Source organism: Gorilla gorilla, chromosome 15 (assembly GCF_029281585.2).
Source record: "Gorilla gorilla gorilla isolate KB3781 chromosome 15, NHGRI_mGorGor1-v2.1_pri, whole genome shotgun sequence".
In the NCBI taxonomy this organism is placed as follows: Eukaryota; Metazoa; Chordata; class Mammalia; order Primates; family Hominidae; genus Gorilla; species Gorilla gorilla.
The window spans coordinates 74,299,898-74,371,986 of NC_073239.2; the positions used below are offsets into that span (position 1 = coordinate 74,299,898).

Consider the following 72,089-nt stretch of genomic DNA (forward strand, 5'->3'; position numbering starts at 1 on the left):
CAAAAGTTTCTTAATGCTCTGGGACCTTAACCCTAAGAAAAGCTATGAAACTATTGCTACCTCTGCGCATGATCATCTTCATGATACTCATGCTCTAATTGATCATGACACTGTGTCCCAGATTTGTCCTTAGAATCCTCTTCATCATGCTACATGTAGCCACTAATTTTCAGTTGCATTTGCTACAAGAGAAGCCCATTCAGCATGGTTTGTTCAAATGAGGGAGAGGGCTAGGAGGCTGGGAGGAGGCAGGGGTAAGGGAAGGGACTCATTAACAAGAGGGGACCAGGCACAGAGGAGGAGGGAGTCCTACAGGCATAAAGAATGCTAAATTTGAAAAGAGCAAAGAGTTTTCAACACCATAAGAAAGAAAAAAAAAGTTTACCAAATCTGATGGCCTTTTTCCTTTCATAGTTACACCAATACTATATGTGTCATACTTAAGAATATTTGTTCTTATAAGAAAAGAACACAATAGACTTGAAGTCTGGAGATCGAACGTTATTCCTGTTTTACTTCAACTAACCACTCTGGTTGACCTGGTACTTTCCTTTGAGGTTTTCTTTTACGTATTTGTTTTACTGTATATTTAAATACATACATGTGTGTATGTATGTGTGTATCTGTTCCTGCTAACAAAAGCAATTTATTCTTATTTTGAAATTTCAACTATTAGTAAGACATATAATGGAAAAAATAAGTAAAGATGCCCCATAATATCTCTCCTAGAGAAAAACCACTCAGTGATTTGGTGTCCATTCCTTCATTTTTTTTTCTATTAACATTTAGTTTAGTCTTTTTAACAACTGCATAGTATTCCACTATCAGAATGCATCATATTTTATTTAACCACTACTGATGGACTTTTGAGCTGGGGACAGTATTGTCTTATTACAAATAGTGCTTTAGTAAACATCCTAATATATATATTTTTGTGCATTTGTACAAGTATTTCTGCAGAGAAAATTTCTATAAGTGAAATTGCAGGATTGGAGAGTATGCACACTTAAAGTTTTAACAGATCTCCAAATATGTCGTATCAAGGTAGACTCTCAGTAGCAGTGTATTAGACTGCATATTTCTGGTTTGTTTTTTAAGGAACATAAAAACAATGACAGAAAGTGTTTAAAGATTAGGCTCCTCTATTCTTAGGCCACAGTACTTAATAGGCAAAAAATAATCATGTGTCCAAGGGGAGTAATATCACAGCTATGGGTTGTCAGGACATCACAACCAGTAACAAATCTCACAATGTACCTTCTTGTACATTTCATTGATTTCTGAGATTCCTCAGCATTATTGGAATGGAAGAATACGATAGTATTTATATGGTTTCACATTAAAAAGTGAGATAAAAGGAGGAAGGTAAAACTTATTTATGTTGTAATTTTTATTCTTTGCTTCATCTTCAGTTCTAACGCTCAGTCTCAAGATCAGGACAGCACATTATTGGTAATAATGTAATATAAAAATTTAGGTTCCTAAAAGTGACAACCTATTTTCTTCACCAAATATCAGTGTTTAAGAAAAACAACTAAACAACAAATTTGGGTAGAAAAACGTATGCCTCTTAAAAATTACTTATTGTTTAGTTTAAACACTTACAACACTGCCTAGCCTTGTGTGACTTTTGTATAAAATAGTGAGCAAGTGTGGCCTAGTGGACAATATACTAATTAATAGCTAATACTAATAACTACTACTATTTTTGAGTACTAACACAGGCACTATGTTAAGTGTTTTACAAGAATTATCTCATTTAATCTTCATTATAACCGTATGACATAAGAACTATTATTATCCCATCTACAGATACAACATATAGTTTTTTCCTGATAAGCACTTTAAGCACAGTTACAAATACAGATGCTTTAGACAGTGATTTATAATGCTGGAAAGTGTCTTAAAGCTCATCTTCCTCTTATAACTCATTTTTCCCTTGGAAGGCGATACTGATTGATTACATCTTTACTTTTCCTACCTTCGGTATTGTGAGGATTAAACATTACACAAAAATAGGACATGCAATTCGTTCTGGATTTATTTGACAATGAAGGGGAGAACGGTGGATCCTCTCAGCTGGGATTGAGCAGGGATCTGAGCCAGCCTCAGCAGCTGGAATCCTGCCCATAGGGTGGCCCTGTTTCACTTCCTTGCTAATGCCCAGGTGGGCACAACATGGCTCTACTCTTCAAAAGTTCTCTTAACACAGGAGAGGTCTCAAGCCAGCCCTCAACAAGCAATAGGATTAGATCCTTGATGCTCATGGATAAACCATCTTGAGGACAATTTACCTCATTGATGAATTACTGTTGGGCAATTTATGAGTTGTACTATAATGTGAAAGTGAGGGAGAAGAAAGCCTCAATGTACAGTAAACACAGAATTTGGCAGAAAGGGATCCATGTAGGAAAAGAAGCCCGCAAGTCTTAGTAGGTACATGCTGGGCACAGCATGGGCAATAACTTTTGAGGTCTGTAGAAGAAAAAACTGTATCACTGAGATAAAGGAAAAGAAGAGAGAAAATGATGTGAATGCACAAAGAGGGATTAACATTCGTTCCGCTTCAATACAAAAGCATATTGTGCTTGTATTGAAATATCAATTTTGAACAATACTTCATCTGCACCCCAGGCTATTTGTAATAAAGATGTCCTCCTTGGAGCATAATGAAGGAGTCTCAGAAAGTTAGCAGTTAGAGGGAAGATGATAATCAATCAGCCTTGACGCAATTTGATCAAAAGTAATGAAAGAGATGGAGAGTAGGCGAGTGTTCTGAGCAGCAAACACTTAAGGAAAGAGCATTCGTTTTTACTGGTGTAACCTTTGGTATTTAATGCATTTACAAATGAGAATCTCATCTCTGCCTGCCATTCTTCTTTGTTTAAATATTGGTTGTTTATTAAACTCAATTCCTCAACAAAGTATTCAGTATCTAGTCATGCTTTTATGTAAGAAAAGATTCTCCAAAAAAGATATATTTTAGAAATTGATTTCTGAACTTTAGGTTTCACACTATCATCCCTTTCAGGGCCAGAAAGCAATTAGCTTTCTGTCAAACTGGGAAGTTAATCTGGAATGTTTTCAGGATGCTCAAGTTCTTGCAAGCTTTATACCTAAAGCAGATTCGCAGCTGTTCAGAGAACAACCTTTGAAGTAATCATGCTTTGCTAGCATCTCAGATGTTTTGCTTTGATCTGCAGGTACCATTTTTCCTAAAAAAAAAACTTTCTTGTGATTGTTGTATTTCTTGTCACCAAGCATTTAAGTTCTGCAATGTCCATATTCCTGTAAACCAAGGTTGACATATATGGGCAAATATTTTGCCAGTTGTGTTGTTTTTGGTAATATACAAGTAAGAGAAACAGTATCACTGAAGCTGTGTGTTTTCTTTTAAATTCTCATTAAAATTCATTTTGATTATATAGTAATTTTATATTTTCCTTTCATGTTCACATTCTGGAATTTGAATAAGAAAGATGAAGTCACTTATCTGCAAACTTTATGCAAAATGAGAAAAAGAACAAACAATTTCTTAATGAGTTTCATTCCTATCATTGTTACAGCATAGGTTTTAGGAAGTTTTGTATAAAAGTATTTGATAACTAATATATGTTTAACAATTAATGAAATATTTACTAATTATCTTGCATATGAAATGGTATTTATAAAATGTGATGGAGAAGGAAAAAAGGAAAAGTGAAAAGGAAACAAGCAAGGAAGGGAGAAAAGGAAGAAACTCTAACAAGAGAAGATGGAAGTAAAAGAGAAAACAACTAAAGTCAGGAAAGAAAACAAAAAGAAAGAAGATCAAAGAAAAGGAGGGAGACAAAAAGAAAAAAAGGCAAAATTGAAGTGATTATTTTCTACAAATCTCATTGAGTTATTGCTATTAATATATATTTCTGTGTGTGTATAAATGTATATATACATATATATACATATACTTCTTTAAATAAATGTCTTTATTTCCTGAGTACACATAATAGTAAGAAAAAGCAGCCCCAAATGTTTTTCTTTCCCATTATTACATTTTAAGGGAAAGAAGATCTTAAAAGGAATATTTCCCAACCTTCTTGAATGCAAGGATAATGCAGCATGGTTATTATTTACAGTTTTAAAAAGCATTGCTTCTGTAAATTTTCCTACCCTGATATTTGCTGTTAAGGCATTCATCTATTTGTTTATTTTAAAAGATAATTGAATAGCTTATGGAACACTTTACCTCCTACCAACGTAAGGTGCTAAAAATGTTGAATAAATGAATAAACTGTAAATTAGTGTCTATAAAAGTCATTTAGATCTTAAAGTCAAATTACTCTCTGAAAAACTGGTATCTACTCTTCCAGAGGGCAATAAATACATGTGAGGTTAGACTTTATAACATTGCGTTTCAAAAATGTATTATAATCTAGCATCGCTAATCTTGATACAAACATTTTTAACTTAGTTTTTATGTTTTGAACTCAGCTTTGATACCAGGACCACCTTGTGATTAGAAATCCTGTTTTGTCAGTTAGAATGTAGCCTGCTTCAGCTTATCTGGTCAATAGCTTTTCGCTCTGTTGCATACCTTGAGCATATGCATCAGCTACAATGTTTATAGGTAGATGTATGGTGTTTGACACAGCACATGGCGTACCTTTAAAACAATTATAGCACTGGGATTTGGATCTGAATTTAAGTTGCCTTGTCAAAGTTTCCTCTTTGTAACATGGTAGCCTTTTAAATATTAGGCAGCTACCTGCAACACTGGGCATTCAGACTAACCCATCAGGCTTACGGCATCTTGCTCTTCTCGTTCCCTCTCTGTGTGTTGGTACATCATGTTAGGTTTATGCAGTAGACATAGATAGGAAGCAAGCCAATTGGCTACAGGGTATTGAAAGTCAATTGCTGAGAATGATAAAAGACAAGGATAGCCTTCTCTGCAAAGAAGTGCTAAGAAGATTATAAACGTATTCAAGGATCTCAAGAGAAACAGTCCCAGATAGCAACACTATTCAGTCTTAGACTATGGCTGATACTATACACTTCTCCAACTCCTCTGCTCCTCAGAGCAGAAAACAGAAGATTTTGAAATGAGCACCACCCCTGCTCCTGAATACAATGGTACCTTTCATCTATTTCTGGTGACTTTTATTTTCTTTTGTTGCTGGATCCCCTACATAATTGTAAGCATATCGCAGGCAAGCACAATGGTAAACAGTGGGTGGACGCTTCCTCCGCAGATGCACACAATATCTGCCTGGCCAGCACTGCTTAATTCAGCCATTAACCCACTTTTAGACGCTCTTTTGAAGAAAAGGTGCAGAAAAGCTCTTAAGAACTTAAAGGAGAAGACGCTTTTCAAATTTCATTTTCTGGTTCAAGATGTTTTGGTGAGTCTATCTGAAAATGCTAAGGAAAAAAGCAGAAAGAAAGGCCTTCCAAAGAGTCATAAACAACCCCCAGGCCTCTTTTAGAACAAGCAACATGCGTAACATTTGGCAATGTGCAACACTGCAACTCATAAAGCAACCCAGTCTGATAAAGAAATACAGGAGTATATTTCAAACAATTTTTCTGATGGGGAAGAGAGATCCATCTGGATTGTGAGAATTTGCAAATCAGAAGCAAGCAGCCCTTTCATACCCCAGTGGTAGAGGGTCTGAGGATGAAGATGAGTGCAGACGACATAACTCACAGACGAGAAGTTCAAGGTTTGCTGCCTGACCTCTTGGAAGCAGCTACAATAGTTTCCTCTCTGGTGCTCCTGCCTTCACTAGTTTCCCCATCCAATCCATCATACACACAGCATAGAGTAATATCCTTAAGGCACAGTGATTAAACTATGCACTCTGATTGAAAGTTTCAGTGGTTGCCATTCCGCAGAGAGCAAATGGACACAAGGCCCTCTTCCACAGCCCCCTCACTTGCAACATGCTCTTGCTCACAATACTAGACAAAGTACTTGATATTTTCTGGACACGCCCTGTACTACTTCTTGATAAGTCTTCATCTTATTCTTTTCTCCTAGAATACTTATGCTCCACCTAGAATACTTATGCCCCATTCTCTTTTATTGAAATCTTGGCTGGGCACAGTGGCTCCCAGCACTTCGGGAGGCCGAAATGGGAGAATTGCTTGAGCCTAGGAGTTTGAGGCTACAGTAAGCTGTGATTATGCCACTGCACTCCAGCCTGGGCAACAGAGCAAGACCCTGTCTCAAAAAATAAAAAATAAAAAAACCTACCCATTGTTATGGGTTGAATTGTGTTTTCCCAGAGATGTGTTGAAGTCTTAACCCCCAGTACCTATGAATGTACTTATTTGGAAATCCGGTCTTTGCAGATCCTTAATTTAAGATGAGGTCACTAGGGAGGGTTCTAATTCAATATGACTGGTGTTCTGATAAAAAGGGGGGGGCATTTGGACACAGACACCAACACGCACAGAGGGAAGATGATGTGAAGACAGCCATCAATGATGGAGGCAGACATTGGACCGATGCAGCAGCAAGTGAAGGAGCAATGAGGATTGACAGCCACCACCGGAAGCTAGAGAGTGGCAAGGAAGGATTCTGCCTCAGAAAGTATGGCCTTGCCAACACTTTGATTTTGGATTTATAGCCTCCAGAACTGTGAGACAATGTTACCAAACTGAACAGGGTCCACTTTCCTGGCACAGTAAAGCCAAACATCCACACTGACGTTTTGTAGTGGGAGAAAGGCAGGCATTTATTTGCAAGGCACCAAGAAGGAAAATCAGGCAGCCCATGCTTAAGACCTGACCTCCTCAGTGACTTACAGGCACTGGTTTTTAAAGGCAGGAATACATTTCAGGAAAGCAGAAGTTACAGGCAAACTCGTAAATCAACACATTGAGGTTATACATTGGTTTGGCCTAACAAGGTGGGACATCTTGAAGTAGGGGTGCTTACAGGTAATAGGTGGATTCAAAGACTCTGATTTGCAATTGCTTATGGAAGCAAAGTTTTGTCTAAAAACTTGAGGTCAGCAGAAAGGAATGTTTAGGTCTGATCTGTGGGCATGACTTCCTCTAGGCCCCTCAGGAAGGAATTTAGAACAAAGAACAGTGGTCAGAGTTCAGTCGTCAGTTCCCCCTTATCTGAGATCTACAGGCCAGCAGATCCACTTGGTGGGGATCTGAGTTTCTGAAAAACAACTCAAGGACATATGTGAAGATGTTATCCTTAGTTTCTTTAAGGAACAAAACATCTCGTGACTCCAACTTCCTTAGCTATTGTTTTAAGCTATTGTCACCTTCTCAACTTATCAAGTTGTTCATTTTCTTCTCAGGGCTAGCTAGATGCCTGGAATTTGCCTTGAAGGAACCCACAATTTTCCTTTATTTCCATGCTTGGGAAGGGGGTACCTGGCAGGCCCCTAAGAGGGGTCCCTGCTCCATCTCAACAATAAGTTTCTGCTATTTTAAGTCACCCAGTTTGTGGCATATAGGTTGTTACAACAGGCCTAGAAAACTAATACTCTATCCCTCAAGGACATATTGCACCTACTCTGTTAAGCCTTCCCTGTTCAATCTGTTTAAAGTAATCCCTTGCACCTCTTATGCTCCCCTACAGCCCGTATAATATTTTAAGAGCATGTCTTTTTGTTTACATTTTTCCCATTAAATTGTGAGCTCTGAGATAGACCCTTTATCCAGTTAATCTTTTTGTCCCTCCAGAGCCAGAATGTACAGCTCTGCATTTAGAAAGCTTCCCATAGATGCTTATTAAGTTAGGGGAAGGGAATCTGTGTTTTTAAAGATACTAATGACAAATAACTTATAAGAAACTAATCTTAGATAATGTCTTGTTATCCTCTGTTAACTCATTAACCATTTCTGGAAGAATGCTTAGGAAAAAACACAATGTAAAACTGGGAATGGACAGTAACAGGCAGTTTCCGGTTTCCAGTTTTCCAGTTACCATTTTTTACCTATAGATAAATTAAAAATTCCAGTTTGATAATATGCCATACTGACATGGATTTAATAAAACTAGCATTCCCATACATTAGTACAGTGAAGATGCAAATTAGCACAATGTCTTTGGTGGGTGATTTGAAACACATCTACCAAAATTTTTAATGTGCATAATTTTGGCTTAAAAATTATGCTTTTAGGAATTTATCTAATAGTAATATTCACATGTGTTCAAAGATATATGTACAACTCTATTCAAGGCTGTGCTGTTTAAAATAGCTAAATAATTTTTGTTTTTGTTTTTTTTGAGACAGAGTCTTGCTCTATCTCCCAGGCTGTAGTGCAGTGGCGCAGTCTTGGCTCACTACAACCTTCCCCTCCTGGGTTCAAGTGATTCTCCTGCCTCAGCCTCCTGAGTAGCTGGGACGACAGGTGCCCACCACCACGCCCAGCTAATTTTTGTATTTTTTTAGCAGAGACGGGGTTTCACCATGGTGGCCAGGGTGGTATCAAACTCTTGACCTCAAGTTATCCGCCCACGTTGGCATCCCAAAGTGCTGGGATTATAGGAATGAGCCACTGCACCCAGCCTGAAATAGCTAAATAATTTTGGAAAACATATGTGTCAATGAATAGGGTACTAACTGAATTATGGTTCATCTATAAAATGGAATATTATGCAGTTATAGAAAGAATGGAGTGAAACTACAGGAATTCATAGGAAAAGAGCTCCAATATATATCATCAAGTGAATGTAAATAAAAAATACAATGGAATATATAGGATACTTCTATTTGGGGTGAAGAATGTATAATGTAATATATAACATACATATGCTTATATATAATAAGATTATTTTGAAATGATATGTAAGAAATCAATAACTGTAGTTATCTTTGGGAGGAAGATTGACAATTTTGGTTGGAAGGAAGATTACTTTTAATTCTATAAACTTTGGTAGTATTGGAAATTTTACCAGATACATGTATAACTATTTACAATTTTAAAAGTTAATAAAAATTTATTAGCTGGGTGTGGTGACACATGCTTGGAGTCCTAGCTGCTCAGGAGGCTGAGATGGGAGGATCACTTGGGCACAGGAGTTCAAGGCTGCAGTGAGCTACCATAGCACCACTGTACTCCAGCCTGGGTGACAGAATGAGACCTTGTCTCTAAATAAAAAATTTTTTAAAAAGTTAATAAAAATTTTTCTTGGAGAAAAGCTACAATTAAATATGTACATAAGGATTCCTGGGCAAGATGGCCGTATAAGAATAGCTCCTATCTGCAGCTCCGAGCAAGACCAACACAGAAAGTGGGTGATTTCTGCATTTTCAACTGAGGTACCCGGTTCGTCTCATTGGGACTGGTTAGACAGTGGGTGCAGCCCACGGAGGGCGAGCCAAAGCAGGGTGGGGCATTGCCTCACCCAGGAAGCTCAAGGGGTCGGGGAACTCCCTCTCCTAGACAAGACAAGCTGTGAGGGACTGTGCAGTGAGGGACGGTGCTATCTGGCCCAGATACTACGGTTTTCGTATGATCTTCACAACAGACAGATCAGATTCCCACAGGTGCCTACACCACCAGGGCCCTGGGTTTCAAGCACAAAACTGGGTGGCCATTTGGGCAGACACCAAGCTAGCTGCAGGAGTTTGTTTTTGTACCCCAGTGGCACCTGGAACACCAGCGAGACAGAACCATTCACTCCCCTGGAAAGAGGGCCGAAGCCAGGGAGCCAAGTAAGTAGTCTTGCTCAGAGGATCCCACCCCTACGAAGCCCAGCAACCTAAGATCCACTGGCTTGAAATACTGGCTGCCGGTACAGCAGTCTGAAGTCTACCTGGGACAGCTCGCACTTGGCGCGGGGAGGGGCGTAACCCATTACTGAGGCTTAAGTAAGCGGTTTTCCCTTTGTTTTTTGTGTAGAAAGCTGCAGGGAAGTTCGGACTGGGTGGAGCCCACCACAGCTTGGCAAAGCCGCTGCAGCCAGACTCTCTCTCTAGAGTCCTCCTCTCTGGGCAGGGCATATCTGAAAGAAAGGCAGTAGCCCCAGTCAGGGGCTTATAGATAAAACTCCCATCTCCCTGGGACAGAGCACCTGGGGGAAGGGGCAGCTGTGGACGAAGCTTCAGCAGACTTAAAAGTTCCTACCTGCCGGATCTGAAGGGAGCAGAGGATCTCCCAGCACAGCGCTCGAGCTCTGCTAAGGGACAGACTGCCTCCTCAAGTGGGTCCCTGACCCCAGTGCCTCCTGACTGGGAGACACCTCCCAACAGGGGTCAATAGACACCTTATACAGGAGAGCTCTGGCTGGCTTCTGGTGGGTTCCCCTCTGGAACAAAGCTTCCAGAGGAAGGAACAGGCAGCGATCTTTGCTGTTCTGCAGCCTCCGCTGGTGATATCCAGGCACACAGGGTCTGGAGTGGACCTCCAGCAAATTCCAGCAGACCTGCAGCAGCGTGGCCTGTTAGAAGGAAAAGTAACAAACAGAATAGCATCCAAATCAACAAAAAGGACGTCCACACAGAAACCCTATCTGAAGGTCACCAACATCAAAGACCAAAGGTAGATAAATCCACGAAGATGAGGAAAAACCTGTTGGGAACAGGCCCCCCCAAAATCTGGCCATAAACTGGCCCCAAAACTGGCCGTAAACAAAATCTCTGCAGCACTGTGACATGTTCATGATGGCCGTGACGCCTATGCTGGAAGGTTGTGGGTTTACCAGAATGAGGGCAGGAACACCTGGCCCACACAGGCCAGAAAACCGCTTAAAGGCATTCTTAAACCTCAAACAACAGCATCAGCGATCTGTGCCTTAATGACATGCGCCTGCTGAAGATAACTAGCCAAACCCATCCCTTTATTTCGGCCCATCCCTTTGTTTCCCATAAGGAATACTTTTAGTTAATCTAATATCTATAGAAACAATGCGTATCACTGGTCTGCTGTTAATAGACACGTGGGTAAATCTCTGTTCGAGGCTCTCTCAGCTCTGAAGGCTGTGAGACCCCTGATTTCCCACTCCACACCTCTATATTTCTGTGTGTGTGTCTTTAATTCCCCTAGCACTGCTGGGTTAGGGTTTCCCCGACTGAGCTGGTCTCAGCAAGTGGTGCCCATAGGTGGGGGCTCGAATCCAGGTGGAAGGGACACTGGAGCAACAGTTGGAGAACGTGGAACTAAGCTGGAGGACACCCAAGTACTCTTAAAGCAATCCCCGTGGTGAGTAAGAAGGGGAGCTCGGAAGTGTCAGGGTAACAATGGGACAAGTGTGGGCTCTGGTTCATTCCACCTTGGAACTTTTTCACACTGATGATGAGGAGGAAGGAGAGTATAACGAAGTAACAGAAGAGGTTACAGAGCAGGTTTGCCAGCTAAAGCTAAAGCTGCAAAGGAGGGAGAGGTTCATCGCTACCCTTCCGTACCCGCTCATGATTATTTTGAAGAAAAAGAGTGGCCTGACCCTCCAGATTTTCTTTTCCAGAGGACACTGGGCGAAAAGTAGTTGCCCCAGTGACTATTTGAGCAGCGCCTCGAGCGACCACTCTCAGTTCTATTCAGGCAGGAATTCAGCAAGCTAGAAGAGAGGGTGATTTAGAGGCTTGGCAGTTCCCTGTTAGGATACACCCCCCAGATCAACAGGGAAATATTATAGCTACATTTGAACCTTTTCCTTTTAAATTACTCAAAGAATTTAAACAAGCATGGTCATATTAAAAAAGAATGTAGAAAAAAATCAGCGAGTCAGGCCACCAGAGAGGGGAAAAAAGAAAACTTCTGAGCCTGAAATATGTCCAAAATGTAAAAAAGGAGAACATTGGGCTAATCAGTGTCACTCTAAGTTTCATAAAGATGGGAACCCGATTTCGGGAAACACCATGAGGGGCCCGTCCCAGGCCCCATTCCAAACTGGGCATTTCCGGCTCAGACCACTCCCTCACCCCTGTACAATGTCTGTCCCTCGCCACAGCCAGTAGTGCTGCAGTAGATTTATGCTGCACAAAAGCTGTGAGCCTTCTGCCTGGGGAACCCCCCGCAAAAGGTCCCAACAGGAGTCTGTGGACCCTTGCCAGCAGGGATGATAGGATTACTTCTAGGAAGGTCTAGTTTAAATTTTAAAAGGGTACAAATACATATAGGAGTCATTGATTCAGATTACAATGGGGAAATTCAAATTGTTATATCTATGTCTCTTTCCTGGAAAGCAGAGCAGGAGAGTGTATAGCACGGCTCCTGATTGTGCCATATGTGAGAATGGGGAAAAGTGAAATTAAATGAACAGGAGGATTTGGAAGCACAAATAAACAAGGTAAAGCAGCTTATTGGGTGAATCAAATTATGGATAAATGCCCTACCTGTGAAATAACTATTCAGCGAAAGAAATTTAAAGGTTTGGTAGATACAGGAGTGGAAATTTCAATCATTTCTCTACAGCACTGACTGTCTGCGTGGCCAATTCAACCTGCTCAATTTAACATAGTTGGAGTTGGTAAAGCCCCTGAAGTATATCAAAGTAGTTATATTTTGCATTGTGAAGGGCCCGATGGACAACCTGAGACTATTCTACCAATTATAACTTCTGTACCTATAAATTCATGGGGAAGAGATTTATTGCAACAATGGGGAGCACAAGTTCTAATTCCAGAACACCTAGATCAAAACCAAAATTATAAAATATGTATCAAAAGTTATCTGGTCATTCCTCTCTTGGATTATTTCATCAAAATTACAGCCAGAAATTTGCCTGCTAGCTAATTTGTGCATTCTGAAATTCCTCTAACACATTTTGGAACTACAAAAGTGAATAGGAGCTGGTACCATTCCTTCTGAAACTATTCCAAACAATAGAAAAAGAGGGATTCCTCCCTAACTCATTTTATGAGGCAAGCATCATCCTGATACCAAAACCTGGCAGAGACACAACAAAAAAAGAAAATTTCAGGTCAAAATCCCTGATGAACATTGATGAGAAAATCCTCAATAAAATACTGGCAAACCAAATCCAGCGGCACATTAAAAAGCTTATTTACTATGATCAAGTGGGCTTCATCCCTGGGATGCAAGGCTGGTTCAAAATACGCAAATCAATAAATGTAATCCATCACATAAACAGAACCAATGACAAAAACCACATGATTATCTCAATAGATGCAGGAAAGGCTTTCGATAAAATTCAACACCCCTTCATGCTAAAAACACTCAATAAGCTAGGTATTGATGGAATGTATCTCAAAATTATAAGAGCTATTTATGACAAAACCACAGCCAATATCATACTGAATAGGCAAAAGCTGGAAGTAGTCCCTTTGAAAAGCAGCACAAGACAAGGATGCCCTCTCTCACCAATCCTATTCAACATAGTACTGGATGTTCTGGCCAGGGCAATCAGCGAAGAGAAAGCAATAAGTATTCAAATAGGAAGAGAGGAAGTCAAATTCTCTCTGTTTGCAGATGACATGATTGTATATTTAGAAAATCCCCTTGTCGGCCGGGCGCGGTGGCTCACGCCTGTAATCCCAGCACTTTGGGAGGCCGAGGCGGGCGGATCACGAGGTCAGGAGATCGAGACCATCCTGGCTAACACGGTGAAACCCCGTCTCTACTAAAAATACAAAAAAAAATTAGCCGGGCGTGGTAGTGGGCGCCTGTAGTCTCAGCTACTCGGGAGGCTGAGGCAGGAGAATGGCGTGAACCCGGGAGGTGGAACTTGCAGTGAGCCGAGATCGCGCCACTGCACTCCAGCCTGGGCGACAAAGCAAGACTCCGTCTCAAAAAAAAAAAAAAAAAAAAAAAAAAAAAGAAAATCCCCTTGTCTCAGCCCAAAGATTCCTTAAACTGATAAGCAACTTCAGCAAAGTCTGAGGATAAAAAATCAATGTGCAAAAAACACAAGCATTCCTATACATCAGTAATAGACAAACAGCTAAATCATGAGTGAACTCCCATTCACAATTGCCACAAAGAGAATAAAATACTCAGGAATACAACTTACAAGAGATGTGAAGGACCTCTTCAAGGAGAACTACAAACCACTGCTCAAGGAAATAAGAGAGGACACAAACAAACGGAAAAATATTCCATGCTCACGGATAGGAAGAATCAATATCGTGAAAATGGCCATACAGCCCAAAGTAACTTATAGATTCAATGCTATTCCCATTAAGCTACCATTGACTTCATCACAGAATTAGAAAAAACTTCTTCAAATTTCATATGGAACCAAAAAGAGCCCATACAGCCAAGACAATCCTAAGCAAAAAGAACAAAGCTGAAGGCATCACGCTACCTGACTTTAAACTATACTACAAGGCTACAGTAACCAAAACAGCATGATACTGGTACCAAAACAGATATATAGACCAATGGAACAGAACAGAGGCCTCAGAAATAACACCACACATCTACAGACATCTGATCTTTGACAAACCTGACAAAAACAAGCAATGGGGAAAGGATTCCCTATTTAATAAATGGTGTTGGGAAAACTGGCTAGCCATATGCAGAAAACTGAAACTGGACCTTTTCCTTACATGCATACAAAAATTAACTCAAGATGGATTAAAAATTTATACATAAGACCAAAACCATAAAAACCCATGAAGAAAACCCAGGCAATACCATTCTGGACATAGGCATTGGCAACGAAACACCAAAAGCAATTGCAATAAAAGCCAAAATGACAAATGGGATCTAATTAAACTAAAGAGCTACTGCACAGCAAAAGAAACTATCATCAGAGTGAACAGGCAACCTACAGAATGGGAGAAAATTTTTGCAATCTATCCATCTGACAAAGGGCTAATATCCAGGATCTACAAAGAATTTAAACAAATTTATAAGAAAAAAACAACCGTAACAAAAAGTGGGCAAAGGATATGAACAGACACTTTTCAAAAGAAGACATTTATGTGGCCAACAAACACGTGAAAAAAAGCGCCTCATCACTGGTCATCAGAGAAATGCAAATCAAAACCACAGTGAGATATAATTTCATGCCAGTTAGAATGGTGATCATTAAAAAGTCAGGAAACAACAGATGCTGGAGAGGATGTGGAGAAATAGGAATGCTTTTACACTGTTGGTGGGAGTGTAAATTAGTTCAACCATTGTGGAAGACAGTGTGGCAATTCCTCAAGGATCTAGAACTAGACATACCATTTGACCTGGGGATCCCATTACTGGGGATATACACAAAGGAGGATAAATCATTCTACTATAAAGACATATGCACACATATGTTTATTGGAGCACTATTCACAATAGCAAGGACTTGGAACCAACCCACACGCCTATCAATGATAGACTGGATAAAGAAAATGTGGCACATATACACTGTGGAATACTATGCAGCCATAAAAAAGATGAGTTCATGTCCTTTGCAGAGACATGGATGAAGCTAGAAACCATCATTCTCAGCAAACTAACACAAAACAGAAAACCACGTGTTCTCACTCATAAGTAGGAGTTGAACAGTGAGAAAATATGGGCACAGAGAGGGGAACATCACACACCAGGGCGTGTCGGGGGCTGGTGGGCTAGGGGAGGGATAGCATTAGGAGAAATACCTAATGTAGATGATGGGTTGATGGGTGCAGCAAACCACCATGACACATGTATACCTATGTAATAAAGCTGCATGTTCTGCACATGTATCCCAGAACTTAAAAGATAATAAAAAAATACATATGTGCATGAAATACTACTTAGTGATATCTATGAGACTGGTTTTGCTAGCTATAATAAATAATTCATCTAACATGATGTAATTATTTTATACCTGGTAACATTTGTAATTTGCAAATGGATTTAAGCACCTGTTTTAGTATCAGACAGTTTTGAAATGTTTTACAATTTTATTACAAAAGCAATATATGATCACTGAAGAAAAATTAGAAAACAAAGACAAAAATAAATAAACATCCTTAATTTCCTAACACCTAGAGATAATCACATCACAATTCAAAGAATGTCTTTCCAGAACCTTTTCCATGCTAAAATACGTGCACACAAAAATGACTATGTACTTGAAAATTTTTCCTGATAATATGTCATTAACAGATTGCCATGTTTATAAACAGAATTAGACTTTTAGAGCTAGAAGAAATCTTAAAATTAATTTAGAAGAGGATAACCAAAAAATGGCCCTACATATCACCACTCCTCCCTTGAATGCCCTTGATATTGCTAAGTCATCACAACGTTTGCTTGTAAAGCTCAGACATAGCCTCAAAATCCTCCTCAACACAATCCTACAGAAAACCACAACCAAAAGATTAATGTCGTCAAGCAAGTTGAAACTAATTAATTTTGACTAACCTAAACTAACAATGAGGAGTCAAATATTTCTGGACCACGGTCATACAATTAACAATATAAACTTCAGGCCTACAATGGCCCTCTGATATTTTAGGAATAACTTGGACATAGATCTCTAAACCCTGGCCCCAGTCTAGCTGGTTGAGCAAATGGTGACTTTCCAGAGCCTTTTCTGTAATGAGGATAGTAAACATCCCCCCTGCAAATGTGCTTTGAAGTAACTTTTAAGAAGCTAAAATACTGGATTTGTATACGTTTTAAAATATTATTTCATGGAATATACCTCAAAATATTAATGTTAAACACTGAAATTGGAATGAAAATGAGTTTTTAAAAGGCAAAAGTATGAAATAATAATTAAGTATAGCTAAATTTCTATATATTCTTTGTGCTTCTCCACATTTATACAATGTGGCCATTCTGCCTCTACTGTAGCACACTTCCAAGGAACACAAGAACTTTTCTACTTAATATTTTGAATTTTAATTTTTTTTGAGACAAGGTCCCACTCTGTCTCCCAGGCTGGAAGTTCATTGGCACGATCTTGGCTCACTGTAACCTCCCCATCCCAGGTTCAAGCGATTCTCGTGCCTCAGCCTCCTGCGTGGCTGGAATTACAGGCATGTGCCACCATGCCCGGCTAATTTTTGTATTTTTAGTAGAGACGGGGTTTCACCATATTGCCCAGGCTAGTCTTGAACTCCTGGCCTCAAGTGATCTTCCCACCTCAGCCTCCCAAATTGCTGGGATTACAGACATGAGCCACTGCGGCTGGCCTGTGGCCAGATCTAAATGACCCTTTCCAGACACTTGTCTGTAAAAACCATCTAGGATTCTGAGCTGATGTGAGGCTCATGATGTGTAGTTTAGAAATCTGACATAGAGGATTACCACCTCTACCCCTGGGTTTGGGGACTCTGGGAGAAGAAAACTATCTGTGCACAATTTAAATCTTCAGATTCCCAGATTCTTAAGGCAGGTAGGTGCCTGTAGCTTTCACCATGCTGTATCTAGTGGTGTCTTTCAGACAATCCAGCTTGACATACTGCACTAGCAATGAATTGTAGCCTGGAATGCACATCTTGGAACTGAATTCTACCAATGCCACCAATTCAAGATAATAAATACTGCCCAGTAGAGTCAACACTACATAACAAGCATTTATTCAGCACTTATTTTGTGCCAAGCTTATTTTGTGCCAGCCTCTGTTTTAGGTTCTGAGGCTACAAAGATTAGCCACAGTTCCCAGCCTGAAGGATCTCACAGTGAAATGGGGAAGACAGACATAAAACAAGATCATTTTTTCTACTCTGGGCTACTTCTATGTTTCGTACTTATCCCATGGCTAAAGAAACAAGAGGTAATATTTATAAATCAAATCTGATCATCTAAGTAATAATCTATCTTCCCTTCATAATTTAACAAGTAAATTAGCCAAGTGTGGTGGCTCACGCCTGTAATCCTAGCACTCTGGGAGGCCGAGGCGGGTGGATCACCTGAGGTCAGGAGTTTGAGACCAGCCTGGCCAACGTGGTGAAACCCCATCTCTACTAAAAATACAAAAAATTAGCTGGGCGTGGTGGCGGACGCCTGTAATCCCAGCTACTCAGAAGGCTGAGGCAGGAGAATCACTTGAACCCCGGAGGCAGAGGTTGCAGTGAGCTGAGATCACGCCACTGCACTCCAGCCTGGGCAGTAAGAGCGAAACTCCGTCTAAAAAAAAAAAAAAAAAAAAAAAGACCAAGTAAATTGGTGTAAAATAGCAAGTTTTAAAACTTTTTTGTTCTTATTATACTCACAACATGTATTATTCATTTGTTATTATGTTATTTACTTATTATTTATTTTATTTATGACCTAGATAGATAAAATGTGGACCTGGTAACACTGGTTATTTCAGAGGAGAGGTATTGTCTGCAATGGGCCAGAATGGAAAACCTTCATATTTATTTGCTTTTCTTGTTTGATTTTTACATGAAAATATATTATTTTATAGTTGGGGGGGAGGGTTGGGGTTTTTTGTTGGGGGCACACAGGGTCCCACTCTGTCATCCAGGCTGGAGTGCAGTGGTGCAATCGCGGCTCACTGCAGCCTTGATCTCCAGGCTCAAGTGATCCTCCCACTTCAGTCTCCCAAGTAGCTGAGACTAAAGACTCATGCAACCATGCCTGGATAATTTTTTAAATTTATTTTTGTCAAGACGAGGTCTCACTATGTTGCCAGGCTGGTCTCAAACTCCTGTCCTCAAGTGATCCTCCCACCTTGGCCTCCCGAAGTGCTGGGATTACAGGCGTGAGCTCCGCACCCACCCCTTTTTTCATAGTTTTAAATAATAAAAGTATTATAAGTAATTTTCATTATTTCAAGAATAGTGGAGTATTTTCTTAAGATCTTTTAAAATCATAAAGCAAACTCTTTAAGAGATTTAGCTAATGCTGAAACTCATGAATTGGTTTTTTTCTTTTAAATCAAAACAGGCCTCCCCCACTCCCAGGATGTAGCATAGTAAGCATGTTTTGTGGTGATTTAACTATTTCTACAGTGCCAAGTAGGTGTTAGAAATACAAAAAGGTTTGACATATGTTTCTAACAACTTGTTAAAAAGGTTTTGTTGTACTGGACAGGCCATCTTTAATCATGCAGATAGTTTGTGGAGCTCATCCTATTCCAGGCAACTTCTTGAAGTTCATCTGAGTCCATGTCATCTCTAAGGGGCACAAAACTAGATGAAAAGCCGCAGTTGCATCTGATAGTGTCCTGATACACTGAGGACAAAAGCTCAATAGAATCATATAAAGTTATTGTATGGTGAGCAGCACTATCCCACCATACTCTCCTTTTATTCATGTTTTTACAGGCTAATACTGGATACATCAAACCCTCAATATAAATGGGATACCAGAACAACAACAGCAATAAAAAATTAATAACAATGATAATAATGATAATACTGTATTCCTTACATGCAGAAAATATTGTGGATGACAGTAAAACAACTATAAGGTAGCTGGAAGAGGTAAAAAGATTGAGTGTGGAAATAAAAAGTTAAGAAAGGAATTTTTTTAAAGGTTTTAGCTTTATAACAGAAACAATACTGATACACATTTATAATCCACAAGGCATAAGGCATCTAGATGGCTTATAGTATTTTCCCCCAACTTTTCACTGAGTCTGTGTGTGTGTGTATTTTTTATTTTCATAAGATACACATAACATAAAATGTACCATTTTCACCATTTTTAAGTGTAGGATTCAGTGGCATTAGGTACCTATACAATGTTGTGCAACCATTACAATTATTCATTTCCCAATCTTTTCCATTATTCCAAAGAGAAACTCTGTACCCATAAATAATAACTTTCCATTCCCTTCTCCCCTCAGCCCCTGGTAATCACTATTCTACCTTCTGTCTCTGTGAATTTGATTATTCTAAGTACCTCATGTCAGTGAAATCATACAATATTTGTCCTCCTGTGTCTGGCTGATTTCACTTAGCATGACGTCTGCAAGGTTGGTTCATGTAGCATTTTTAAGTACTTCATTCCTTTTAACTCGGAATAATATTCCGTTGTACATATATACCACATTTTGTTTATCCATTTGTCTGCTGATGGACATCTGGGTTGTTTCTACCTTTTGGCTATTATAACTAATGCTGCTATACATTTTTATTTTTATTTATATATCTATTTATTTATTTTTAGAGACAGGGTTTCACTCTGTCACCCAGGGTAGAATACAGTGGTGGGATCATAGCTTACTGCAACCTGGAACTTCCAGGTTCAAGGCCAATCCTTTGGCCTCAGCCTCCCATGTAGCTGAGACCACAAGTGTGCACCATCACACCCAACTAATTTTTAAATTTTTTGTAAAGACCCCCTATGTTTCCCAGGGTGTCTTGAACTCCAAAGCTCAAGAGATCCTCCTGCCTTGGCCTCCCAAAGCACTGGGATTATGGCCTATAAATGTTTATAACACTGCTGGGTAGCTGTTTCCTGCTACTTCATTCTCAAGTTACAGGACTTTGATGAGCGCATACATTAACTTCCTAGTGGTTTATTGTGTTTTTGCCAGGAGTGTTTGTAGGAGGGCACTAAGGAACCCACAAATTCAGAGACTTTGACTAATGACGTTAACGCCTAGTGAAAGACAGAACTCTCCTAGGCTGAAAGAACACTGTATTTATATATAACTTAATAGGTATTATTAGTATATTTAAAGAAAGAATGTGTCGAGATTTGGAAGTGGCTTGTATAAAAGTGTAGAAAAAGTTGAAGTGGAAGATGCAATTTGAAGTTAGAGAACCTTGATATGCAGACTGTAAATTATAAGTCACTGGAACAGACACATGCATTTTGGAGACAGACACAGAAAATGATTACAGCATGATAATGCATATTTAACTAAACAGACAAAAAGGCCAAATTATAAACTTTTTAAACAAGTCTTTCCAATAATCTGCTTGATGGTCATGCCTCATCATTTCCTCCTAGCTCCCAGAACTTTTTTGTTCAGAGTTTAATGTAATAATTAGCTGTACAATTATTTGTTTAATGTTTTGCTCCTTAAACTCAATGAGGATAGGGATAATGTTTGTCTTTTGCATAGTGCCTGCTATATATAAACATGAGTCTCTTGTAAATTTGGTTGCTCTAATACATTCAGATCGCAACCTTGAAATTACGTGCCAGAACCTGGAAAGTTAAAGCTGTCAACTCTAGGTAATCCACCGAAATAAAATTGTGTTATAGTAAAGTCAATCAAGCAGCCTTTCCTGGTAGACTTTCCAGCACATTGGGCTTCTGTCAAACTCCAGCAGAACTCAGGATTGCTCAAGATAGGAAGATACAAAGATATGAAAGAAATTTTCATTGATATTCCAAAATGATCTCTGTGGAAATGTGCACAAGCACTTCATTTACTATAATGATTCCTTCCTAGCAAGATATTTCAAGATTTTAACCATTTTATCTAAAGTGGAAACTAAAATATAGATGGAATAATGCAAAACAAAAGTACAACATAGTTGGCAGGGCTCAGTGGCTCACGCCAATAATCCCAGCATTTTGGGAGGCCGAGGCAGGTGAATCACCTGAGGTCAGGAGTTCGACACCAGCCTGGCCAACATGGTGAAACCCAATCTCTACTAAAAATACAAAAAGTTAGCCAGGCATGGTGGCACACACCTGTAATCCCAGTTACTCAGGAGGCTAAGGCACGAGAATGCTTGAACCCAGGAGGCAGAGGTTGCAGTGAGCCGAGATCGTGTCACTGCACTCCAGCCTGGGAAACAGAGTAAGACGCCGTCTCAAAAGAAAAAAAAGTACAACATAGTTAATAGTTTTTTTAATGACTAGTTTACCTTTTCACTCAGATTTTTCAACCAACTTAGAAACGATGATAATAGGGATGAGAAATTTACCCAAAGAAAAAACAGAGAATCCAAACAACAAAGAGAATCCTTTGCTTGTTCTCAGAAAGTAGCAATGGCAGCTGGAGGAATAGAACTCATATGTCCTGGATTTCCAGTTTCAGGACTTTTCTTCCTCAAAGAAAGACTGTTTTGTGAACATGAAAGTGACCTGACTGAGCTATTTTCCAGTGCCAGCCATATTCCATACAGCAGAAATAAGCTTTGCTAAGCAACTCCCTCTACTAAGGTGCTGCTTCTCTCATCTGGCCTCCCAGAAAACCCATATCCTAACTCCACTGTTCAAATAAGACCCATCAGTTCAGATGCTGTCAACAACAGTACTGGACCTTCGGAGCTCTTTAATGAAGAGTTTTATGAGAATTAAACAAAAGTACTTTAGAATGACTTTTTTTTTTAATAGTGGAGGAAGAAGCAGGTATGGTTTTCTACACAGTCAACATGAGCAAAATTCTTGCAGCATTCAATAAGTTGCTGTTGGTAATCTTAAATTTCTTTTCTTGAGGGACTGTGGAAAACCTCTGGCCAAGTGTAGCTTGAAAAAGGATGGCTATAATCTGAACTTTTCTTCTTGTAGCTCTAGCTAATGCTCTTTTGCATGTCCCACATGGTTCCCACACCTATATTTCATATTCTGATATCTGGGTTCTTATTTCCTTTAGAAATTTTCTTAGGCTGTCTTGCATAACAGCAAATATTTACAAAAAGTTTACCTTGTACCAGACGCTGCTCTAAGCATTTATATGTCTCACAACAAACCTCATGAGATGGGTACCATTATAATCGCATTATACAGATAAGGAAAATCAGGCACAGAGAGGTTAAGAAATTTTCCAAAGTCATACAGTTAGTATGTGGCAGAAATTAGGGATTCAAACTCCATGCAGTTAACTACTATTCTATATTGCTTTTCTAAGTACCAGGTACTTGATCACAGAATTCTTAAGGCTCACTTTCACCAGCATGCTCAGAAAAAAGCCTATTTCTATTACCTTCCCTTTTTATTTCCTATGCTGTTTGGCACAGAAACTCCAAATTCGTTTGAGTTGCAAGAGAGCAATGAGAGATGGTAAGAAAGACTACACAGATACTATCTCTGTTATATCGAGATATATGTGATTTTGCACATACAAAGATGCTTGCAGTTGCCTTAAACCTACTATTTTTTTGTGCCTGTAATTTTTAGGACATCCTGAGCTGACTGAAATTACAATTCTATTAAAATGTCAGGAAATTAAAGCATGTAAAACATCATAAATATTCCCCCTAATATTATAATTACACCATGCTCTTCCTTTAGCAAGTTACTGTTTATTTTTTTAAAAAATATTCTTGGCCGGGCACAGTGGCTCACGCCTGTAATCCCAGCACTTTGGGAGGCCAAGACAGGTGGATCACCTGAGGTTAGGAGTTTGAGACCAGCCTGCTCAACATGGTGAAACCTCGTCTCTACTAAAAATAAAAAAATTAGCCAGGCGTGGTGGTATGTGCGCTTGTAATCCCAGCTACTTGGAAGGCTGAGACAGGAGAATCACTTGAACCTGGGAGGTGGAGGTTGCAGTGAGCTGAGATCATGCCACTGCACTCCAGCCTGGGCAACAGAGCAAGACTCTGTCTCAAAATAAAATAAAATTAAAAAAAAAATTCTCTTTCATTGATATTTAATGGATCATGCATTCCTAATCAGAAAAAAAAATCAAACTACTTGCATTTTGAAAAATATGTATAGTAAATCCTGGAGAAAAAAAAATGGTGTCACCTATTTGCTTGTTTTTCCACAAATTAAAACCAGGCCATATATATATATATATAATGGATGCCATTTCTCAATGGAGAATAGATTCACTTTCCAGGATTAAAAAACAAACAAACAAACCACACACACCCAACTCAACTACATGGCAAAATTCATTGTGTGAATGTCAACACTAGATTTCCTTGACACTAAATTTTCTTGCAATTATTAATATAACTATTAATAAAAATATAATACTTACTGACAAGACCTTACATTTCTTTTATTGAAAATATCACAGTTGATTAAAAATGTTGAAATTTTTTATCTGATGCAAACATATTTTATTGCTGTGCAAGATTGCCCTCTTGTGTTTTCTCTAGTTAAGTCATTATTTTTTATTGATTTAATATTAGCTTTTAACTTTTCCATCTAAAATTAACTCATTACTAAATGAATTTCAAAGCCTTTTATTCCAAACCACACAGATCAGAAGATAATGTTAGTGTTACGGTTTGTGGTACATAGTGTACCTTTGTAAATATGTGAACTAACTTATAAAATACTACGGCCTAAGAGTAAGAAAAAGCAGAGTCAAACAGAAGTAAATACATAAAGAAAAATTTAGAATAATGTCAAGGAATTCTAAAGCCCTGATACTAACTTCCTACATTAATGATACAGCCAATTAGTCTATTAGTATAGGTCTAGCTTAATATCTTTGCGGTCTATTTCTTCCTTTGCTTATTTAATTACTAAGGTATATAAAAACACAATAACATTCTTTATTGTTTTGAAATTTTTTCCTTGTGTATTAAATTAGCAGTTTTCATTTAAATATTGCCTAACTAAAACAAGTATTCTCATATGTTGTTAATGGAAATGTAAATTTGGTACACTCTCTTTGTAAATTAAATCAGCAGTATATATTAAGAACCTTAAAAAATAATTAGGGGCCGGGCATGGTAGCTCACGCCTGTACTCCCGCCACTTTGGGAGACCAAGGCAGGTGGATCACATGAGGCCAGCAGTTCGAGACCAGCCTGGCCAACATGGCAAAACCTCGTCTCTACTAAAAATACAAAAATTAGCCGGGTGTGGTAGCACGTGCCTGTAATCCCAGCTACTTGGGAGGCAGAGTCAGGAGAATCACTTGAACCCTGGACGCAGAGGCTGCAGTGAGCCAAAATCACACCACTGTACTCCAGCCTGGACAAGAGACAAGACCCTGTCTCAAAAAAAGAAAAACCAGGTTTGCTTCTAGGAATTATTATTATTATTATTATTGAGACAAAGTCTCGCTCTGTTGCCAGGCTAGAATGCAGTGGTGTGATCTCCACTCATTGCAACCTCCACCTCCCAGGTTCAAGCAATTCTCCTGCCTCAACCTCCCAAGCAGCTGGGACTACAGGTGCACGCCACCATGCCCAGTGAATTTTTTAATTTTTAGTAGAGACGTGGTTTCACCATGTTGGCCAGGATGGTCTTGATCTCTTGACCTCATGATCCACCCGCCTCAGCCTCCCAAAGTGCTGCGATTACAAGGCGAGAGCCACCACACCCGGCACTTCTAGGAGTTATCTTAAGAGCATAATCCTAAGCATTCAAATAATTTTATGCCAAACTGCTCATCATAGCATTATTTATAGTGCAAACATTAAATAAACATTATAGTGCTCCTTTCCTTTCCGACACTTTATTATTTGGAGGAAGAACAAAATAGAGTTAGGCGATGAATTCCTTCACCATAACCTAAGCATGGTCCTGTGTTAGATTAGATTGGAATGCAATCATACAGTGAAATCTTTTGCAATGAATAGAATTTTAAGGTAATATTTAAAATAACACAAACTTTTAAAGTGCTATGATGTTAAGTTTAGAAAAATCAGGATATAAATGTGTATGTATATGTGTATGTGTGTGTGTGTATCGTAGTAATCTAAAAGTAATCCTCCTGAAACTACACACAAAGACTAAAATGTAATGTTTCAAAATATTACTAGTGGTTGTCCTTTGGTTGTGGTATTATGTTGGGTTTTTCATTTTTCACTTGTCTACATTTTCCATGTTTTTATGTTGAACACGTATTACTATTATAATAGATGAAATTCCCATGTTCTTATATTGGCAGAATTGAGGTACTGCTCCTCTTTATACAGATCAGGAATTCTGTGGGCTGTACAAGCTCAGAAAACTTCTCTAAAGAAAACCAAAGCTTCAGGCTGGGCCTGGCCAGGGCTCACGCCTATAATCCCAGCACTTAGGGAGTCCGAGGCAGGAGGATGAGGAGTTCAAGACCAGCCTGGGCAATGTAGTGAGACCCTGTTTCTACAAAAAATTACAAAATTAGCTCAGCATGGTGGTGCACACCTGTGGTCCTAGCTACTTGAAAGGCTAAGGTGGAAGGATCACTTGAGCCTTGGAGATTGAGGCTGCAATGAGTCATGATTGTGCCACTGCACTCTAGTCAGCGTGACTGGGTGACACAGTGAGACCATTTCGAAATAAAGAAAGAAAGAGAGAGAGAGAGAGAGAGAAAGAAAGAAAGGAAGGAAGGAAGGAAGGAAGGAAGGAAGGAAGGAAGGAAGGAAGGAAGGAAGGAAGGAAGGAGAAAGAAGAAAGAAAGAAAGAGGAAGAAGGAAAGAAAGGAAGGAAGGAAGGAGAAAAGGGAAAGGAAAGGGAAGGCAAGGAAGCTTCAGCAATTAGCTCAGATACAGCATCCAATTGAATGGCTGTAGATAAGTGGGGTGCCCCTACCCCACTAAAAGAGTGGGGAAGGTCCTTTCCTTCCTGATACTTTCCCTCCTAATACTTTTTTTTTGGACAAAGAGCAAAATAGAGTTAGGTGATGGATTCCTTCACCAAACAAGTAAAAAAGCAAACAAAGCAACCATTTATTAAGTACTTAATGCATGCTAGGTTGGTTGAAAAGGGTCAGAAGCTAAATGTGATGAGAGGCTGAACAAAAAGAAGGATGATTACAGAACTTAAGCCATCTTGTAGGACCTCAGCTTATAGGTGAAGAATTGGTTTTACTTACTGCCTGCAATTTTGCAACAATCCTTCTTTCCCTTATCTCTCATCTCCACTACCAACAGCAATCCCTTTTCCAGACTGCAGCAAGAATGATCTTTTCAAAGAGCAAATCTTCAACAGATTCCAAGGGTACCTTGGGATAAAATTTAACCCCCTTGGGGTGGCTGACAAGGCCCTTTGTGATCTGGTTTCAGCTTTCTCATCTTACAGACATTCTGATCTTCCCAGGCTTCATTTCTGGTATTCCAGCTTGGAATGACCTCCCCTGTCTTGTTTGTCTAGCTAACTTCTGCTTACCCTACATGTCTCAGATTAAATATTGCCTTCATTGGGAAACCTTAGCTGCCCTTGCCATGTGCATCCATTGTAGTCACTACTTTCTCTATCATAGCCCTTTCTGAATGTTACTTACATCTCTGGTTTAATTGTCCTTCTCCTCATTGTGACTAGGATCTGTGATGGCAAGTGCCAAGTCTGTCCTGTTCCTCATGGTACCTATAATGCCTAGCAGGCGAGCAGCTATTGTTCATTGAATGAATGAATAAGTGGGTGATTAAGTGAGTTAATCTGACCATATTTAACTTCTCAAAAACTTTCTTTCTTTGCAGAGGTACTCTAATTGATGCAAGTGCATACCAAACTAAAGATGATATACATTTTGGGATGGTGGTGGTCTTGGGGATACTGTGAGTACTTCATTCAGCACTGGAGTCCTAAATCCTGTTCCTTGTTCATGGATACATAGTAGTCCCCCTCTATCCACGGTTTCACTTTCCATGGTTTCAGTCAATCACAATGAGAAAACATTAAATGCAAAATTCCAGAAATAAGCAGTTCATAAATTTTAGGATGCACACTGTTCTGAGTCACATGATGATATCTTACACCATCCCACTCTGTCCCACTCAGGATGTGAATCATCCCTTTGTCCAGCATATCCGTGCTGTTTGTGCTACATGTCTGTTAGTCGCTCAGTAGCCAGCTAGGTTGTCAGATTGCAAAAAGAGTATATATAGCACACTATCCATGGTTTCAGGCATCCCCTGGGGACTTTGGAACATACCCCCTGCAGATAAGGGGGGGCTACTAATTGCATATGTGTGTATAGACTTTAAGGATTTCTAAAATTAGTTTTTCAAGTCCCTGTGGGAAAAAATAAACATCGTGATACATTGATGGATTGTTTTTAATCCTGAAAAAAAAGGCCTCTTCATCTAACAATAGGGGATATTCATTAAATGTTCATAAAAAATCTTTACAGACACCAGAAAACATTTGTGTAATATTAAGGTTTTTAAAAGTACACAAATTACATGTGCAGAAAAAGCTGATCTCTCCTATATAAAAAGAAATGTACATCTATTTACATAATAACAAGATTGGAAGTACATAAAAGTGTATATTGTAATGATTTCTGAGGGTCATCTTGCGTAAAATACTTTTCTTTTTTACACTTTTCAGTGTTTCTCTGTATGAGCATGTATTACTTTTGTTAAAATACCAAGAGTTATATAAAAAAAAATAATATGAATTCCTTGATATGTAGGCAGCAGTTTCAAAAAATGTTTTAAGACTAAAGAATAGCCTAGAGGCAGTTAACCAATTGCAGTTACTTGAAGTGAATGAGGGGAGAGGCTAACTTGGGCTGGACCATAGAATTAACTCTTGAAATAGGCCATAAGCAGTAGTTCAGACAGCTGGTCAGGGAATGTCCCTCACCTTTACCACCTATCTCAATAGATCTAGGAAGTGGCTTTTTCTTTGCTTAACAATAGGTCCAGTGATAAGCAGAACTGCCCTCCTTCAAAGCTCCCTGAAGTGCAAAAAGACTAAGGAAGATCAAAGGAACCATTAGGCACTCCCTGAATTTCAAAGGTTTCTCCTATGGGAACTCTGAGAAGCAGCTGTGTGTTTGTACATTACATAGAAACTTCCATTACTGTGCATAAATATAACATGACAAATACCTTGGTCACTTTATCCTTTCCATTTCCTTACTATGGTTGCATTTTTGGGTTGACAGTTTTGTAAACACATTAAAATGAGGAACACATCAAAATATATTAGGAATGGAGATCTACATTCCTAATAGTAAGCACTATCCTATTCTTAGCATATCATGTTTGTCCTTTCTAAGCCTAGTTTTTAAAAGTCTTTCTTTCTATATTTTCTCACTCAGAGACAAAATAACGAAATAAACATTTTGTTTCACATAACTTGTGTTTTAATGCAATATTCAGGCATTACAAAATCATTTTCCTTTCCTGGACTGGCTTCACAGAATCAGTCCCCATAATGATGGAAAATGTCCCTTCACTAAAACATGTGATGCACGATGTAGTGAGCTAAAGCCAAAATAATTCAGTCAACCGTGTGTATGTAGACTGGTGTATTGTTATTGAACGCATTGCCTCAAAGTGTTCATTTTAATAATAAAAAATGCATCTGGTGCCGGGCGCGGTGGCTCATGCCTGTAATCCCAGCACTTCGGGAGGCCAAGGCAGGTGTATTGCTTGAGCTCAGGAGTTCGAGACCAGCCTGGCCAACATGGTGAAACTTCGTCTCTATCAAAAATGTAAAAAATTAGCCAGGTGTGGTGGCGCATGCCTGTGGTCCCAGCTATGGAGGAGGCTGAGGTGGGAGAATCACCTGAGCCTGAGAGGTGGAGGTTGCAGTGAGCTGAGATTGTGCCACTGCACTCCAGCCTGGGTGACAGAGCAAAACCCCTGTCTCAAATAATAATAATAATAATAATAATAATAACAAGAAGAAGAAGAAGAAGAAGCATCTGTGATTATTTTAAGTAAAATAATCTTAAGACCCAAGTATATCATATATGTGATGAGAAGTTCTATATAAGTAAATTTAGTTAAAGGTATATACACCAAGAGTGACATCTACATTCTGAAAAGGTATAGAACAAGATCAATCTTTCATTCTTGTATTCAAAACAATGTATTATGTATATACTAATAAAAAGAGGAATAAGACATAATTCCTACCCTTAAAAGACTTCTAGAAGAAGCAACAGAAAAACAACGATCACAGAAGTCTGCAGCACTCACAGAGTAGGTAGAAGCCAGTTTTGCAAGAGGTGGGGAGGTGTGTGTGGTGTGTGTGTGTGTGACAGAGAGAGAAAGAGAGAGAGAAAGAGAAGAGAGGGAAGGGGGGTGCATTATGAGGGGTGATGATTCCAGGGACCATCAGCACAGACACAGAGGCCAGAAATCATCTTGTACATTTTGGCAAGTGCAAGTTACTTGGTTCAAAGGTCATTCATTTATATACACAATAATTATTAATTGAATATTTTGGGTTGAAGCTGTGAATGGCAAGAAGTAACTGCTGCTTCAAGGTAAGATCACCAAAAGGGCTTTGTTTATGTAGTGAACATAAGTGGTTGCCTTAACAGCATCCACTCCACATTCTTCTTCCTAACACAAACCCAATTTTGTTTAGTATACATCCCTTTTCCACACACCCATACACCTCCAAGGAAGCTCACCTCACTCTTAATCCCCTTCCAGTGATTGACTCAGAAATAGCATGTGATATATTCTAACCAAGAATATAGCCAGAGAAGTTGGTTAGAGGTTTCTGGAAAAGTAAATCTGTGAGTTACTGAAAGCCTCTCCCTTCCTCTTACTGGGCATGAATAAAGAAGCACTTAGCCCCAAACACTTTTGGCAGCCATATTATAACAATGAAGAAAATCAGCATTAGGATGGAGCTGATTCTGTGAATGGAAGGAGAGAGACAGAAACTTGGGTTCACAATGATATCACGAAACAACTAATCCCGAACCTCGCTCTGCCTCTGACTGTCTCATTTCCTTATTTTTTTTTTAAGCCAGATTGAGCTTGTGGCCAAAGCACCCTAACCAAAGTTTAGATTTGATTATTAGGCTATGGGAGTCTCTGAAGAGATTTAAGCCAGGGAGTGACAAAATAGGTTTGTATTTTGTAAGGGTGGCAGTGGTAGAAATGTTGAGGATGGATGGGTGGGATGGGAGATCAGCTAACATTTACGGGGGCTTCCTATATGCTCTGTATTAAACACTTTACATACAATAATTCATTTTACCCTTCCAAAACCCTACAAGGCATGTAATATTATCCATATCCGATATGAGGAATCTGAAGCCCAGACACATTAAGTTGTCAACACCACACAGCCAGTAATTGGCAGAGCCAGGATCTGAACTCCAATTTTATTTAGATACTCCTTCATCCCCCAGCCACATACATCAGGAGAAGCTCACCTGATACTCCATCTCAGACAGGCCTGATTGACATAAGAGTAAATCCAGCCCCTTTCCAGTGTCTGGCTCAGGAATAGGCCAGTGATCCAATTCAGGTCTGGCTTCTGACCACCAATTCATAGGGTTATCATAAGAACTAAATTAGCTATTATTTATAACATGCTTAATACATGGGAAGACCACAATAAATGGTAGCTATTGTTATTATTAAAAGCTTCTATTGTCAAGAACAACTGAGGAAGAATGTCCAAAGGAGGGCAAGAGAGAGTGGAGAAGCCAAGGGAAGAGTTTCTGGAAGGACACGGCAGGATGAAATGCCACGATGGAATAAAGTGATGTGAGAACTGGAAGAGTCTAGTTAGGACATAACAGGTGATTTTTTGCCAGAGTGTTGTTTGAAGAAGGGCTGAGATTGAAGCCAACCCACCATTGAAGAGTGAACCTACACCTGAGTAGAGACAGTGGATACCTATTGCAGATTAGGAGTTTGTGGTGAAAAGGGGGCAGGAAAAGGATGGTAGTGGGACAAGTCTCTAATGGGGCATGTTTATAAACTTTGAGGCAGTAGCTAGCAAAGGTAACATGGAAAATTCAGGAGAGAGAAACAATGATGGGACAGGTTCTAAAGGAGACTGAAAGAGAAAGCATCAAGCCCACAGGTAGAGGGAGGTATTAGTCATGAAGAATTGATCCATCTTCCACCCTCTTAAGACTGGGAGGGAGAACGTAAGGGTAAGTTCAGATACAGATGAACTTATAGGTATGGCAGTAGAAGGCACACCTATGAAATAGTTCACTTTTCTTAGTGAAATGGAGGCAGGGTTATCTGCTGAGAGTGTGAAGCAAGTAGTGGTTGAGGATAGTTGCTGTTGGATGAAGCTGGCCTTGGAGACAGGTTAAAACAATTCTAGACAGCTGAAGGCATAGCTAAATCAGAGACCAAAAATTTTTTGGCTCTAATATGTAGGAATATATAATTCTCTCCAACATGTCTCACCAGCCCAGGTGTATCTCTGAGAATCACCCTGACCATATCTTCAGGCAGGTCATGAAGAGTTAGTGTGAGGTTGAAAGTAACGGAAATGGGGACCATTTGACCACAACCCTCTCTGGTTCTTCATAGTCCTCTGAGGCCTCAGTTCTACAAACAAAATTGATGCCTACCTACAATTGGGACTGCCATCCACTACTGGCAAGGGGAAAGAAGTTTAAAGAACAGACTGTCATTCCCCAAATTCGAAGGGAAAAATCAAATTGTTAGCCCTTTACCTGGGCATCTCAGAATGTTCTAAGATTACAGGTAATACAACAATATACTAATATTCATCCTTTGGTTAAGTTCTTCAGCTCTCAAATTTGATGTATGTTCTTTCTTTCATTCAAGATGAAACAAAGTTAAGGGCATTCATTTTCAGGGCTTTATGTATAATAGATAGGATTAGTGGGATTAAGAACCACATGACATGTAAAATAAAACTACACAAATATTTAAATTATTTAGTATGTGTGCCTATGGCACATAACAATGTCATCCTGCTGTGTCAAGGGAACTTAAAGCATCTTTCCAGTATTCATTCCCACAGTTACCTTTCAGGTAGGTACACAGCTAGGTTTTCTCTCTAAACCTAGCCGATAAGAGAAAAATGCCTCACTGTTAGAAAGAATTAAATAGAAATTTTTCTCCTTCCAAGCTGATTTCAAGAAATTGCTTCAGGATGTTGTTTTAAAATTGCTGTTGGTTATTTTAATTGATTTAATGAGAAGTTTTTTTTCTTCTAAAAAATTAAGGCATGTTCTCTTCTTCCTCAAAAGAGAACAACAATATTAAAAAAAAAAAAAAGAAAAAATGGCTGTTGCTTCATAGGATATTACAAAACAATGAAAATATCAACTAACCATATAGAAGAGTATCACTGCTACACTTACCTTGCTCTGAGCCCATTCTTTCCTATGAAGTATTGCTCATGGAGGTAGTTGTTCTTTCAGAGTCTCATAATTGTAAATATGTCTAAAGCATTAGAGTGAACTAATCCTATTTCTATGCCTAAAATAGTGCTATCATCCTATCAAGTAAACATGAATCAAATAGAAAAGATTTCATAAGTTATAAAGACAATTTTTTTTAGAGATGTCATCTGATTTAGAAGGCCAACATTGTAATTTTAATACTGGGATATAAAGAAAAATCACTGGGGCTGAGACATTAGAATTACCCCACTAGTTACTGAGGAGGTCAGAATTTACTTTGTCATTATAAGCATTCTAGGTTACTGAATGAGAGACTGGTGTACTTCAGTCAAAAAGCTTAACAATTTCCCTTTTATGTGTTTGATATGTGAATACAAAGTGAGTAACATTTACTCCCTGACCTCAAGAAGGTCCTTACAACTCTTGACTTTCTGAAAACCACTTTGAGACAACATCTGGTCAGCTCCTCAGTGTGACAGAGCTCAATGCCAAGTTGTGACACAGAAAGAACAGGAAGGCCTGCTGCCATTCATTCACTACAGTGAAGGTACATGCTTTTTAGGAAGGGCTTACATTTAAATTACTGAGAGGTATTTTTCTAAGTAAAATTCACCCTTAAACATCTCTTACAGAATTATCTGGTGCCTGTTGGGCCAGTTTTTCCACCATGATTTGAACAGATCATTGTTTCATTGGCTGACTAACCAGGTTACACTTAGAAACTTTGAAAAACATGTATCTTTAAACAATGTATCCACATTTGGAAACATGGTTTTGTTTTGTGCTTTTTAAAAGACAGAAATGGGATCACGCTGTACTTACACATCTCATTTATATCCCCCACACATCAAGGTGTTTAGGAGGTTTTCAATGTATCTGTAGCAAGTTATACATTCTGAAAATGGCCACAGCAATATTTCTGGTCCCACATGCTCTCTGAGAACCTCGCCTCTCTCCACCAAGAGTAGAGTCTATTTCCCCTCCTCTCAAAACTGGATATAATTTTGTGTCTGCCTAGATACAATGCAGCAGAACTGACACTACATAACTTGTTTTTTGTTTCTTTTTCATGAGAGGGAGTCTCCCTGTGTTGCCCAGGCTGGAGTGCCCAGGCTGGAGTGCAGTGGCGCATCTCCGCTTACTGCAACCTCCGCCTCCCGGGTTCAAGTGATTCTCCTCAGCCTCCTGAGTAGCTGGGACTACAGGCATGAGCTACCACGCCCGGCTAATTTTTGTATTTTTCGGCAGAGATGAGGTTTCACTGTGTTGGCCAGGCTGGTCTCGAACTCCTGGCCTCAAGAGATCCTCCCGCCTGGGCCTCCCAAAATGCCAGGATTACAGGCGTGAGGCACCGCACCTGGCTAGAGACTACATGACTTCTAAGGCTAGGTTATAATGGGTAATATGCTTCTGATTGACTTTCTTGCACGATACTTGCCGTGGAACCCAGCCAGCAGGCTGTGACAAAGCCCAAACCAATCAATGCTAAAAGACCACCGGGAGAGGTCTACATGGACTAGAACTGAGGCCTCCAGCCTTTATCTTGCATCAACCATCAGCAGTGAAAGTGAAGTTTTCAAATAATTCTACTCCTCAGCCTTGGAGTCTTCCAATTGAAGCCCTACGCATAATGGAGTAGAGAAAAGCCATCCCAGTTGTGCTCTGTCTGGATTTCAGAGGCACAGAATCTGTGAGCATAATAACTATTTTATACATAGAGTTTAGATTAGAGCAAAAAGTTGCAAATGTGTTCCGTCACAGAATTATATATTGAAAACGTCCATCTGCGGCACACCAGACCAGCTCTATAAATCAGGTTTTTAACAAAACCGAATTTGTTCAGTGAGCGGGTGAGTTACATTACCTGTCTCAGCTCAGACCTGCCGGGAGTCAATTGTGGACTAGAGCAGAAGGCGCCCAGACACAAGCTCAAGTTCTATCCCCTTTGCACTCGATAGGCAGATCCCTTGGGAGGATCAGGCCACCTGTTTACCAGTGCTTCCTAACCTATTTGTGTCACAAGTTTAGGAGTGTGCTTCTTAGTCCTGGTCACTCTCTTTCACCACCTCTCTCTAACCCTTCCCCAGGTGTGCTAGCAATTGCCCAACACCTGTCAGTCACTTTTGCCTCCAATTTTACTGGGTGCGAGGAGCAGAGTAAGGAGGGAGAGGAAGAGGGCTGACTCCCTTGCCTCAAAGTGGCAAGGGCCAGCTGAACTTAATTCACACTGCAAACCACCACGTTTCGACAGCCATCCCCATATTTTCACAGCTCAAATCTTCCTTTCTTTTTCGGTCGGCTTCTCTGATTTGCTCCATTTTTAATCGCTCCTCCCCCATCCTCCTTGCCCCTGGTCAGGGCAAACATTAAACGCTGTGCAGCTTTAAAAGGGCATTTTTAGGTGACTTGTAAACGGCTCGTTCCACAGGCCCCGAATTGGCGAGATTCGCTACAGCTCGGAGTGCGCGGTAGACTTTAAGCAGGGAGCGCCTGCCCGGTCCATCCCTCTCCGGCCCCGCGTGGCAAGCACCGCAGGTTGAGGCGCCCCCAAACCGAGGAAGACGGTTTGGGAGCCTGTGACTCCAAAGCCCTCTGCAACTTCCCGGCCCCACAGCCCCACCCACTAGCACACGGCCTTCCCCGCAGCCCGCAGGAGACACCTTTGTCCCCGCCCCTCCACAGGTCACCTCCCTCCACGCCCCTCTCTCTTGGCCCGGGCAGCCGGCAGGCAGGGAAGTGTCGTAAAGCCAGGCCCAGGAAACTTTACCCGGGGTAACAGCCGAGGCGCTTTACGGCGACGGCGGCTGAGTGAGAACCTTGGCGGCTGTGGAGGCTGCCGCGGCTGCGAAGGAGGCGGCGGCGGTGGCGGAGGAAGAGGAGTGGCGGCAGCGGCGGCGGGGACCCGTGCGGGGTGAGCCGTGAGGAGGGGCCGCGAGTGACAGGGCTGGCGGGTGGGCCCGGGCGGACGGGGACGGTGGCCGGCTGAGCAGCTGGGCGGCGCTGAAGAGCGGGGGGGTGGCGCGGAATTGGGGGGGCAGCTCCGTGAGGGACGGTTTCTGCCTTTGTTCCCCCCACCTCGGCCGCCCCCCATCCGTCGCCCCCTATTCTCCGCGCTCCTCGGCCGGGTTTCATGGCCTCCCCTCTCGGTCTGTGTCGCTTCTAGGATGGCGGAGGTACCGCCTGGGCCTAGCAGCCTCCTCCCACCACCAGCACCTCCGGCCCCGGCGGCGGTCGAGCCCCGCTGTCCCTTCCCGGCGGGGGCCGCCCTCGCCTGCTGCAGCGAGGACGAGGAGGACGACGAAGAGCACGAAGGCGGCGGCAGCAGGAGCCCGGCGGGCGGAGAGTCGGCGACGGTGGCGGCCAAGGGGCATCCGTGCCTCCGCTGCCCTCAGCCGCCGCAGGAGCAGCAGCAGCTCAACGGATTGATTAGCCCCGAACTGCGGCACCTCCGGGCGGCCGCCTCCCTCAAGAGCAAGGTCCTGAGCGTAGCAGAGGTGGCCGCGACCACAGCCACCCCTGACGGAGGCCCCAGAGCGACTGCAACAAAAGGAGCCGGGGTACACTCGGGCGAGAGGCCCCCTCACTCCCTCTCTAATAATGCAAGAACTGCGGTCCCCAGCCCGGTGGAGGCAGCGGCGGCGAGCGATCCCGCGGCGGCCCGCAATGGACTGGCCGAGGGCACCGAGCAGGAGGAGGAGGAGGAAGACGAGCAGGTGCGGCTGCTGTCTTCGTCCCTGACCGCCGACTGCAGCTTAAGAAGCCCTTCGGGCAGGGAGGTTGAGCCTGGGGAGGATCGGACGATACGATATGTCCGATATGAATCCGAGCTACAAATGCCCGATATCATGAGACTGATCACCAAAGATCTGTCCGAACCCTACTCCATTTATACCTATAGATATTTTATCCACAACTGGCCACAGCTGTGCTTCTTGGTAAGTGGATAGAATAAAAAGAGGGTGAACCCAGCAGTGATCCAGACTGTGCGGGGCAGGGAGTGAGGGCCCAGAATGTGGCAGTGGATATCTCCTGCTGCGTATCATAGTACGTTATATGATGTCAAGTGCTGTACACATTCCTAGTTATTTAATGAAATTGTTTTGAAGGTAAGACTTCATGATTCGGGTTAACGTGATACTAGTGTAACTGCAGCAAGCCTGTATGGTGGCGTGTTTCACTGGGGTGGGGGTCTTGTGTCTTGTTTACATTAGATTATAATCGTGTTTAACCGTCTTTAATTACCCGCCCGCATCCTCAGACACTTTACAGTCATTTAATTTGAACATGGTTCTGTTCAGATACAGGCCTTATTAGTCTCTCAATTACAACCATAATCAGGGAAGAGTGTATGCATAAACATGTGGTGGTGAACATGGATGTCAGCAAACTTGGTGTGGTCCTTTGGAGAATTAAATCTTACAAGCATTTTCGGTAATTATGGAGATGTTTCCCTTTAGTTCAACTGGACAATTAACAGTTGTAGCCAGCCTGCTTTCTGGTACTCCATTCCAGAAAGTGCTACTAACACTTCTGGTGGCTGAAAGACTCCTGAAACTTGAACAAAATACCCTTTTGTGGAATGTAGAAAACTTGTGTGAAATTGTTACCGATCTGATTTTTTTTTTTTAAGAAACTGGTTGTAGATGTGGCCAAACACTAGTAACACTGGCTTGTGTAGAGTGTAATTGACAATAATATTACACGTAAGTGAAAGACTTTTGGACAGTTTTTAAAAATTAACATAGTATTGGCGGTACCAGTAATTTCTTCACAATAATATTGACCCATTTCAGTCTGTATGAACCCTTTAACTTAAACGTTGACTGCAGGTGTATGCTTTGTATCATGTGCTCACAAGCATATTGTTTCTGTTGAATTTTACTACAGAAAGATGACATCCTTTTAAGGAATATTTTTTAATATGTGAAGGGAAAAGCCACCATTACTTAATGTTTTAGCATTGGCTTAGTTTCACTTGGTAATTCCCTGCAAGATATTTTGACAATACTTATCTTTTTGATTCTCTAGCTTGGTGATAATTTGAAAATGTAACCTGGGTATTGTAGATAATGGTAGTTCTATTTTCTGTCTTAACTTGCTTAAACTTCAATTCAGTACATTTGTTAAAACTGTGGGTACTACTTTATATTCTTGAAAACTGCTCTTTCAGTATTCTAAGCGTTGTATCAGAATAGTTCTAAGACATGTCTGTGTCAATGAATATGAGAAAATGATTTATAGCACTATTATAAATGTCATATCAAATGCCACTGTAATTGCTAAAAATTGTAGATTTAGTTGTAAGTTAACCCACAGAAGTAGATGATTGAGTCACATTTCAAGTTGAAATAGATGTTTTTCTGTCAATTCCAGGAAATAGTTATGTATATGATATTTAGTCAACTTTGAGTCCTGATAGTTACCTAAGCCTCTCTCAACTTGTCTGCTATTTTAGACTCTGGTCAACAATATTAGTAAACTTTTGATTTGATTTTATGTAGAACCCTCCCAATTCACCAGCTAATGTGTATGTTAGCCTTTAGTAGCTCAAGTTTGTTTAATATTCTGAGTATCTAGAATTGCGATATGCACAAGTGGTTGACCTATAAGATTTACTGGTGCAAGTATGAATCAGGAGGTATTAAACAATAATAAAACAGTAAAAAAACAACCAGGCCATTTAAAACTGAAGCCTTTATCTTGGCATACTTTTAAATTTAAGTTTCCCATAGGAACTATTTTTTAAAAAATACAGATGCGTAAATGTCTGTTTATTTTAAATCATATCCTTTTAGAACTGAAAGCCATCCTAGAGATAATCTAGCCCAACTTAGGTTTTGTTCTGTTTTGTTTTTTGATTGAAAAAAAGTTAAGAACCAAAGTGACTTAAAATGTTTCAATCTCCAGATATTTACTGACAGAGGGGTAGGTTTTGTTTTGTTTTTTGATTGAAAAGAAGTTAAGAACCAAAGTGACTTAAAATGTTTCAATCTCCAGATATTTACCGTCGGAAGGGTAAAGCTAGAACCCAGTTCTCCTGGCCTCTCATTATGGTAACAAACAAGAACCTGAAAAATGACATACCCTTGATCCATTCAGTGAAGATTATTGTGTCACCAAGTTATCTTCACCAAGGGACAGTTGCCCTTACATCAATCTCAAGAGATTAGAAACCTCCAAAATGTTCCGTTTTCCATGGATAACCTGTAATGGGTCAATGGAATATATGGGGTTGAACCTTACAAAATTGCCAATACTTGATTAATAAAAATGATAGCTTATTATGATTCTTCCTAATTGTAAAAGATGTAAAAAAAAAAAAAAAAAGGACAAATGTGAGACACTTTCAGTTACTCTGTACTTAACCATTTTATCTTTACCTGTTTTCATAGTAACATTTTCAGTTGTTGGTATCTTTTTGAAGTTCTTAAAGTTACTCTCAGCAAATGTAACATAGTACTTCCGTTTATTTGTTCTAAATTTAACTTTTTGGCTTCCTCCAGTTTTCTATTTGTAGTGTTCTAGAATATGGGAATCTCTCACTTTATTTTTTTCATAGTTTTATAGACTGACAACCCTTTGGCCTTGTAGTGTTAAGTCTTAATCTTGCCGGGGATTTTTCAGTTCCCATCCTTGAAAAAATACATTTAATAGCATGAATTCCAAATGTATATGCAGAGCTTTTATTTGGAAAAATTGACAAGCAATTTAGTGATTCCTGTAAATGTACCATATATTCATGAGTAGTTTATCAGGAAAAAAAAATGCAGCATTGGTCTTCACTACTAATGTCATCGTAATGGTGTATGATATATTGGGCTTTTTAGATGATGTATACAGCTTGATTTTTGCTCCTACAGATTCTAAATTAGGAAGAAATCAGGTCTTAAGAATGAACTAATTCAATATTTTGTTTGCTTATTCCATGCTCAAAGGACAAAGATTTGTTTGAAATTCCTGTTCAGATTGAAAGTACTGTCCAGTTGTATTGTGTTTAATGGTTTTAATTTTTCCTCATTTTTGGATAGTTTTATATAAGGTGTAGCTATTCTGAGGTTTGTATCATCAATCTAATACAGGTTTTCATTTCACATGAGCCTGGCTTATGAGGTCAGGCCAAAATTTTTTCTGGCCCTTTTAAATATACCATTTGGTCTGTGATAATTTTATGTATGTGTATGTATTTATAGGTGTCTGTATATACGCACATATATTTGAAGTGAGTTTCAAATCAGAAAAAGCTTTCAGAGTTGGTCGAGGCGATTTTTGTGCATACTTCAGGTCTTTGTTTAAAAAATTTTTTTAAAAGATTGATGTATTGTGAGGGAAAAAATTAGAAATAACAATTTCAGAGGTTTATTGACCCAAAATAGTTTTGGAATGTGTGATAAACCAGAAATGAATTAGCGTGGGTTGTTGAATTTCATATTCCTTCAAAAGGATTTTTCCGACCTAGTTTAGGTTTGCATGAAATGGATTAGAATTATCTTGCCGAAAAGATTTCTCCACAGTTAAAAAAAGGCCTTTTAATCAATTTACAGAATGACAGACTAAAAAAGTCACAAATTTAAAATATGTATTAATTATAAATTGGACGTTACTTATTAGTTTTTTGACTCATTTCTGCTTTTGTTGAAATAGTTTCTTCTGGAAAGTTAATTTATGGAAAACAGACTTCTTACTGACACATTATTTAAACAGTTGGAGATACTGCCCTATTTATATTTACCAGAAATCCTGTGTTACTAGAACTTTTTATCAGCATTGGAATTTTTGAAAAACATTTTCAATGGTAACACTAGAAATCTTAATGAAAATGGGGGATGATTAGAATTTAACATGTAGCTTTTAATACTCTGGAAAGCTGTACGTTTTTATTAAAATAGAAATTTCTGTAAAATTAAAGCTTTTAACATAAAGCTTTGATTTTGAACTATAAATATTCTAAGAGCTTTATGACAGTTATCCACACTGTCAGGAGTATCCTAAAAATGAGACTATGCTACATTTACATATATTAACAAAAACCTCTTGGGTATGGTCTAAGCAATACCTTATAAACTGTGCTTTTTCTGAAAATTTTTAATTTTTTTTCTGATCGAAATCTACCATTCAGGTGTAAATATGTATTATATCTGGCTTTCACTAAAACTTTATTATTAAATTTCATTTTTTTCTTTTATTGAGATGGGGTCTCACTCTGTCACCTAGGCTGGAGTGCAGTGGCACAATCTCAGCTCACTGTAGCCTCTGCCTTCCTGGCTCAAGCCATTCTCCTATCTCCGCTTTCCAAGTAGCTGGAACTACAGGTGCATGCCACCACACCTGGCTAATTTAAGTATTTTTGGTGGAGACAGGGTTTTGCCATGTTGCCCACGCTGATCTCAAACCCCTGAGCTCAAGCAATCTGCCTGCGCCTGCCTCCCAAAGTGCTGGGTTTGCAGGCGTGAGCCACAGCACCTGGCCATTATTACTAAATTTAACTGAATATATTTAAATTTACATTCTGCTGATGGGCAAGTTTTACAATATTTTATGTCCCAATGAATAGACTTTTTCTTTATAATCATTTTTTTTTTTTTTTTGCATATTTCCCCTTCCAGAACCTTAGGTAGGTCTTTGTTGCCAATAATTGTGATTATAAGCACCTCATATGTAATCTTATAAAGTACTTGAATGTTTACCTTGTGAATTCTTGTCTTTTTTCCCTAGGCTTTAATAGTAAGCATAAAAAAATTCATGTTCTAAAGAATATTGAGAAATTTTAACACTAGAACATTTAAAGGAGTTAGCGGATTTAGATTTCTGAAACTTCTGTGACTGCTGTCTTGCAAGAGTTCCCATTATCTTCCCCCGTCGAAAATGCTTACCAATGGTTGGTTGTTGTTTTCTCTGGATAATTGTGCAGTACCTGATGGCAATGTATTCTTCATAACTGTTTGTTTATTTTTAAGGCCATGGTAGGGGAGGAGTGTGTAGGTGCCATCGTTTGCAAGTTGGATATGCACAAAAAGATGTTCCGCAGAGGTTATATAGCCATGTTAGCCGTGGATTCCAAATACAGGAGAAATGGCATTGGTAAGAAAAATATTATTTTATGGAAAGAATGCCTAAGCTATTTTCATTTTTGTTGTGTTTTGAAATAAAAGACTTAAATGTAAGTATGTAGAAATGAAAGAAACTAAGGGAAGAAAATTAAGGTGGGTTTTAATTTTTAATTTCAAAATGGTATTTTTAAAAAGTTCTTAAAATGAATTTTTTTCTTTATTAACGTTTTGTTTGACAGTTTTTCTTTTTAACAAGTAGCCGATCATCAGCTTTCACCTGCAGATTTTTTTTAATCACATTCAAAATGCTTTGCATTATGCTAAGTACCACAAGAAATACTGCAATTTATAATTACATTATGATGGTCCTTCATCCCAGCCTTCAAGCACTTGTCTGTATTTGGGTTAAGTGGACCTCAATCAAGCCAAAATTATGGACAAATTGTTACCATTACTTGGTGCTAGTCATCAACTATATATTGCAATTCAGGAAAGATCAGGAGATGAGAATTGATTGTTTCTTGTAATTCCCAAACTTAATTTTTTGTTGGGTCTACTTTTCCTGACATGTTTAGTTAATCTTAACACTCATGATTTATAATGATCATTAGAATCATGTGGGTGGTTTAAAAACACGTATTTGGGCCCCTCACCCTGAGACTCTTGTTTGTCTTGTCAAAGGTGGGGCTGAAGCTTCCCTAGGTGACTGTGATGTAAGCCTGATTAAGAACCACTCTTCTATGGCTGGGTTAGATAACTTTTGTCATTTAAATAATGCCATAAAACTCAATAGGCCACCAGGTGCCAGGTGCGGTGGCTCACTCCTATAATCCCAGCATTTTGGGAGGCCAAGGCAGGTGAGTCACTAGGTCAGGAGTTCAAGACCAGCCTGGGCAAGATGGCGAAACCCTGTCTCTACTAAAAATACAAAAATTAGCTGGGAGTGGTGGTGGGCACCTGTCATCCCAGCTACTCAGGAGGCTGAGGCAGGAGAATCGATTGAACCCGGGAGGTGGTGGTTGCAGTGAGCATGCCACTGCACTCTAGCCTGGGTGACAGAGCAAGACTCCGTTTCAAAAAACCACTCTTCTAGTCTCTAGGACCTAGTGGCTCTTTGTTCACAGTGGAGAATTGGGTAGACAAGCATTTGTCTAAGCATGTCAAATTTTGTGATGTGCTTTAGCTGAGTATTCATAAAAAAAAGTTTAATACCTGTACCAGTATTTAATCATTAGCAGTTTTTTCACTTTTATGTTTTTTAAAAACTATTAAGTGTTATTGTCCAACCTAAGACTCACACACGGTCCTAGGTATCATGAGAAGTAACTATAAATAGGTTTACTTAATATGTTAGGTTTAGCCAACTTTATTGCAGTGTTATAGCTTTCCACTAAGATTTTTAATGAATTGGGCTTGTTTTATGGACTAAGTTTGAGCCTTTGATGCATTAAAAAGCACTGATAAGGACTCATGATAAATTATAGCCAATTGTTTGTCTAGTTTGGAGGGCAGAAACCAGTGGCTTTTGGGTTGCATCCTGGCCTTCAGACGTACTTTGTTTGGGCCATAAAATGCATGCATACTTGTATGCATGGCTTGAAAATTAAGAGTTTTTAATTTAATTTTATTATTTTTTGAGACAGAGTCTTGCTGTATTGCCCAGGCTGGAGTGCAGTGGCGTGATCCCGGCTCACTGCAACCTCTAGCACCTAGATTCAAGCAATTCTTGTGCCTCAGCCTCCCAAGCACCTGGGACTACAGGCACACACCACCACACCCGGCTGATTTATTGTTTTATTTATTTATTTATTTTTTTGAGATAGTCTCACTCTGTCGCCCAGGTTGGAGCGCAGTAGCATGATCTCGATTCACTGCAACCTCCGCCTCCTGTGTTCAAGTGATTTTCCTGCCTCCGCCTCCCAAGTAGCTGGGATTACAGGCACCCTCCACCTGTAATGCCTGGCTAATTTTTTATTTTTTAGTAGAGGTGGGGTTTCGTCATGTTGGCCAGTCTGGTCTTGAACTCCTGACCTCCGGTGATCCGCCCACCTTGGCCTCCCAAAGTGCTGGGATTATAGGGTGAGCCACTGCACCCAGCCAGTTTTTTGTATTTTTAGTAGAGATGGGGTTTTGCCATGACCTCAGCCTCCAAAATGCTGGGATTACAGGCGTGAGCCACCACGCCTGGCCAATTTTTTGTATTTTTAATAGAGACCATGTTGGCCAGGCTGGTCTTGAACTCTTGGCCTCAACTGATCCACCTGCCTTGGCTTCCCAAAGTGCTGGGATTACAGGCGTGAACCACTGCGCCCAGCCTAAGAGTTTTTAAATAAAATTTGTCTGTCTGCTCTTAAAATCAGATTTGGCAAATTTTTTCCCTTTTAATATACCAATTATATTTGACCCTAAACTGGGATACATTTTGCTAGACATTTACAGACACACCACTGACATCATTGGGAGTGCCAGACTTGCCAGACTTCATCGTGCTCACTGTAAAGTTTATAGGAACCTACTGTGGGTAACAGCAGTTCTGATGAGGTTGTCTTGTCCCTTGTGTCCAGGGGAGTTTGAAGGATCTTTGGTGAGATGAGCTCAGGTTATGCAGTAAGTTCTGGCCAACTCACGGGGAGTTCCTGGGTTGTTCTGGCCATACCATATCTTGTCTTTTTCTCTTTCGCTTTCCTACTGCTTTCAAACACAACAGAACAAACTCCTGCTTGTGGCAAATAATTATGTCTGAGAAAAAGGAGTATATTGGGAGATAGGTCTTTCAAGAGGAAACATACTGTTATGTATAGGTTCTGTTGGCTTCTCTTAGCTTATAGCTAAAATTTTTCCCATTTAATTTGAGGTAATCTGTGTATCTGGATTCAAGATAGAAACTAGCATTTGACATTTCTGTGCTTAACGAATATTATAATTTAGGTTATCTTTAAGAAATACATTTTTCCTTCATTAATACTCAGATCTATATTCTAGGTACTAACTTGGTTAAGAAAGCTATATATGCCATGGTTGAGGGAGACTGTGATGAGGTAAGTCTTTAAAAATGTTTAATACTTTTTATCTGGGCATTATTCTTACTGGGTATTTTTAATAAATATTTTATAATTTATTGCAGATTTCATTGCAGTGTTACTATATAAATGCAGCTTGTGGGGAAAATTATATTCCATTTAAAAACACATGAATTTTTGACCTAGAACAAATTTTAAAATGGAGCTAAAATTTCTTCAAAATGTGTGGGGGGAATCTTAGACATTTTCAGTACACAATTTTGGTATTCGGAGGCTTTATCATCAGTTATTTAAGGTAGCTCTTATTACAGACTCTGTTATAATTTGCTTACATATTGGCCTTAGTTTCTGACAATGGGAAACTATCAGTCTATGTGGAGGACATTTCACACTTGAAAATAATCTTTTCAGAATTAAATAATGACAATGTTGGCTAGGGGGAAGACAACCACTTTTAAAGAGTAGAGCTATCTGTGCATTAACAAAAGAGCATTTTCTCTCTTCAGCTTGTTTGTAAGGTCTGATGGCAGGTATTTCTTTGTATCCTACTGCACGGTGTTTCTACATATAGTAGGTGCATGATAAATATTGGTGATGATTGGGAATGTTAACATTTACTGTTGCACAGTGTGGAAGGGAACAAGTATAAACTAGAGAAGTATAGATGTCTTTAACATAGCAGTGGTGACTAAGGAGGAGCAAAGTTGTACTTTTATGAGTAATAGAAGTAGCAATTGTCTTTATTATTAGAGGTCAGATGTGCCTTAGAGAATTCTCAAAATATGTGAAATTGGGTAAGTTTTTTTAAAAGGTTGACCTTAATAAATAATTTGTTTAGTGACTTAAAAGAAATGGAGTGTTTCGGTACAAAATTTATACAGAGTCAGCATATATGATATATGTATGCATGTGTTTTTGTTAACAAAGTCCCTTCTACCATTCTCATGCTTTTCAACTCTTTATCCGTCTTTCCATTGCTAGCTACTGTTTTTTGTTGTTGTTTGTTTTTGTGGGGTTTTTTTGTTTGTTTGTTTGTTTTGTTTTTGTGGAGATGGGAGTCTTGCTATGTTGTCCAGCTGGAGACCACTCCAGCTCCTGGCCTCGGGTGATCCTTCCACCTCAGCCTCTCAAGTGTTGTGATTACAGGCATGAGCCGTTGCTCCTGGCCTGTTGCTACTGTTAACTGTTTGAAATGCTTTCTCTCATTTTTTAAACACACCTATGTGCAAATATATAGTTTTTAAAAATACAAATGAAGTAATTCTTATTCAATAATTATTAGCAATAATAATTGCTTTTTTCTTTTAACAATATCTCATGAATGCATTTCCGTGTTAGAATACAGAGATTTACTGCTGAGCATTCTCAGGCTTCTTGTTCACATTAGGCTCTATTCTGACAGATCCACTCTAAGTGGTGGTTATATGAGAAGGCCTACAGACATAGTGGGTGGCACAGTGAAGTCATCCTGGGATTTAAAAATATCTAATTTTACTCCAAAGAAATAATTCACAGGTGTTGAAGGATCTCACATTGTTCACAGCTTTTAATATTAAAATGCAAAAGGTGCAGTCGCCAAAGCTTTACATGACTGGTAACTGAAATTTCGAGGAGAGAATTGGATCAGATATGTTCATGAGTATAGGTCCATGTTTGGACCATAGCCACACTGCTTGTCAGCTCATCGAGAAAAGTCAGGTTTCACGAAAGTTGCTTAACAGCTTGGAGAAATCTTCGGGATAATAGATCATGTTTTGATCTTCCGCAGATCCAGTGAACAGGGGTGTTAAGAGCAGAGAGTATTATGTTCCCTATGATTAAACCTTTTCTGAGTTATCCTACTTGCTATCCTAAGTTACTACTTGTGAGGCAGGCTATGTGCTTTTGTTTAACTGTTGAAAGGTTTGGATAGTGTTGGCTTTTCATTTAAAGATGTCAGGAATGATATGAAGATTTTTATTGTTTTGGTCTCAAGGTTAAATTCTAAATTAATGTTATATTTTATGGTAGAAAAACTTCATTTCCAGCCTAAAAAGCTAATGCTGATTCATTCATTTTTTCTTTTGAAACAATGAATGTTACTTAATCTTTAGGCTGACATCAGGGATAGCTTTGTGAACTTTCTCCTTTTGTATGATTATGGTTTTTGCAGTTTGTGAATATCTCTGTCTCTGGATTAGATAACTTTTTCTTGGTATAAAAATTTTGCTTATCTGTGGTCCAGCATTATTGAGATCGAATAATTTGCCATATGAACTGTTGTTTACTCTTTAGAAGATACGGTAGCTATTTGGTTTTCCTTTGCTTGTTAAAATACTTTAGTCTTTAAGACCCAATTCAAATACCAACAACTTCTTTAAGTTTTTCTTGATCCTTCTGGACAGAATCCATTGCACTTTTCTGTTATTTTTGCTACTCTTTTTGTAATTATTGCACTTAATTTCACTTGTTCAGTGCCTTAGCACAATATAGGACAGAGATGCCTTCCTTCTCTTGTTTGTTGCTGTATTCTTAGTGCTTAGTGTGACATTTGTGATAGAGTACCTGCTTCATAAATATTTTTTGAATGATCAGTTCTGTGCTTCCAGCATGATGTTTGTAATCCCTCTCTTGTTTAAGCACTTTTAAATTTTGACTTGTATTGTTGTTAACTTGTCTTTCTCTCTGAACTTTCTGTATGCTTTCTAAAAACACTGATTGTCTTATTTTTGTTCATAGTAGGATTTTTTTTTTAAAAGGCATCTTCAGGGTTAACCAAGTTGTTAAAATGCCTTTGAAATGATAAATCTCCAAAAATACAGCGATTAATGAAAAGGCAAATAAACATGTGCTTTCACTTTCATTAATTTAGACCAACCTTCCTTTCTTTTTAAAGGGTTTAGAAATTTTGACAAATTATCTGAAAATCTGTGAAAGACATTTGAGAAGGGTTTTAAATTAGATTTTCTACTACTTAGGTTATTCTGCTATTTTTAAAATTCTTACAAAGATAGAGATTTTAAAATCTGTGAACCTTTTAATAGAGGTACATTTGGCCAGGCACTGTGGCTCACGCCTGTAATCCCAGCACTTTGGGAGTCCAAGGCTGGCGGATCACTTGAGGTCAGGAGTTCGAGATCAGCCTGGCCGACATGGTGAAACCCCGTCTCTACTAAAAATACGAAAATTAGCTGGGCGTGGTGCCACACGCCTATAGTCCCAGCTACTCGGGAGGCTGAGGCAGGAGAATCGCTTGAACCCGAGAGGCGGAGATTGCAGTGAGCCAAGATTGCACCGCTGCTCACCAGCCTGGGAGACAGAGTGAGACTCTCATAAAGAAAGAGATACATTTGGAAATCTCCGTGAAACCTTACTGTGCTCCGTGGCCGGAAAAAAAAAAAAAAAAAAAGATTTGGAAATCTCTGTGAAACCTTACTGTGCACATCAAACAATTTTTACTTCCTATTCTGTATACAGAATTTGTGACCTCGAGTCATGTTTATATTGTTCTTTGTTGTTACTAGTCATTTTAAGCTCAGAGTATTCAGCCAGAGTTATTAGTAGTCACAGAATTGAAAGGTAGATGTTTTTCTCCAAATAATGCTGCACTGTTCCTAGTCTAATTGATGTTTTCATTTTGTCTTACTGTAAGTTTCCCAACTTTTCATATCAGAATTAGACATATGTTAAAACAGTATAGCTAAAAAATTTTTTCATTTTCTGTGTATTTGGAGCTGACTAAAAAATTATAGTATCAAAACAAGAAACAAGTGGATTTGTTACTTGATGAGTAAGAAATATATTACCAGTATGCTGATCTGGCTTAAATTTGTTTACACCCCCTGCACGCTCTGGCTGCCAGATGTGTAGTGGCTAGGACAAGTATCTCAGGTTCATGTTTCACAATAGAAGAAAGAATAAGATAAATACATATAGAATGAATGAGTTTTCTATGTTGTAGATTTTAAAATAGGATCTGTGTACCTAAAATCAACCTACTTGGTGGCCATTTACATTTATGTACTTTTTTTCCTGAAGTAAATTAGAATATGGGCAGGTGATTGATCAGTATCAGTATGATGATTAGTGCCTCGATTTCTAAGCCATTGATATCCTTAAAATCTTAATCTCTGAAAACTTCAAGGTTGTTTTTGTTTTGTTTTGTTTTGTTTGTTTGTTTTGTTTTTAGAGTTTTAGGCTGAGCACGGTGTCTCACGCCTGTAATCCCAGCACTTTGGGAGGCCAAGGTGGGTGGATCACGAGGTCAGGAGTTCGAGACCAGCCTGGCCAATATGGTGAAACCTCGTCTCTACTAAAAATATACAAAAATTAGCCAGGTGTGGTGGTGCGTGCCTGTAATCCCAGCTACTGGGGAGGCTGAGGCAGGAGAATCACTTGAACCCAGGAGGCGGAGGTTGCAGTGAGCCGAGATCGCGCCATTGCACTCCAGCCTGGGGGCCAGAGCAAGACTCCGTCACACACACACACACACACACAAAGAGTTTTTAGGTCGATTACTGTGAATATGAATAGCCAGAGATAACTGATCAGAATACAGTGGAATTAGGATTTCTTAATGGAATTTATAGTATCTTAAAATATTTTTAGTTGAAAATCACGTCATCTAATTTTTGCTTATTTATATTAAAGATATTTTTTCCATTGAAAAACCGTAATGAACATTACAGAAAACTTGGGAAACAGAAGAAGAAAGTTCACTACCTACCTTTCTAGCACGTTGTATTAGTCCGTTTTCACATTGCTGATAAAGACATACCTGAGACTGGGCAGTTTACAAAAGAAAGAGTACTGCGTTGGATTTATAGTTCCACATAGCTGGGGAAGCCTCAAAATCATGGCAGAAGGCAAGGAGGAGCAAGTCGCATCTTACGTGGATGGTGGCAGGCAAAGAGAAGAGAGCTTGTGCAGGGGAATTCCTCTTTTTAAAACCATCGGATCTCGTGAGACTTAATTCACTCACGAGAACAGCACGGGAACGACTTGCTCCATGATTTAGTTACCTCCCACCAAGTCCCTCCCACAGCACATGGGAATTCAGGATGAGATTTGGGTTGGAGACACAGCCAAACAGTATCACACATCCAATTTGGTGTTTTCTTTCCATTCTTTTTTTGTTGCATACATTTATTTTTACTAGACAGTTTCTTCTGTAAATAGTATGCCATGTGACTTGCGGCAGACTGTTTACAATCTGCTATTCAAACCCATGACTTTCCCTACAACCTGATTTGCTTGACCTACTTAATGCTACTTATTTCTAGCAATATAAAGGTAATGCAAAAGACATTTTGGTAAATTTTAGATAATATAGTAGCTGACTCTATTTTGTACAGTTAAAAGAATAAAATAGATCACATTAGCACTAATGAGTAAATTAGATTATTAGGAGCCAAGGAGATCTAAGTTATTTTTTGAAATAACTTATACTTTTCTAAATTAGAAAAGTCCAACTTAGAAAAGGTACAGTCATTCTTTTTCCCCCATTATAAAAGATTACTTTTTATCTTTTTAATTAGACTATATTTATTGTGTTTATTATGTATTTACTAATTATATATATGTATATATATATAAAACATCTTTAGTTTCACTGGAAACATTATGCTATGTGATAGAGGCTGCAAGGTAAAGAACAGAATACAATGGGGTTAGTTAAGCTGCAAGGATTTTGGGTGAGTAGTTTGGCCTAATAACTGATTATGAGACGCCTGGTTTCCATATTTATCTTCTGTCACTTGGCAGTTGTGTGATTGTAGTCAGGCCATTTAACTTTTTCTGGTCTTTCTCTTTGTCTATGCAACATGATGTTAATTCTGATCTTAAAGATATGTTGTGAAGAGCAGTACTGTTTGTTGTTCATTCAGCAAATAGCAGTGGAAGGGCTTCTAGGTGCCAGACAGTGTGGTAGTGCTAAAGTTCTAGCAGTGAACAAGCCTGCCCTCCAGGAGCTTCCAGCCTACAGTATTAAAAAATACTATCCTAAGCAGTAATGTTTTGTAATGGTTTGGCTTATCCTGATAATGGTCTGTTACTGTTGCTAAGAGGATCGGTGGAATTTCACTGTAATTTTTTTTTCTGTTAGGTAGAATTCAACTCTGTCAAGTTTCTTTAGGACCAAAATAACTTCATTTTATGGTGAATTTGTAATATAAATCCAGATATTCTTTTAATATGTTTATAAGAATTTAAGAATTAAAAATTAGTTACTTTATCCTGGCATTTTTCTGTTGTGTCAAATAATTTTCTAAAGAAAGAATCTCTTTGTTTAGAAAATATGAGTGTGCCAGGAGAATCTTTACATTTTGACTATATTAGACATTGGTGTAACTTTTTTCTATGTAATTGAGCTTCATTTCATTAATATATTAGGATGCAAACAAACTTGAACTCAGTTCTTAACCACACTTTAAGTGTGTATTTGTGTAGTGGTGGTAGCCTCAGATGTGTTTGGAATATTTTAGATTGCTAAATATTGATGGTGGACTTAAAATCCCTTTCATCTTGTCTTAAGTAGGTTAGATTTCCCAGTCACTGCTTTGCTTTACTTTGGGAAATGCGGGGGAGGTACAGTAGAGTAGTTACTATTAAGCTTTAGTTCATAATTGGACTCTGTTCTGTCCTTGCTCTATTGGTGGCCTTGAGTTTTATTCATCTGTGAAATGGATAACCACATCAATTTCATAGGGTTATTGTGAAAATAAAGCTACATAATACATATAGAACGCTTTACATTGCACATAGTACAGCTCCAATAAATATTAGCTGTCATATTTTAAAATTGTCACTTTTTATTTATGTGAAATCAATTCCAAGTTTTGAGTTGTTGTGACTTTAGTGTTTCTCATATTAAATTGCTTTGATTTAACATTTTAGCTATAATTAGGTGCTGGACCTCATAACAATTGCAGGAATTACCCAAGAGAATTGTTAAAAACTAAAAACTTGTATTGACCAGACTGTGGTGTTACAGACTCTAGTATGACATACGTTACTAGAAATTTAATTATGTCTGTGTGTGTATGTGTATTTTAATTTGTTTTTTGAGACAGAGTCTCGCTCTGTCACCCAGGCTAGAGTGCAGTGGTGCACTCACAGCTCACTGCAGCCTCAACCCCCTCGGCTCAAGTGATCCTCCCACCTCTGCCCCTCCAAGTAGCTGAGACTATAGGCACACGCCACCACACCTGGCTAATTTTTAAGGTTTTTTAGACATGGGCTTTCACCACGTTGCCTAGCCTGGTCCCAAACTCCTGGGCTCAGGTGATCTGCCTTGACCTCCCAAAGTGCTGGGATTATAGACATGAGCCACCAAACCTGGCCAAATTGTGTTTTTTTAAGTGCAGAGAGAAATTGACGTTTACTTAAACCAATTTGTTTGCTGTACAACTTGTATTTTAGGTTTTCTTAGGAGCGTGTTTTCTTGATCCTGAACTGTTAATTACTTCATTTTAGATCTTTTAAAGGTTTAGATTTAGCATTGGTCCCTGCTGTTGTTGGGCTTACCAGCTAGGAGAGATGACATACCACTCATCAAATGTTGAATAAGAATGTGTCATAGGAACGGTGCAGAATGTTGCTGGGTGATATAAAAGGAAAGGGGCACTGTACCCAATCTGGAAGTGACAAGGTAGGGCCAAAAGAGAGGAGGATAGGAAGAGCATTCTTCTAGACAGAAAACAGTTTATTTGAATGTTCTAAGGTGGGAAAGATCATGGTGGGTTCCAGAAACTGAAAATTCAGTGTTGAGCATGGAAAGCAAGAAGAGAGAGACCTAAAGCAAAGCTGAGGCCAATATATTGATGGACTTTTTATGTCTCTTGATATTATTTTTAGATTGTGGACTTTCTCTTGAGGACAAGAGGGAATCAGTAAACGGTTTTAAGTAGAGAATTAACAAGAGCATCACCCTAACTCTAGAGAGAATGGGAGACCTCTTGAGTTAGGAGGCTCTTGTAATTATAGTGAGAGTTGATGGCAGCTTGGACTGTGGTATATCGAGCATAGAAAGAAGAGGACCACTTAGAGATTTAAGAGGGAGAATTGACAATAATCAGTGCTTGGATGCATATAGGTGGTCGGAGAGGAATGAGGTTCAAAGATGACTCCTGGGTTTCAGGTTTGAGGCATTGGTGTGGTTGGGGGTGATCCTGTTTACTGAGATATGGAATTGAGGAGGAAGAGCAGATTATGAGTTCAATTTTGGATATAAGTTGAGGTACTGTCTTTTCTCTATTATTTGCATCAGTTGTTTGCATTCTTGTCAGACTTTTTGATAGCTTGAGAAAGAACAGGAAGAGACTTATGCTTCACTTGGGCCTTTGTTTAATTATACTTTGCCATTTCCCCCCCACCCACTCCAAACACTTGAGGGTTATGACACCCAATAGTAACTGTGGCTCAGTGTGTTGATAGTTCTCAATGAAATAAGTTGAGAAACAATTGAAAAGGCAAATAGAGCTACGTGTGTAAAAGTTGGGAAGATGGGGTAGAGGGTGTTAGAGGGAGGTAAAAATAAAATCGCAGTTTTCAAAAATACCAGTTATTCATTGTCAGGGCCACTGGCTCAGTAATATTTCAAAAGACTTAAATGAAAGTTAATACTATATGTTCCTCTGTTAAGCTTTGCTGTATAGACCAGTGGTTCTCAAAATGTGGTCCCTTTACCAGCAGCAACATCATCATCTAGCAATTTAAAAATATTAAAAATGCAGATTCTTGTGTCCTACTGCAAACGTACTCATAAACTCTGAGGGTGGGGCTCAGGAATCTATTTTAACAGACCCTTCAGGTGATTATGATACACTGTAACATTTTGAATACCTCTTGTCTGGATTCAGCAAACTGTCTTGGTAAAAGGCCCACTAGTAATTATTTTAGGCTTTGTGGACCATAGGTCTTTGTGGCAACTGCTCAGCTCTGCCCTTGTATTGAGAAAGCCACCACAGACATCATGTAAACAAATAAACATGGCTGTTTGACTAAAACTTTATTTACAAAACAGCAGGCACATTTGGCCCAAAGTCTATAGTTTGCAGACTCTGGTCGAGACTCCAGACAAATGTGGTAGTTACTGCCAGAATAAATGACATATTAATGAAAATACGGAAGTTGGAAGTCAATCTGAATAGCTGCTTATAATAATATAGCTTATTATTTTAAGGAAATAAACCAGCACTTTTGATTGTTGATTTTATTTTCATCTTTAGTCATTTTACCTTTCCCCACAGGGAAATAATTAATCTTTGTTTTAGTATAAAACATACTCTCATTGCTAAACATTTCAAACCACACAAATCAGTAGAACAGAAGATAAATCTGCAGTGGTCCTCCAAGCCCTTGACCCAAATATAATATTACAATCTTGATGACTGTTTTTGAGTTCTTTCTGTATATTATTTATTGTTTTCACTATCAATTTTTAAAATAATGTATGATTTTTTAAAAAATTGTTTAGTTGGTAAATTATTTTTTAAATTGTGTAATTATAACTTAGTTTTTTTCTTATTTCTTTGAAGGTTGTTTTGGAAACCGAAATAACAAATAAGTCTGCTTTGAAACTTTATGAAAATCTTGGTTTTGTTCGAGATAAGAGGCTGTTCAGATACTATTTAAATGGAGTTGATGCACTGCGACTTAAACTGTGGCTGCGTTGAGAAACTGACATCAAGGAACAACTTTCATCCACACAGAATCGACCTTTGCATGCAATGCAATTTGTACAGAATTGCTTTGCAGGTGGATTTAGTAATTTCCATGCAGCTCTTACCTGTCAGTGTCTCATTGAGTGTCGCACAATATTTGTTGCACTTTGGCATGGCGCATTTGTTCTGAATTAAAAGATTGTTTTAAACTTCAGGAGTTCTTTTGGTACCAACAAGATGTGCCAGTTGATAGCCAAGATTTATGTGTTCATTTGCAAAGTCTGCTGACAATGTTATTTACACAGTGATCATTTTATCACAGAACCAGTAAGTGGAACATAATTTTTGTTCCTTAAAAAAGCCAATGTGGATTGTAAAAGTCTTTAAGTATACTAACATTTCACACAAAACCTGCCCTAGTTTTCTGAAGTGGGTGAGGGAGACGCTTCAGTTTTAGGTTTTACTTTTTCAATATTAAATTTTCCATTCTTGAATATTGGTACCTCAGTGATTAGTGAATGAAAAAAATGTAGGGTGGGGTATGTCTTACAATGAGTAAAGGTAACAATTAAATTTTGTCTGCCAGTGCCTGTGTAGATAAGTATATTTGTCTTCATCTCTAGTTTTTGAATGCATGCTATCTTTTCCTTTTCTTTAAGGCCTTTGCAAGCAAACTTTTGTTTTTATTTAAATTCTAAATTTGATAAATTATTTCAGATTTTTATAATTTGGATACTTTTTTCAGGTGAATGAAAGAATGGTTTACTTTAGAAGTCCCTTTTTCCTTACAGTAACAAGTTGAATCTACTTGGAAAATTGAGAAATGGCTCAAAAGAGATAAGAAAAGTTGATGGAGCCGGGAATTGCTGGGGTTTAGATGCACTTTTTCTTTTGAGAGTAAGGGAAGTTTTGGAAAAGAATAGAAAATTAGTGTAAATTGATATGATTTTATTTAATCAGAATTACTGCTACGCTGCGAAGAACAGCTTTTACAAAGTAGCTGAATTTGTTTTTCCCACTTGATTTGGATTCACATTGCTTTCATTTCTTAAAATGCTTCACTTCAGGTTCTTGGTCTTGGAAATAAATTTCAAGGTGCATTGTATCCATTTTAAGCTGCTTTATTTTATTTTCACTTGTATGAGCAAATTCTTGGGGGAGCTTTGCTTTTCTTCTGCCAGAAAAACAAAAGGGGGAAATGAAAATCTTTTTTGGAATGAGTTCTGTGGGTTTTCTTAACAGCCACCATGTTTATTAGTTACATTGTGTTTTGGCCAATCAGTGCAATGTAACAAATTTTACAGTTAATTGCTTTCAATTGAGTCAGTAAACCTGTGATAGATAATTTATTTAACTGGAAAACCTAGGTACCCATAAGAAAAAAGATTCATTCTCTGTGAAAACTGTAGGAATCTGTTGTTGTTTTCATTTGAATATGCTCTACTTCTGCTCTAGTATTTGGTTTGGAATATATTTTGTGGCTCTAATTACTGTATTTTTAAAAACCCTACCTCCATTAACAGTTGGTAAAGGCCCCTTTTCAGGAAAGTTTGTTGCTTTTTTTTTTTTTTTTTTTTAAAAGGAAAGCTGCTCTTTGCTCAGTATAGTGTTTTGAAAGTGAACATAGTAACAAATACTTTAAAAATAAAGATACACAATTTATATTTGAAAATAAAAACTTTCTGCTGGTGGGATTATTTATAGTTCTTTATTTTTAAAGAAAATGTTTTCCTTTTTATATTGCTCTTGAAAGTTTAATGGGCAGAATACAATACTGGTTATAATAAAAATATGGTAACCACACAGTACTCAGCCTTTCAATATGTTTTTGGTCAAACTTCATTTAGGCACTAGCATTTAGAAGAATACCAATCACAGTGATGCTTTTGTTATTTAATATGAAGGAAATGGAACTAAAACATTTATGTCATCAAATTTTATTTCACTTCTTTATATTTGACTTGCTGGTTGATACATAATGGTTGATGAACATATATCTGCTTGAATCACTAATAGGGATGGTTGTAAAGTAGATAGATCATTGGTTCAACCATTTTAGTGTTTTTGCCAGATTGTCAATGAAACCATCATACTGACCTTTTCCTCCAAAATTGCCAAATTGACAGAACTGGTTGGGTGTTTGTAAAGATGACGTTAACTGTGTGACTAAAAAGTCAGATGGTTGCCATATTGTTTGGTATATGTTGAATGTCAGTGTATGCCTTATATCTTTAATTGGGTATGCAAAAAAATTTTTACTTAAGTAGATTAAAATTTTAACCTCTAGCATGAAAACCCAGCACCAACACTGAAAGACTCCATTCAGGTTGAAGTAGCCTCAAACAGTAATTTACTTTTTGATAATAGGCTGTTGTTTTTCTTAAATAAGCTTACAACAATTCTATCTGAAATTGGTAGCATGGGTTCACTTGGCTACAACTGAGCAAAATAGGTGCAACTTTCTTTTAATGGGGTGCTGCCTCTTTAGGACTGACTGTACTATCCACTGACACTGGTTTGGCAGTTGGTACTGCTGAACATTTTTATACATGCTACCATGAAGCTATATATGTTAGTATTGAAGAAGCTAACGGGTATACTATCATTTTTGATGTGTGGGCTGATTATAATTTCCTGTATTTCCTGTACATTGGGATGAAACTACTTTAGCAAAGTCCACAGATCAGAAACCAGATGGTAGTTTTTGAAGTTGAAACCAGCAAAATAAGAAAAAATAAAAAATCGATTTTAATATTTTCTGCCTCTTTCCCAAATTACCCTTCCCACTTGCTCGACAAATCTATGTAAAGCAGTTTGTTTTTTCATGTTTTAACTTTACCTTGCCCTGTGTTATGGTACTGGCTGACATGTCTAAGACTGGATGTGTATATTTATTATGGTGTCTAAAAATCATGAAGTTCATCACTTTTCAGGAGTATAGATAAAATCAAATTGGTAGTACATCAGAGTTACTTTTCAGTGCACCATGACATCACTAAAATGAGTGCTGTAATGTTACAGGGCTTTCAGGTTTGTAAAAACATAACCATAAATTATATTGACGTCAGATATGAGTTGAGTATCTATAAAATATCACGTGTATCTCAAAATATTGGACTGCTGTTTGACTGGATATTGCTGCATAATTTTCTTCTATTGTCCCATATCCTTTTGGAGAGAGATTTAATGGGATTTGAAATGTGCAAGCTGTCTAAATAAGATGCAGTCAAATAAAGTATGGTTAAGTTGTGTTTGCATTTTTCTTTTAGATACAGCTGTGTGCATTTTATGATTGGGTTGTTTTGCTTTTACCTACTAAGTAAAACAGCAACAAACAATATATTGTTTCCCGCTTCCTGCCTTTCATCTAAGAGTTACGGGGAAGAAGTATTACATAATTGTCATCACTGTTGTGTGTTCTGACAAAGTAGATTTGAAAATAACATGAACTTGATTTTCCTAGAAGTACTCAGTCAACTCGTATGTCAGTTATCGGTACATTTTCCATGTGTTCAGTCAAAAGTTTATCTTTTTAGTCTGTTTCATAGCAGTTTATTTCTAAGACAGTTTTTATTTTAATTTACTTTTTTGTCTGTACACTGCCACTCTGTAATGTTCCCCCCACCCCATCCCACCCTTGGTAAGACACCAAAGTAAAATAGAGCAATATCCAAAGAGCTTTTTGCCCCTGTCTTGTGAGGAGCTTTAAATAGCTGTGAATACTTCCGTATGTCAAGATTTTCGGATTTTAGTGGAAGGATGAAATGATCTGTTTTAATCATTTAACTGCTAAATTACTTTTATCATGCATGCCAAATCTTTACATTATTCTTTAGAGTAATACTGTAAAAGTATCTGAGTTTGTTTTATTTGGGCCTTATGTGGAACTCGAAATACTTCATAAATTCACTCTAAGGTCTAAATAAGAACCAGAAGGTTGATACCATTTTTTCACACCAGTGAACACAGATCAGTATTAACCTGTAGCCCAGAGGTGTTAGATTTATTTTTTGAGACAGAGTCTCACTCTGTTGCCCAGGCTGGAGTGCGGTGGCACAATCTTGGCTCACTGCAACCTCTGCCCCCTGGGTTCAAGCAATTCTTGTGCCTCAGCCTCCCGAGTAGCTGGGACTACAGGCGCATGCCACCACGCCCAGCCAATTTCTTGTATTCTTAGTAGAGACGGGGTTTCACCATGTTGGCCAGGCTGGTCTCAAACTCCTGACCTCAAGTGATCTGCCCGCCTCGGCCTCCCAAAGTGTTGGAATTACAGGCGTGAGCCACCACGCCCAGCCTATGATATTCTTTTTATAAGCAACTTTTAAAAAGTTTTTAAAAACTCATAAGCATATAGCACTGCTACACTTTAGATCACTACTGTCCAGTCACACTTTATATAAGGATAGATGTGTCCTTTTCACTCCCCAGTATGGTAGTTACTAGTCACATGTGTAGCTACTGAGCCCCTGAAGTATGGGTGGGATGATTGAGCTGAATTTGTAATTTTAATCAAAGTTAGCCACATGTGGCTTGTGGCTACTGTATTGGACAGCAGAGCTTTAGATAAGCAGTAATAACAGGAAGGGAGTGTTTGTATAGGTTGAAAGATAAAATGGAAGGATCACAATTAGGCAAGATGTGGTGGCTCACGCCTATTATCCCAGCGTTTTGGGAGGCTGAGATGGTAGTTTGCAACCAGCCAGGACAGCATAGCAAGACTGTTTCTGAAAAAACTTTTAAAATAACACAACTAAAAATTACCTCTGAGCAAGAGTATAGCTAAACTGTTTATACTGACAATATATTTCATTAATACAGTGTTTGACCACTTTCCACCCCACCAACCACTGCCCTTGTTATGTAGCCTTTCTGAGAAAAGCAGCCCTTTCAGATTTTATTGTTGGAAGTTCCTTGGGTTGCAGAGATGCAGATTCAAGTGCCAAAAGTTGTTTCTGATGAGACTTACCTTTTTAGCCTTAAAATATTTGTATAGTTGGCCCTAATAATTTCTCATTTTTGATGAATTTGAAATCATTTCACTTCTAAATGAGATTGGTCATCTCATGAGTGGTCAAGTTGGAACATGGAGGTCTATCATGTTTTTAACCTCCAAGATCCACTTATGGGGATGAGGCCAAAGGCCAATGTTACTTCTAGAAGAACCAGATTAATTTTTCTGCCTTCCATCACCACAGTGTATTACCTTTGACCCTCGCTGGTCATCTGGTAAGTGTAGTTCATCAAAAGAGCAGAAATAGGCATAGTAAACACCTGGACACAGACAGTGCCAGGCTTGGTACAACCTGTTAACACTGTTGAGGAAAGAGCTCAAAACATGCATTACTTTGGGGATTAAGTCAATGTTTAATCTCAATATGAAACAGACCTAGAAATAACAAAGACCGCTGAAGTGCCAAATTTATCTTCTAATACAACTATTTAAACTATGCAATATGGGGGTTATAATGAAATAGTTTTAGTCTAATTATGTAAGGTTTTTATGATGCTAAGAAATAAGCTTATTTTTAGATATGGATTTTTTATGACTACCTCTTTGCTGTATGAATATCTTAATTTTCTAATACCTCAGTTTCATGAGAACTGTATGTACATTTTTGTAAATAAAATAATTTACCATATACTAGGAGAAGGACCTGCTTTTAAAGAAATTGTGTAAAGACGTTTGTTATTGGATGTGTTACATAGTAAATCAATTTGAAATTTCTTAAAAACGTTTATAAGACTTTTCTGGTCTCCTTGACCGAGGGATTTTAGTATAAGTATTTAGTGAGATTTGTATTCTAGGAAGTGTGTGCCGTCACTTGTTCATTTACAACTGCAAAGATTTGTATGTCTCCTATGTTTTCCTTTCATGCCAAAGAAACTCACCCTTTTTAAAAGCCAGCAGGTTGCACAAACCAAAAACAAAATATTTTGCCCCTTAAATAGGCATTTTAAGAAGTTTTATTTCCTGGTACTTAAATATTGTGTAGAGGGAAAGCTAGTTGTAATAATTTGTAAAAATGCATGTATTTTTAGGAATGCGCTAATTCCAGTAAGGGAAGTATTGACATTTTTAAGGAACTGTGCTGCATTAAAATCCACAGTTGCATGAAACTTTTAAAAGTTTAAGATATAAAGTAATTGCTAAAATTTGTGAACTACTCAGAGGACTCAATGCCCTAACATGTAGGGGATTGACCATTGCGATGTTTAGGCCAGGATTTCTCATGATTGTATATGGTTATTGATCATTTTTAAGGGGCTGAACCTGCTGCCTTTATACTTTTGACACCTCCCTCCCTCCCTCCCTCCAAACTGTGGCTGTAAACAGTGACTCTGCATAGTCAGCGTTATACTTGATTTCTTTGTGAATGCAAATAAAATAAAATTTGTAAGTCCACCAAATATTGACTTAACTAGGTAAATGTAAACTGATTTCAAATTTGTCTTTGGCCAAGTCTACTTAATAGCTTATAATTTGGAAACGAAGTATATCAATATGGATGTGGGCATTGTGTTTAAGTCATTGTGGGATATTTTCTTCATATTAGGAACTAATAATGAACGTTCAAAGTTTATTTTTATCCTGATGATAGTGGGCAAGTTTCTTAATTTCTCTGGGCTTTTAGTGATAACTACCTGATGAGCTAATTGTGAAGAATAAATGGAATAATTTATGTACATAAATTACCTTAATGCCTAGTAGCCTAGTACATCGTAAACAAATGGTAGCTATTAATAGTATATATAATATAATTTATATATAATTTTGTATTTTGCATATTGAGTTTTTTGGTTTTTAGTTTTTATTTTTTGTTTTATGAGACGGAGTCTCTCTCTGTTGCCCAGGCTGGAGTGCAGTGGTGCGATCTCGGCTCTCTGCAACCTCCACCTCTCAGGTTCAAGGGATTCTCCTGCCTCAGCCTCCCGAGTAGCTAGGACTGCGGTCAAGTGCTACCACGCCCAGCTAATTTTTTGTATTTTTAGTAGAGACGGGGTTTCAGCGTGTTAGCTAAGCTGCTCTCTATCTCCTGACCTTGTGATCCACCAGCCTCGGCCTCCCAAAGTGCTGAGATTACAGGCATGAGCCACCATGCCCGGCTGTCTATTCAATAGAGTTTTATAGCATTATTTAAAGGACAAAAGTTATCTAAATATTATGTTAGATCTTACAAGAGTAGCCCAGACTGTAGCAAATGAAGAGAAAAATCTTTTTGCATTTGTAATATGGAGAATATTAACATAGGTAAATAGAAAAGTATAATGAACTCCCCATAAACTTATAAATCAGGCCCAGTGCCGTGGCTAATCTGGCCCTGTTCATCTCCACCCACCCCATATTATTTTAAAACAAATCCCAGAGATTATATTTTATCCATAAGTATTTCAGTACTTATCTCAAATGGTAAAGTCTCATTTTTAAAAAACATAAACCATGATACCATCTCACACTAATCCTTAATCATCATATAACCAGTTAATGTTCCAATTTCTAGGAAATTATTTTTAATAACATTGGGTTACATTCATGGAGAGTAAATATGAATACAGAGGAGTTACTCTTAAGTATATAAGATAATTAAAGGAAATGATTAAGTGGAAAAGTAGAGGTGAGGTTGAGAGTAGGGGCTGTGTCTTGCATATCCCAAGTACCTAATGTTTTCCTATGGATATAATAAGACACTTATTGGGAGAAAAATGGAGCTGACAAATATGGTGAAATTACCAACAGTGACTAAAGAATGACTTTTAGGAGAAGGTGTTGGGTTTTGAAATATAATCAGCAAGGCATGGCAGAAAAGATAATTGGGTGAGTGGGAGAGAAAAAGGCAGTAATATATGCACAGAGTTTTAATAGAGATGATTAAGCAAGTGAAGACAGTTTAGGTGAAAACCTAAGATGCAGCAAAGATAAAACACCCTATCATCAAATACTCCAGTTATCATGGTCAGAAAGTAATCAGTGGAGGATAATTCAGAATAAATTTACTACAACCGTTATCTGAATTTAAAAAGAAATCTGAAACCATATGGCTGACTAGAGTTGCCAGAAATGAATAAAATTAAGAGATGATTTTATGAGTTCATTGTACTGCAACTACACTAAATATATTGAGTATGAGCCACAGAGTCATTCTCAAACTAGTGAGCCCAGTTTTTTTGTTTGTTTGTTTACAGGAGCACCCAACTAGAGATGCAGAACACCTTTGTACCACCTAATAGAAAGAGTTCACTATGGTCTGGCATGATTTTATAGGATCCTTGCAGCTGTTGGGATATTAGTCCCTCACTTTGGGGTGGCGAGAGCTCTGATTAAGTTTCTCTATTACCAGGAGGGCAGTTGAGTAATAGTAAAAACAGCACACAGCGAGATTGCCTTCTTACAGTTTTCAAGGTACTTTCACCTACTTTTACTCAGCCTTTAGATGGATCTTTAGAGATGGAAAGATATTTTCATTTTGCAGATTAAAAAACAATACTCAAGGTGTTTAAATGATACCTTTAAGGTCACACATCAGTGATGTGACTTGAGCCCAGCCCTCCTGAGTCCCATAGGTCTAGTTTTCTTGCTACCACACATGGTGCTTGATGAAACCCAAAGAAGATAGAGCCCAATATGTTTTGTTGGGTAAGTTATAACATTAATGAATCCTATAAAGTTAGTTAAATATGGTTTTATTCAGCATAAAATTTAAGTGCTCTCAAAATGTTTAATACGTCTGATTTGTAAAATCCATTAAAGGATTTAGGATTAAGTGATTTTTCTTAATATCTAGTTGGTTTCCAGTGATTAGGTCTATAATATCTTTCAAGGAGACTGGGATTTGTTTCTTTTTCAGAACAAACTTTCCTTATATATTGTCTTGTTCTATGAAAGTTGAAGTGAATAATCTTTATTAAATATTTATATTTAATTTAAAATTTATAAATATTATACTCTAGCATGTAACATCATTTTTCAGGTAAAATTTTACTTGGTCAAATTTCAAGTAAGCCCGTGGAAATAGGTTTATAAGGGAAATAAAAGAGTTACATGGTGGGGGTGGGGGGAACCTATCTTGATTATTCATCATGTTTGAAGTCTAATTAAAATATATAACAATACTTAACACTGTGCAAAATCAGGTCATATTAATATCTTCTTTCTAATAGGCCTATAAACATGAAAACAGGAAACAAGTGTCTGTGTATGTGTGTGTATATATATATTTTAAATTTTTTGTTTGTTCTCTTTTGAGATGGAGTCTTATCCTGTCACCCAAGCTGGAGTGCAGTGACGTTATCTCAGCTCACTGCCACCTCTGCCTCCTGGGTTCAAGCGATTCTCCTGCCTCAGCCTCCCAAGTAGCTTGCACTACAGGCATGCGCCACTATGCCCACCCAATTTTAGTGTTTTTAGTAAAGGCGGGGTTTTGTCATGTTGGCCAGGCTGGTCTTCAACTCCTGACCTCAGGTGATTCGCCTGCCTCGGCCTCCCAAGGTGCGGGATTTCTAATCCCACAGTGGCCTGAGCCACCCTGCCCAGCTATATATATATATATTTTTAATGGACTCTTTTCCTGTTGGTGAAAACTTGCTTAACGTATCAACTGGTGTGATACAATGTTAAATGATTGGATTGGTCTTCTGTAATTATAGTTGACTTCAATTAGAGTAGGCGTATGCAAAGCCTGTGCCACTTAACCACTGGATAGGCAGGGATCTCAAGCATACTATGAGAGAAAAACTTTGTCATTTCCCTACTCATAAAAATGAGTGTCAGATCAATATTTGTCTTTTAGGGTAGTGACGTAGATTCGCTGGAGTATAACTCCATGAGAGTAGGGAAATTGTTCATGGCTGTATTTGTTCACTATCTAGAACAGTGCCTGGGATGTATTAGGCATAAAATAAATACATTGGTTTTATGCAGACAAAATCATTTTATGATGCAGAATGCTCTTAAGTTGCACAACAGAAAGGAGTTCTCAGACTTAAAATCCTCCGACGTATCAAAGGTGTTAACTGGCAATCTCCATATTACCCTCCCTTTCTTCCTCCTTCTTTCCCTGTTATTCATGAATGTATACTACTTCTGCTAATGTTCTTTACCTTTACATCATAAGATCATCAGAGATTATTTTCTGCCATGAGGCAGTTCTGTTCAGTTATTTATTAAACAATTATTGAGTCCCTGCTCTGGATCGGGCATCTGTGCCAGGCACAGAAAACAGAGCCTGCTGAATGGCTGTTGGGCTCACAGATCTACCTGAAGTTTGATGTGATATGCAGAGGTGATCACTAAATTGTTTTTTAGGATCCTAGAGATGTTGACATGACAAAAACTTGGGAGAATTATTAAGAAAGGGAGATATTTTTCTTTCTGAATACTTTTCTGACATTTTACAAACATTTGTGACATTTTTAAAAGAAGCAAAGACCTGTTGTATTTGTTATGAATATAAAGATTTTAAAAATCATGTCAGACATTTAATTGCTCAGACACATAAAATCCAAATACAATTAAATTACCCTGATTTATAAAAATTAGACCTAAGAATTTGAATAAAGTTTTACAGAAATTGAGGTGTTTAATTTATATATTTTATCCCAAACAAAATCATTTTTTATGACCCTAATGCAGCTAGACACTTTATTTTGCAGTTTATTTGTACATAACTTTAATTATGAGGTATAACTTCAGTTCTTTAAAAGTGCTTTTAAAAGTTTACAGTGTCCATCCTCAAGTTTTATTAATCTGTAAACTAAATTTTCCCATTCCTTGACCACTTGATACTCCACTTCTGTCTCCCCCACCCAAGGAAACTTGCCAAGTTAGCTATAAAGTTAATTTATTGGCAAAGCCAAGAACACGAATGCACCTTTTCAGTCAGAGCAGCCTACTGATAGCAGGGCGAATCCGGGCCAAAAAGCAGGGACATTTTAAAATGTAGGCAAAGATAATCCACTAGCTCAAGCTAAGAGTTTGGTTATTTAAACAGGCAGAAAAAGGTGAAGAAATACTTGCAGAAATTTTGTGAACCGAAGTAGGGGCTTCTGAATCTTCATCTAGAATGATTTTATTTTTACAAAGAGCAGTTTTTAAATGTTATAGGTACCTTTTTTGCTAAGTTTAGTTTGCCTTTACCAAGGGAGGATTATGGTTGGGGGCTATGTGTGTGTGTGTTTGACTTTTAATTGCAAAGTATCGAATTCTCATTGAACAGTTATGTAACTGTGTAAGCCTCAACTTTTTTTCTTTTCTTTCCCACTGCCCGCCTTCAAGGATTAACTAAATTAACTACCAGATTATGTATCTGGATATCTGGGCAGAGGGATGCCTGAGAAGTAATCTTAATCCTTTTGGTTCTAAGTCAGCATAACTTCTGGAAAATGTTTTGGGTAAATAAAGGGAAACCATAGCACAAATACTGGAAACGTTTGCCGGCATCAAAGGAGAAGTTTAAACTCCTAACTGGAAGACACCATTTAGTCACCTCGCTGACTGATACTTATTGAGTACTTACTATGTGCCAAACGTTACACCTGGCACCGTAGAAGGAAACAGACACCTCCGCTCTTGTAGCATCAAGTAGTCTCTGAGGTCCAAGATAGCAGAAGTTTGGGGAAGCAAACATAAAGTACTAATCGAAGACCTGTGAGGCCCTGGAGAGAACTGTATTCTTGAGCAGACAGCAGTCTCCGAATTCTCTTGGGAACCTAGGAACACTTAAATAGGTATTCAGATGTGCAGTGAGTCAGAACTATGGAAGACAGATTTTGAAAGATGAGTTAGAAAGCAGGGGATAGTTCATCTTCCTAGTAAGCATTTTAAAACTTCTTAACTGTATAATTAAACTAATGCGAATGTGATTGGATCTTTTCAGCAGCCTAATTCTCTCTTTCAGGTCAGTATTTTGTAGCATGTCTCTGTCCCTTCTCTTAAAAAAGTTCTAAAGGCATTGCTGTGTGCTGTGGATTTTACATGTGTGTGCATGTGTGTGTGTGTGTGTGTGTGATCCCCTTGAAATAGTCTGTTCCCCCTTCAGGAATGAAGGCCTTAAAATCTGCCCACTGCTGGGATGGGAGTGCTACTGGCAGACAATCCTCAGGCATCAGCCCCTTTAGGAAGTACACCAGCCAATGACAGCTGCTTTGCTCAATGTTATGCCCTTAGTCAAGGCCTGGTTGATGTGGATGTGTAAAGGCTCGGCTCCCTCACAATTCTGAAGGGGCATCCAGTGCCAGAACTCCCTAAGGGATTGGCTGAGCCTTCACTGAGATTACATCTTAGTTCAGCTTCCCTTTCTTCTCTACTGTGTTTCCTATGAGTACTTCCTAACAAAACTAAGTGCATGCTGATCTTCATCTCAGAGTCGACTTCCCAAGGAGCCCCACTTGCACCATATAGCATACCCAGAAGAGATAAGGAGTTTGTAGAGAGGAGGAGGTCCTTTTCATGAATAGCTTCAATAAGAGCTATCTTTGCATCTCTTCCCATCAGGGACTGAAGGGATATAGGAGGACTGTGGCAGGTAAACTAGAGCTGCTGTCAGGTTCTAGGCTTAGGACAAGGGCAATGAAAGGTCTCAGCCACATCAGAACTAAGTCTTAGGGTTAAAAGCACTACTTGGGAGTCAGAGAGATTTGAGTACAAATCATGTCTGACTTTTGGATGAGTTATTTAAATACTTTAAACCTCAATGTTCTCATCTGTAAAATAGGAGTAATAAAATTTACTTCACGTATTTCTGGTGATGATTAAATAGCATTTGCTATGACATGATTAAGTGCTCAAATTTATTTTCATTGTCATTTTAGTTATTAAAACCTTGAATATTCAGAGCCTATTTCACACAGAGCAACCGAGAGAAGAGCTTTGAGGTGTCATCCAGCTGTCCAGCTCTCTGGGGTCTGACAATGCAAGGGCAGAACCCACATACAAGAACACACAGTAGTGGCTGCCACCTGGGCTGAGAAACCTATCCTGGGATCCTGTTATACCTTGACCCTTATTCTGTCTTCCTTGAGTCAAATGTGGCTACCAAAGTTGGGCCACCAGGGCCTGGATGAAAACACTCTACAGCTGGAAAGAGTCCTGTATGTTCTTTCTTTTTTCTTTTTTTGAGACAGAGTCTTGCTCTGTTGCCCAGGCTGGAGTGCCGTGGCGCAATCTTGACTCACTGCAACCTCCACCCCCGCCGCTGCCGCCCCACTGCTGCCTAGGGTCAAGCCATTCTTGTGCCTCAGCCTCCTGAGTAGCTGGAATTATAGGCGTGAGCCACCATGCCCAGCCCAGACCTGCTTTCAAATTAAAGGACTATTTCTCCACTGCCATCTTAGGCAAGAGTGGAGACTTTGTAGGGTCTAAAAGGTTTCTCAAAAAGCATTGCTGAGAAGAGGATCCTAGAGATGGAGCCTAAGCCGTGTGCCCAACAAGTCTAGAGGGCAGGCCGAGGGGTCTGTGACCTTCGTATCAAAGACCATGGACCCTCATGGAAAACAACATCCCAGGAGAGTAGAGAGTATGGTCAGTTAAGAAATCTGGTCTAAGGACCAGTGGTGGAGGAGGGTCACCTGATTTCAACACAGCATTATCATGTGGTCCTTCTCCAACTTTTCCAAGGATTGGTTTATGATCCACAAAGAAGAGGAAATAGAAGGAATCTACATCGAGCATATAATTTCTTCTGTCTCTTACATTTACCAAATAGCCATTATCTATGTGATTTTTGCATTCTTCTTGATATGTCACAATCATTTACCATTTAAATGGTTTAACTATTTCATTCTTGCCCTCAAATCTAGTAAAATGTAGGCTCCAGAAGGTTTTGCCATCTATACCCATGGTCTCTCTCTCCCCAGCAGCACACCATCTTGAATCCTTGGGGAAGCAAATGCTCCAGTTTGAAGTGCACAGACTTAGTGCATGCTCTTACTCATTGTTCTCAGTGTAGCACTTATGGACTTGTGTCCAAGAAAGAGAAATGGGACTGATTATTTACATAAAACAGCTGTTTCACCAAAGTATCCATTCCTTAAACTGAGGGCACGAGGGCTTGGCAATGAGTAGCCCTGCCATATTGGTGCTGGTAAAGCGTTCTTGTTCCATATCACCTTGAGAAGTTATAGACCACAGGATGCAGAGGCAGCAGAAAGTGGTGATGGCAATGCAGAACATCTAGAAGCACAAGCAAGACACTCTGGGAAACCCCTCATTCTTACAGGGAGTAACACAGAAGGGATATGGAGCTAGAGTTTACATTATGCTGCAGATTGCTAGGGTGGACCAGAGACAACCTGTTTTGTGAGATATTCTGGTGATCCTTTGTGCCTGCCCTTTCCCCAGGATGTTAAGACTTGAGCACGTAGCACCCTCAAGCTCTTGGATGCTTCCAACTTGTTTCAGTGGAAACTATTCAGAAGTACCTATTTGACATATTCACAAATTCATTTTAGGATGAAAACTTGTTGATTAGCCAAAAATCTCAATGTGAATGCCTTTCAAACATAGCGGCAACTAAATATTGGAATATATGAAGGCAGTAACAGAGTCCAGTGTAATGTCAGGCCTTCTACTTGCTGTTTGGGGGCATTCTGGGAGCAGAGAAGGGATCTTAAAGAGAGTGGCTTCCCAAGCCCTGTTCCCCACATTCCAGTTCTCGCCATTCCTGTCTAATAGCTGATGAGGGAGAAGATAGACTTTATAAGTATAAATTCTTGGGCTGGAATGATTTCTAACAGGTTTCTCTGCCTCTGCCACCCTTCTCTCAGATCTACTATGGTGGGGATTTAGGTAAAATGAAATAATTGCAGTAGAAGAGGGGAAAATGCAATAGCCCTAAAAGGAAGCAACAATCAAATTTAACCTATGGGCAGGCATGGTGGCTTAGGCCTATAATTCCAGCACTTTGGGAGGCTGAGCTGGGAGGATCAGTTGCTTGAGGCCAGGAGTTCACCAGCCTGGGCAACACAGCAATACCCCGTCTCTACAAAATAAGTAAAAAGTAACAATTTATCTTAGAATATATACAAATAATATGAATTTATCCAGAGGTACTTGTGACTTGTTGCTGTTGATAATTGACACATGAAAGTTTGCAAGTGTTTAATAAATTAGAGTCAACAGCATCCCTATAATAATGTCACTTGAGCTGATTTGATTCTGATACCCTTTCCTATTTGAAAGAGAAATGGATAAGGTTCCAGCTGACCCTCCAGAAACTTAGCAAGGCAGTATATCACACCATAACAATTATCCGTTGAGTATTGAGGCAGAAAAAATTCCTGAGAGCTCCTGGGACTGAACTGGGAAGCAAGGATCATGATTTTTCTTCTAGTCTGGTCCTGGCTCTTAGATGCTCCCATTTTATTTTTGGAGACATTGTTCAGGAGTAGCTATTTGACGTATTTAAAAATTCAATTGAGGAAGAAAGAATATTGATTGAGTCAGGAATTCCTAATTAAAAACATAAAGGAAAACCGAAATTGGAGATTAGTATTTTTCAGGGTCTTTTCTAAACAACCTATTTCTTAGCTGCCCTTTAACCAAAAGAACAACTAAGGGTAATGAAACACTTACCAGTTTGCCACAGCAGTGAGGCAATCAAGGGCAGTATGCAACGTGATGTGAGTCAAAACTATGGCCCAAGATATCTTTTATTGGCAGAGCAGTTCTCCTCTTTCTTGGTTTTGTATTTAGATGGCTACCTTAAATGGTTTTCGATCTGGGTACCTCAGATTTTTTTTTTTAACTGACATGGTGTATTTGTTAAAGGATTTTGACCCTACATTATTACTATAAGCCAGAGGCTAGAAGGAACCACAGAATGTGGAAGCATAGTACAGCATCTTACATAGTAGTTAATAACAGGCTTTCGCATTAGAAAGTCTTAGTTCAAACTGTGGTGCAGTCACTTAACAGCTCTGTGATCCTGGAGAGTGTAATCGCTCAGGGCACTGGTTTTCTTTTTTTTTTTTTTTTTTCGTTTTTGAGACGGAGTTTCACTCTTGTCGCCCAGGCTGGAGTGCAATGGCAGGATCTCGGCTCACTGCAACCTCCGCCTCGCGGATTCAAGTGATTCTCCTGCCTCAGCCTCCCGAGTAGCTGGGATTACAGGCGCCCGCCACCATGCCCAGCTAATTTTTGTATTTTTATTAGAGAGCGGGTCTCGCCATGTTGGCCAGGCTGTCTTGAACTCCTGACCTTGGGTGATCCACCCTCCTCGGCCTCCCAAAGTGCTGGGATTACAGGTGTGAGCCACCGTGCCCGTTAGGGCACTGGTTTTCTTATCTGTAAAATTAAGAGAATAATAACTGTCCTTACTTCATAAGAAAATGGAGATGATTAAATGAAACAGTGCAGGTAACATCCTTAGAAGAGGATGTGACCCAGAGTAAATATTTCATACATGTGAGTTGCTTGTATTACTATTATACGTGGAAAATATCAGCACTTTTATTTTGCAAAATAAAAAACAAGGACTTATTATTTTAACTTGAAGATCTGAACATTATGTTAATTTCCAAAATAGGAATTTGGGCAAGAAAATTGGACTTTGGACATGAGGTCATCTTTGCAATGGATACCAACTCAGAATTTGTAGAGCTTTTAGCTGACGTGGTTATCCTGCACTCTCAGCCTGAGATCTGTTGTCTGACAGGAAGGGCTACATTTCTTATTGAAGAGCTCTAAGGATCCTAGTTAACACGCTTGCTCCACCTGGATTGAGTTACTAATGTTCCTTACAGGGCTCTCTTCCTCAAGTTAGATCCTAGTTAACACGCTTGCTCCACCTGGATTGAGTTACTAATGTTCCTTACAGGGCTCTCTTCCTCAAGTTAGATGCTTACTACTCATTGATGGAAATGAAATATTTCCTTCTACATTTATTTTGCCCTTCAGAGTTAGAACCTCTTTAATAAAGCAAATGGCTGGCAGCTTTTTAAAAAATTACGTTTCTAGTTTATGAGGATGGAGTGTGTATACCTTTTAACATTTTTTACTTTGAAGTAATTTCCAATTTACAGAAAATTTGCAAAAGTGGTACAAAGAACTATATGTCCTTCACTGAGATTTGCCTATTGCTAACTTTACCACTTTTGCCTTATCATTCTTTCTCTCTCTCTCTATTATTGTTTTCTGAACCATTTGAAAGTTATAGACATGACACACATTGCCCCAATACTTCAGTGTATATTTCCTAAAAATAAAGACTCTTTGTTACATAACCATAGGAAACTAATGTTGAACAATACTATTACCTAACCCATAGATTACATTAAAATTTGTCCTAATGTACCTTTTATAGGTCCAAAATCCAATCTAGGGTCATAGGTTACATTAAAATGTCATTTCTCTTTAGTCTCCCTCATTTTTTCCTTATCTTTTATGACATTGACAGTTTTTAAAATTTGCTGTGTGAAATATTCTTCAATTTGAAATGCAAATCAAAACCACAATGAGATACCATCTCACACTAGTAAGAATGACTATTATTCAAAAAACAACAGATGCTGGTGAGGCTGTGGGAAAAAGGGAACACTTATACATTGTTAGTGGGAATGTAAATGATTAGTTCAGCCACTGTGGAAAGCAGTTTGGAGAGTTCTTAACTTAAAACAGGCCAAGCATGGTGGCTCACATCTGTAATCCCAGCACTTTGGGAGGCTGAGGTAAGAGGATCACTTGAGCCCAGGAGTTCAAGAACAGCCTAGC

General features: G+C 38.8%; 1 protein-coding gene across 1 annotated transcript; it reads left to right on the plus strand.

Moving 5' to 3' along the window:
• The first annotated feature begins 35,070 nt into the window (after nucleotides 1-35,070).
• Nucleotides 35,071-57,637, plus strand: NAA30 (N-alpha-acetyltransferase 30, NatC catalytic subunit). The gene is made up of 5 exons (XM_031001940.3): nucleotides 35,071-35,591; nucleotides 35,844-36,615; nucleotides 41,635-41,758; nucleotides 44,710-44,765; nucleotides 54,263-57,637. The coding sequence occupies exons 2-5, from the start codon at nucleotides 35,845-35,847 to the stop codon at nucleotides 54,398-54,400; spliced, it is 1,089 nt and encodes a 362-aa protein (XP_030857800.1). The 5' UTR covers nucleotides 35,071-35,591; nucleotide 35,844; the 3' UTR covers nucleotides 54,401-57,637.
• Nucleotides 57,638-72,089: the final 14,452 nt, after the last annotated feature.

What these genes read in the sequence shown, in the direction of transcription:
- NAA30 (XM_031001940.3), top strand. Translation starts at nt 35,845, where the DNA reads ATGGCGGAGGTACCGCCTGGGCCTAGCAGCCTCCTCCCACCACCAGCA. An exon ending in ATACAGGAGAAATGGCATTG is followed by an intron (nt 41,759 to 44,709) that starts GTAAGAAAAATA and finishes TCTATATTCTAG; the next exon opens with GTACTAACTTGGTTAAGAAA. An exon ending in TTGAGGGAGACTGTGATGAG is followed by an intron (nt 44,766 to 54,262) that starts GTAAGTCTTTAA and finishes ATTTCTTTGAAG; the next exon opens with GTTGTTTTGGAAACCGAAAT.